Consider the following 72,089-nt stretch of genomic DNA (forward strand, 5'->3'; position numbering starts at 1 on the left):
GCAAGACCGAGGTCAACTGCCGCCTCGACCTTTTGACTTTCGTCTGGTATGGATTCAGTCGGTTTATCCTCAATGATAGATGCTTCAGCCGACCACTTGATCTGGCCAGCTGGATTCTCAACTAACGAAGGACTTGGTAAGAGTCTTTGATATCCAGGAGGAAGTCGTAACGGTGAAACCGGACGATCTTCCAAGACTCTTTTGGCCTCGTCTAAGAATGGACAACGGTGGAGGGCATGATCGCCTTCGCACAGTCTACAGGGAGGTCTAGCCTTCCCTTTTTTTCCTGGAACTTCACTTTCGCTAGTTGACGGTGTACTTTCAACATGGCTATCAGAGGTTGACGACACCGGATTATGCAAACGGGGAGACCAGTCCCTTAGTATCCGAGGGATGCAGGGACAATCTCGGTGAAAGTGGTCTCCCTTGCAGATGACACATGGCAATCTAGGCCTGGTCAGTGCTGTGTGTGGGTTTTCATCAGACGACACTTGTTTTCCCTTATTTGCCTTTGGCTCCTTCTTCTTTTTCTCTTTCTTCTTCTTTTCCTTCTTCTCCTTAGGAACTTGGTTTTTAGTCTTACCAGTTTCGTTACGTGAAGAGGAAAGAAAAGAGGAAGAATTATAAGAAGTAGAAGGTTGGTGTAATTGTTGATTCGACTGTTCAGGAATAGTGGTGTTCTGAATGACATTGGTTGAGAAGAGCCAGACCGACAGGCCAATTGTCAGTCCTGGAAGTGACAATGTGGCCATATGGGGCGCACCAACATCTCCCCAAGAGGAGAAGGGACTAGGATTTCCACCAAGGGGAATTCCTTGGTTGGTGGGCTCCATTTTCTCAACATAAAGATCAACGCAGGAATAGAGGGTGATTGTTCCGTTTAAAATAAATTTTTAACGACGCTTAGACACAACTTGCTTTTTCACTTTTAAAGAGTCGAGAAAAAGCTAAAGATGACTCTAGTCTCCTTCGATGTTTTAACGAGCCCGAAGTGACAAATGCTCGGATGGACTTTTTCTGTTATAGAGTCTGAAAAAGGCCAAAAGGAACTGCTCTGGAGTTCTAGGCAGAGGGTGTGCCAAACTTTTTGCAAAACCGCAGAATACTTTTTAGGGTACGGGCGGTCGATCTTCCTGAATGCTGTGTTCAGTGCATTGCGATCAGTAGGGCGGCCGACACGGCTTCCTATGGATAAAGGTTATATTCCTATAGGGGTCTCCCAATATATACACGACGGTACGTGGGAGCACAATCCGTACTGGTACTAATCGTCCCTCAGGAGGAATCACCCAACCATCAGTGAGGCGACCAGTGACCAGGTTTTACGACGCCGGAACACGTCTCTAGCCTAGACCTCTATGTTGTGCGTTATGTTGCAAAGCGTTGTTAAGTTCATTCAATTTATTTTAGGTTGATCTTTTTAGAAGTTTGCCTTTCTGTATCACCACGAGATGTATGATACAATTCCTAAATGCAGTCTAAAGATGATAAGCAAGCTTTATATCTTTTCAACAATGAAAATCCTAGCTACAAAGGGAAAAGAAAGACATCATCTTTTCTCAAAGAGCATAGAGCACACAGTAATGCACTTTTTCCTAAATCAACATACAAAATGTCAAATGCAAATGCACATATGCATGTATTTGTTTTCGCTTTCTTAATATTGATGCCTAAAAAGAAAGCTGTTATATAAATTTGAATTTGATTTCAAGTGAAAACACAAACAAGTTCCTTTTTCAAAATCAAAAAGACGATTACGACACTTTATGATTTACTTGTTTCGACACTTTGAAATGCATAAATTCAAACCAAAAGACAAAAGTAAATGCTAATTCAACTGTGAACAACAAACAAACTCACTCCTAAGATCAAAACGACACTTACGACAGGTCTAGATCTAGGGGCGACAATATGACTAGTTTACTCTTGTAATGGGAAACCGCAAATGATGTAACAAATAAACAAAGAACAAATACAGTTTCTTTATATAACTGAGGTGGAATTGAGGCAAAGAAAAGGGGTTTTAGATAGGTACACTGACTGATAACAGGCTGCAAAAACAGAGATGAAAACTGAGCAAAAGGAAGCAGGGAACCACAACTGCACAAGGCAAAGACTGATCAGCGCACCCTCAACACAGAGGTTTTGACATTCAGCGCAGGTAGCCTTCACGGGACCTGTGTTGAAATGCAGAACGCCTTCACAGGGTCTGTGCTGAAGCAGAAACGAGAGTTGTTTCTGGGTTCTGGGTTACAGTTTGCAAGTTTTTCTACAATTTTTGGCCGGATAAAAGCTATCAATTAGGTACAATTAGGAGGATGATTTATAGGAGGACTAAGATCTATCACAAAGGGCTATTAGAGCACTTGTGAATCAGCTTCTCAGATCATAAACAGGCCCAGTGAGAGGGCTGGAGTAGCTGATCTCTACTTTGCATTTGCAAGCAAATGCAGTTCGATTCAGCACTCTTGAGTTTATGAAATGAATAGCAATAGAAACACAAGTAAACCAACAAGATACTCTCCCCAGCGGAGTCGCCAATTTGTTGTTGGGAAAAGTATCCAATACGGAATGCCCCTATCCCACTCTAAGAGGTGATAGTGCCTTAGCAACAAACAAGGAAAGCTATCTGATTATTCTTCTTTATGAGATGCAAATAGAGAAAGAAGGATCTAACTAACCGATGTCTTCCGCTAGTTGGTTGATCCAATCAATCTCCCTCTTTCGTTTGCTTCCCACTGCCTGCTCTTTCACTGGTCCAGCTTCACACGGTTCCTGCAAGATCACAAGAGCAGAAGACTACATGAAAGATATAGATTCACATTCATAACTAGTTTAGGATCATATATAAACTAAATATGCAAATACAACAAAACATCATTGAAATACAAGCATATAGGAGAAACTCAAGCAGCTTTATTGATATGATAAACAAGGTTCAAGAGGAGATACAACCAAGTGAGTCCCGATCCAGCATCTACCTCCCAGCAAAAGAATCCCTTCCTCTCCTCCAACAAAGCATAAATCACCCAATGTAATATTTTCAATCTCAAACCAACAACAATTCTCTGCAAATACAAAATTCCAGCCTCCTGAACCTCTGGGTGAGAGATCCATATATAGATGTGAGCAGAGAGGATGAGTCAGCTCATGTTTTGACTTGTGGCTTCTCTCTGTCAGTTCTTGTTTCCACTTGGAGGTTGAGAACCTCTTACTCATCACTAGTCGAATTCATTGAGGCAAGTGTCATTGAGGAAGATTCTGGAAGCTTCCAGGGTCTTGACACCTCGTTGAATGAACTTGCCATTTGTCAATTCCCGCTCAGCGCACCCTGGTAGTGCTTCTACCTGCGTTGCAGTGCAGGTAGCCAGTGCAGACTTTGCATTTCAGTGTAGACAACTAGTGGAGCCACTGAATTGATCCTGATTTGACCATTTCTGAGTGGTTTTTGGTGGAGAACTTCTGGGAGAAGCTGTCATTGGTTGATCTTGTTCCTCTAGGGGTAGGAACAAATCATTTAGGGACTTTGGATCCCTTGAATTATTGACATTTCATGCTCAATGCTGTAAGGCACAAAAATGTCTATAGCAAGTTTGAGGGGTGGACTGTCCAAACTGTTGTGATTGTAAGTTACCTTGAAAAGGATGGGTATACATGGCTTGAGATGTGCTAGATACTGGTGGAATTGGTTGAGTTAGAGGTACATCATGTAAAGGTTGGATCACATTCACTTGAGCTTGAATAGGTTGAGATATAGGTTGTTGAATAGGAATTTGAGATGTAGGTGGAACAAGTTGAGAAACTAAAGATGAAGCCACAACCGAACCAAGTTGTATAGGTGTGGTAGGTTTCCAAACATTAGCAACCATTCTTGAATGTGGAGGACTCATATGAGGCTGAGCACTAACTTGAGGAGATGGAAATTTCCCTACAATAGGTTGCCCCCTTACCGAAAGAGGAGGATAATACGGAGGCAATTTTCCCCCAAGAGGAGGGTTCCCAATAGGAGGTGAATTGGGATGTTGTAGGTGTCCATACCCACTAACATAAGGACCAATTTGTTGTTGAATTGTAGGTGTAGATGGAGGAAGAGGAGCAGACTGTGTAGCACTCATTAAAGAAGTTCTAGACATAATTCCAAATGTGGATGACATGGGAGAAGTCTATGGACTGGATTTTGCACCAGAGAAGGTACTAGACAAAGATTGGAACCAGGCGGGACAGATAGACCACCATACAAATGTGTCTCTAGTGACGTTACAAACATGGATGAGTTCGCAACTTGGGTTGTATCAGAAATGGAAGTAGATACAGGCTGAGAAACCATAGCAGATTCAATCATGGTTAATTGTCCCAAAGAATATTGTCAAGGGAAACTCAAAGGTGAGTTGAAAGGAAAAGAACTAGACAAAGGAGGTTGAGATGGAGTATGAGGAGAAGGAAAAGGATGGGACTGATAAAAATGAGCCCCTACTCAAATAAGAGAGGATGGTTGAGGCTATTCCTCTGGAATCTCTTTGATACTCACAAGACCAAGGGGAAGCAGTTCACCGTCAGGTCTAAGATATATGGTTTGGGGTGGAGTCTAAGATAGAGGAAGAGAAGAGGAAGGTCCTGAAATAATAGGAATATATAACGAAAGTACCGAAGGTTTTATTGCCTCTGATTCAGTATAGTCATGTTCAATAAGGTCGAGTAATGATATTTCAGGCACTTTGGTTTTGACTGTTTCAAATTCACCAACCAATGGAGAAGTAATCTCGAGTTTTTTACTTATAAGAAAAGATAATCCTGGTGGATCTATCTCAGATGGAGGACCAAAATTAATAGCTCCCAAAGTACTAGATTCGGTACTCTGTGTCTTCTTATTCTTTTGATGATGGCTAGGAGTTTCCTCTATTGAAAAATGTGCAACAAGAAATGTTAAATTTAGAATATGCTAAAAATAGACCTGCTAAAAATAGCAGTTTGGCTAGTGACGTCATTGGCCACATTGGGTGAGAGGTGAAACTGCTAAAAATAGAATCTTCTAAAAATAGCATTTCTGGGTCCCTTCCTATTTTTAGTAGTCCCTGGTCTAACTATAGGAAGTAAAAACGAATTTGGTCTTAACAACAGTTTAAAATATTAATTAATTAATATCCATGAGTTAATTAGTTAAGGAAAAACAAACTTGAAGTCTATGTGAGGACATGCAACAGTTTATCTATTAATTGATGAATTTATCCATCAGTTAAAGAGATAAGGATGAGTTATAATTATGAGTTGTAATTAGTTGGCTCAGTTAATTGAGTCAAGTCTAGTTATATTAATTTAACAAGTTGTTAAATTAATGAGATTTAGTTTGTTAATGCTTGCATTCATGTAACAACTGATATTTTCAGATAACTGAATATTATAGCCTTAATAACTCATACATGTCAGTTCAGATAGAGACCCAGTTGAGATCAGAGAAGGGACAATGTACTATCAATTGGATGAATATTTTTCCTATAAAGGAAGCTCATCCATGATGAGGATTTATCTCCTTCAGGTTTGTGCAGTTAGATCAGAGGTTAGTGAGTGTGTGAAGAGGCCAATTCACACAGGTGGCAACACTGGACCTCAAGGAAATTGCACAAGAAAATATGAGTCTTGGAGGGCAGAGGAGAAGGTTTGTGAGAAGCCTTAGACTTTCCATGCATAGCAGAGGGATTGTAGTGAGAGCTGGATAGCTTCCGAGCTAAGGCTTTGTGTAATCCAGACTAGATTTCCACTTGTATGATAATACAAAGATGGGGTTTTAGGTAGCTGCTTTCCCCGGGTAAATTGTTTTGTGTTATGTGTGATTGATTCCTTCTTATCAATTATACATGTTCTTATTGATATTGCTCATGGTTGATTAAGCCTCCGCTAAATTGTTTGTAGAAGTAGATAAAGTGTTTTGCTTTAGTACACTGCATTACTAGGTGATCTACAGGTGGGAAATTTCTACATGGTATCGAAGCTAACTGATCTATAGAAAAAGATCTACATGGTATCAGAGCTAGCTGATTTGTAGAAAACTTCTACATGGTATCAGAGCATAGGTGATCAAGGAAGAACAATATACTAGAGAAGATTTCAAAGTTTTGAGTTTTGGGCTGAGAGTTTGCAGAGAAGATCTGAAACTTCCTGTACAAAATTTTCAGAAACAAATAGTAGATTTGGATTCCTTGTGGAAAAATACCCAAAAAAAAATTAAAATCAGCTGAATTGAAGTTCGGATGAGGGAGATATCGCTGATTTAAAATCAACTCTTTTTCTAGAAAATTACGTGATGGCGGGAAAGTGGAAATAGATTGGTGTGCTAGCCAAGAACCTGTATGCACTTGAGGTACAAGATGCATGCAAAGGCTTGAGGAGTAAGGCAAAGGTTAGATACTTAGTGGTTGAGAGGGAGAGTAAATTACCTCTCAACATGCAGAGCCAAAAGAAGTCTCAGACAATTGTGGAGGAGCCACGATTGGTGCAGCAACTTCAGGAGGTTGTGGAGCAGCTACAACAGGGGAATCTGAGAGGAGATTGAGTAGAGACATTTACTCATGTAGAGACCTCTAGTAGGGTGAAACTTCGATCCAGGTGGGCTAAGAGATCACAAGCAGCCATACCTCCAGGTAGGAGGTGGGGCGATGTGGAGTGATTGTCCCAAGGAGGAGGGGCGGGATCCTTGAGGTACCCAACCTCTTTGATTCGACTTTGCTACAAGAGCCCCGATATGGAGTAGCAGGAACTGACTGATTGGGTAGAGACAGATGCGGATGGAGCGGCAGAGAAAGCGACAGTGTAGGGAATCTCAGGACAATGCATAGCTAGCAGGCTACAACAATGCAAGAGGCACAAGTGTTTTGCACAGTGCTAGGTGGCACAAAGAGGTGTGCAATGATGCAAGATGCATGGAGATGTTGTAGTAGCGCAAATGTCAGAGAGGGAGCACTTGTCAGCAGCAGGTAGAGCTTCAGCATTAGATTATGTTCCTAGCCCAACAAAGTGGTCAGTTGGGAGTGTTTTTGTTCCAAGTGTTGTTGGAGCAAGTGGACTGGGTAGATGTGTTGCATGCAAAACATTCCAGAGTTATAGGGTCAGGTTTGAGAGAAAGCCTTTCTTGTTGAGAGGGATTGTTGAAAAATGTGCAACAATAAATGTTAAATTTAGAATGTGCTAAAAATAGACCTGCTAAAAATAGCAAGTCTAAAAATAGCATGTCTAAAAATAGTAGTTTGGCCAGTGAGGTCATTGGCCACATTGGGTGAGAGGTGAAACTACTTAAAATAGAATCTTCTAAAAATAGCATTTTTGGGTCCCTTCCTATTTTTAGCAGTCCCTGGTCTAAGTATAGGAAGTAAAAACGAATTTGGTCTTAACAACAGTTTAAAATATTAATTAATTAATATCCATGAGTTAATTAGTTAAGGAAAAAAAAACTTGAAGTCTATGTGAGGACATGCAACAGTTTATTTATTAATTGATGAATTTATCCATAAGTTAAAGAGATAAGGATGAGTTGTAATTAGTTGACTCAGTTAACTGAGTCAAGTCCAGTTATATTAATTTAACAAGTTGTTAAATTAATGAGATTCAGTTTGTTAATGCTTGCATGCATGTGACAACTAATATTTTCAGATAACTGAATATTATAGCTTAAATAACTCATGCATTTCAGTTCAGACAAAGACCCAGTTGAGATCAGAGAAGGGACAATGTACTATCAGTTGGATGGATATTTTTCCTATAAAGGAACCTCATCCATGATGAGGATTTATCTCCTTCAGGTTTGTGCAGTTAGATCAGAGGTCAGTGAGTGTGTGAAGAGGCCAATTCACACAGGTGGTAGCACTGGACCTCAAGGAAACTGCACAAGGAAATAGGAGGCTTAAAGGGTAGAGGATAAGGTTTATGAGAAGCCTTTGATTGTCTATGAGCAGCAGAGGGATTGTAATGAGAGCTGGATAGCTTCCGAGCTAAGGCTTTGTGTAATTCGGACTATATTTCCACTTGTATGATAATACAGACATGGGGTTTTAGGCAGGTGCTTTCTCCGGGTAAATTCTTCTATGTTATATGTGATTGATTCCTTCTCATTAGTTATATGTGTTCTTATTGATATTGCTCATGGTTGATTAATCTTCCGCTAAATCATTTGTAGAAGTAGATCAAGTGTTTTGCTTTAGTACATTGCATTACTAGGTGATCTACAGGTGGGAAATTTCTACATGGTATCAAAGCTAACTGATCTGTAGAAAAATTTCTACATGGTATCAGAGCTAGTTGATTCGTAGAAAAATTCTACAAAATTCTACATCCTCTAGTGGAAGAGGAGGCTTATTTTTCATTCTACATGAATGATGGGGAATAGGGTGTTGTTCTTCCACGTTGGATTAATAAATTTAAACAATTAACAAAAAAAATCAAAGAGGGTAAACTAGGCATAAGAGTTTACCAAGCAACTGTGAATTGAGATATACAACCTTGGAGAACCAAGGATTTACATATGGGCAAAAAATCTCCTTGAATGTTGTGTTCGGTGTATCACAATATACAAGGTGGCCAACTCAGTTAGGTATGGTGAGGATTGAAACCTATGGTGGACTTCCAAAATATACTCAACTGTACATGGAAGTGCAGTCTGTGTTAGTGTTGTCTAATGTGTAACCATATGATGGGACTGTTCCCATATATTTTTCATGCGTGGATCTCCATCCAATATACCTGGAGGTACGTGGAGAATAGTCTGATACACTTACATACGTAGAATGACATATCACCCCAGAATGAAACACTGAAAACAGATGACAACTCCTATGTTTATAGGCACTAAAACATGTCTCTAGCCTAGACCTCTAAGTGTTTGCATTAATGTTACAAATGCTCCTTAAGATCGATTCAGTAAATTTTAAATTTTATCTTGAGCTAAGTTTTAGTTTTCAAGGCTCACCACAAATTTCACTTGAATATCCTAAAATGAAAACTACCATGGTAAAATGAAACTTTTCTTTTCGAAGAAAATTTTTATATGGGATGGAAGAGAACAAAGAATATGAAGCATACAAGATGCAACAAACAAGGTTGTTAAGAAATTACCCTAATGCAATTGTTCCTAATTACAATTTAATGCACAAAACCCTAGATGTAATGCATGATGCATAAGATTTTTATTTTCAATTACACTTAATTTTCAGATGAAAACTAATATATCTACCTAATGACTAATAAAAAAACTATTTTGAATGATGAATGAAACACCAATTACTTCAAGCAACCCAATGATCAAGCAATCTATTTTCTAATGACCTAATGACAAGAACAAAGAAAAATCTAAACAAATTCTTATCAAAGGCACTCAAAACCAAAAGAAAACAAGATGAAGGCTTATGAGAGACCAAAACAAACTCAAGGACATAAGGAGGACCAATTGGAACTAAGTTAATCAGAGAGAAAAGCATAAAAGGATTTTTTTTGCATGAAACAAGGATCAACGTAGGTGTAGATAGGCTACCAGTGCTCTGCAACGTAGGTGAAAAGAAGTCTAGGGTGCATTGCAATGCTCTGTCAGTAGACCAGGGGGAGTGATGATAAAGTAAAAGCCAATTTTTGACACAAAAAATCAAATGCAACTCAATGAAAGGTCTTCCTAGGGTCAATTCAGACTAAGTGAGGCACTAGAGGTCTATTCAAGAGGTGTAACAAGGGATAAGGTCAAGGAAAACACTAAGGGAATGAATCAGTCCCCAACAAAGTTGACATTTTGTTATTCAGAATTTACGACTACAAACAAAAGTATCTTCCCTATACCTAGTTGCCTCATCTAGAACAACAAAAAGAAAAATATAAAGTTCCCCTTAGAGAAAATGGAGAGTTGAAATATTCTTGCTTGTGATCCATCGCAAGCTCTTCTTTCCTCTCCGCTTGTAAGCTCCAATCATATCTTTGATTCCTATAATTAGAACTTCCACATATAATCAACACAAGCCAAATATGTACGACATCTATGTAGCATTATCCAATTAATCTATTCAATGGATCAACATAGCATTGAAATATATGAATGTAAATATAACATAACACATAGGAAAACAATTTACTCTTTGTATTAATATGAAAAGGAGACAGTTTACAACCAAAAATGGAAGATGATCTTCTAGAGATCTCCCCAAGTTGACTTGTCCTTCCTTGTTATAAATCACACCTCAATTTCACCCTAATGCATGAAGATGATAACTCTCCAAGGTTAAAAGTAACAACATGAGGGTGTGATTAGTCTCCAAAATCCAACCCTGATGTTGTAGATGATTGCAGATTTATAGGAGAGTGTAGTAGTTTAGGAATTCTTATCCATTTACCAATCTAGGCTTGAGATCCAATCTTGAAGGGAGGATGATCTCAAGGGATAAGAGGTGAAATATCCAAGGTAGGATCATATAAGATTCAAAGTTCTTATCCAAGGTAAATGGTTGTAACAACTCTTGGAAGCTTCTGGAAGAGGAAGCTTTAGGATTATTTTTATTTTTCCTGAATTTCTAGAATTAGCACACCCCCAACAAGGGATAACTTGTTGTTGATAAACACTAGTACAAAACTGGACAACCTGTTGCTAAACACAAATCCCTAAAGAGACAGGGTGCATTGGGCCTTAAAAGCACTGAGATGAAGCAGCCAGACCCAAAAACTGAGGGATTTGGAAGAGTCATGCTTAGGGATTTGTACAAGGTGTTCATGGATGTTGATTGATACAGTTTATAAGCCTATTGACGAGATGTGACAAAATGGCTTATAACAACCAGCCTTATGATTTTTTTCTTAGAATGTATATTAAATCAATTAACAAAGGAAAACATGATATGGAATTATAATTTTTTATGTCCACACTTAGTATGGATTATGATAGTGCACTTTATGTCATGGAAAGTGAATTTAAGTGGTTCATCTGTGATTATGAGGAGAGAATGATGTGAGGAGATAATGGTGATCATTGATGAAATATGTGTGGACTCTCACATTGGATTATATGATTTACATGACACGTGGTGGTGCCTTGGGTGTCTTATGTGGGGAAAACATCACATTCGATGTAAAGCCCATTTGTATTGGTTTTTTATACACATTGAAAAACATCCTTATTGGGCATTTAGTTTATAATGATAGTGTGTTTTGTATGAAACTTATCTACATCAATTTTATAAATCAACATAGATCTATTTTAAGCTCAATATATTAAGTATTGAGTGAAAAATAATAATAAATAAATAAATAAAAAATAGGATGGAGACTCCTCAATAATTTAAATATATACTAGTTAAGATGAATTTATGATGGTTTATTTAACTATTTTATTTTACTTGGAATGAAAGCACAGGATACCCAAGAGTACTTCCCTACATTTTGTGGATGGTAAACTAGGTAAACTGTCGACTCTGATTATGGGGCCTCACCCCGAGGGAATCGAAAAGAGTCAAACTTGTGGTTAGCAACAATATCAAAGAACTTCATGTTTGGCTCTAAACCACTTGAGCTAACACTTAGGGTTATGGTTTCTTTAACTATTATATTAGTTATTATTATAATTATAATTGCTTTTATTTCATTTTATGTTATTAATTTTATTTTATTTTTATTTTAGTTTAGTGTATTAGCATTACATTAAGTTCATACAACCCTTATTTTTTTCTCGAAGCAATTATATATATATATATATATATATATATATATATATATATATATATATATATATATATATATATATATATATATATATATATATATCTATATATATATATATATATATATATATATATATATATATATATATATATATATATATATATATATCGAGAAATGCATAGGAATTAATTCAATGAAGTCTTTCTAAATTTGAGTCAAGAAGCTTAGCCAAACTAAATCCAGTTTTTTTGTTTGTTAATAATATAGGTATTTATCTATATGAAATGTAGATAAAAAACAAAGCACATCATGGATGCATAATCTACCAAAACAATGAACAAAAATATCCCACATTAAGCATGGAAAAGGACAAAAAAGGTTATACTTGAAAACCTTCATGTGGGGAAGGGAGGAGACCTTGTCTTTTGAGATTTCATTATCCTATTAATAATATTATCAACTTTAGTGTTGTTTTTTCTATAGATATGTGTGAAGAATTTGTTGGTGAAGAAAGTCATGAATTTATTTACCATATTTACTACATCTTGGAGCCTACAAATTTTGTCGGTTGTAATTTCCATTAATCCATTCTATAACCAATTTTGAGATCCCAAATATATGTATTTCCTTCACATTCCTTTCCTTTGGTATTTGTAAGAAGACGCAAACCACCCTAAGCTTTGATTAATTGTTTGGGCACTTTTCAGGACCACAAAGTAAGGATATCTTATTGTTCTTTGAAAGGCAGATATATCCCATTGCTCCATATGGCCCTTACCTCCCCTTGTAGGCTCTATTAGAATAACCCCATGGCTATATAGTGTCCATCTTAGCCTCACCCACCTTCTCTTGTTCTTTCTTGACTGTTGTCTTAGGGAACCTATCATAAGTGTATCTAATCCTATAAAGCACTTGTAATGGGATTGGTTATTCTATCCATCCAAATAGGTCACATGATCATAGTTAAGAGATTAATGTTCAACCACTTCCTTATCATCACTCCTTTCCCAAGGTTTCTCCATAGAAAATAAATATCAACTTGTTTTTCCATCTGTTATAGTTTTCACAAAGCCCCAAACTATCTTAGACTAAGTAAGGAAAGGTGGTATGTGTTTTTCCCATTTTCCTTGCACAAAAAAGAGATTTTTGGATGTTTCCATGATCTTCCTTCAATATTATTGCATGAACTAACCAATGAAAAATCTTGGTTTTTACATTGGATTTTAATTTCTAGACAATTGTCTATCACCATCTCTCTTCCTCTCTAGTATTTGAGACAAAATTCATGGAATAACCCATTATAGCAATATAGAGACCCCAAGAGGGAGTAACTATCCACACTAGCTCATTAACTTTGAAGAAGCATTGACAAAGGCATATACAAAATTGTTCCATTCTTCCTTCCAACTCTAGTACCTATGCTTTCTTCTAGCCTAAGGACTAAAGGTTCACTTCTCCTTAATAAAAACATTTGCAAGAAAAAGATAACATTTTTTAGTGAGGAATATTCTCATGTATTTAATAGTTTAAACGCTTCCCTCCTATCCGCAAATCCAAACCCATCTCACCTTATAACCATTACCTATTTTTAGTTAATGAAAACCTCTTATTAAAGGATATGCCATTATGAAGTTCTTCCAAAAAATAGAACCACTTTCAACCTTTTGGATGAGGTTACTAAGGTAGGTGTTAGGATTCCATGTATGTACAGATGATGTAATTGTACTTCATTTATTTTTTTTATTCCCTCTTATATTCGATAACAGTCTCTATAGGATTTTTGTTGCTAGATATTTTCCAAAAAATAATGGGGGTTTTAGTCCCCATGCCATAAATTATTTGACCTTATCAACATCTTCCATTTAATTAGTGGAATAACTTTCTCTTTCTCCCTTTCCCAAAATAGAAAAATGTCTTTCTCATCTTGTTCATGACAGTGTTTAGGATGAAAGATATTGAAATCCAATACACTAGGATGGCCTCTTCTTGTTTTATGATAGATCCACGTCTAGTATTGGTTCCTATAAGCGTTAGGATTCAACCCAAAACCTATGGATTTCATCCCTAAATCTAGATACAAGACTTGTATGGAATCATTATTCGAATATCATGTTAATCTTGGTGAGCCGCCTCCAATTTTACTTCCTACTCAAGAAAGGATTCCTTAAGTCCCTTGAATTTGGATTTTACCCAATCCTTGGTCATCGTTTTGGTAATAACTAAATTTCCCTTAAATTTTTGCATTGCAACGCCTTCCTCCACTTCATTATACATTTTCCTTTCCTTGACTACCAAATTTCTATAGTCATCATGTAGAAGCCATGAATTATTGAATTGAATGGGGTTGGTGGATTCCTATCTCCTCTATCGATATGGAATAAAATGGGACTATGATTGAAAAAATTTACCTCACCACTATCCAAGATCTAGAACTATTTTCTTCATCTAGTAATTCCTTAAGGCCAAAAACCTATCTAACCTTTTAGCTAATTCTCCATCTCCTCTTATATTGTTGTTTCAAGTGGGCACTATCTCAATGGGCTCCTGATCCAAGTGGATATTGGTGGCCACCCACCTAATCCACTTGGATCCCCACCATGTTTCTTTTATTTTCCTTAATTATGGCACAATTTACTATTTTTTGTAGTTTTTTGAGTCCTCAACTTCCAAAGCCATTTTGAGGCCCTCAAAAAAGTTTTTTTCGAAAACGAGAAAAATTGTAGTTGATAATAGGGGTTTACAATTGAAATTTGTAGTCCTAGGATAAATATTTATAACAAGGTATTGTATGCATCAAACATAGATTGTATGCCAAAGTTACGACCCCGAGAGGTTAATGTACCAATTTACACCAATGAGACCCATATACTTTTGGCGCTTCATCTTCTACGGTTTTTCTTTGAATGTTTAAGGTTTTCCATTATTTCTCAATAATCTATAGGCCTTTGAGCCTCATTGTAACATAGTTTGGAAGGAATCTATCCACCACATCTCTTCTCAGAGATAAGCTACCATTGCTTGAGATATTTTATTTCCATTCTACATGTAGAAAAATTTCAGTACTTTTTTATTAATGAATTGAAGTTTTGTTTTCACTATATATTTGTGTTTATATATATATATATATATATATAGATATATATAGATATATTATTTCATTCCTTCATAATCTAGATCAGTGGTATTAGATTGTTCTTCTCTTTCTTTGTTTTTCTGTGCATGTCCCCAACTTAATTGGGGTATAAGGAGTTGAGACTTGAATTGGTTGAGCCTTTGCAATATCATCTCGACCGACATTGATGACCTCCCATGGAAGAAGAAAAGAAAGACAAGGGAGCAAGAGATTCTATCAAATTTTTTCTCGTAGAAGCTCTGAAGCGGAAAAGGAATGAGATGATGGAAAAGTTTGCCCAGATCCTTTGGCGGATGCCCACCGACGATACATCTTCATCCAAAAATCACTTCAAAGGCACTACCCCCATCAAGGTACAAGTGAAATTTTATATCCCTATATTCAATGGTCAAATAGATGCAAATGTTGTAGATAAATGGTTGAATCTATTGGAAGGTTATTTTTCAGTCCATAGTTTCTTCAATAGGGAGAATATTACCTTTGCATTGCTTAAGAATACCCCCCATGTCAAGGAATGGTGGGGAAATTAATATGAGGAAAGGGTCAAGGAACCATCTCTATTTATAGTTTCCCCCTCTTGGAACACTGTCCAAGACACTATCAAGGAATAATATTACATTGTGGGGAGATATGAGGACAAGTACATACAGTGGATCACACTATGACAACAAAGGGACCAAGATGTGCATGAGATCACAAATATTTTTCATACTCTATGCACAAAGTTGGGTATCAAAGACTTTGAGCGACATGTGGTGCTCAAGTATTGTGGTTTTCTAAACAAATACATTCAAGAAGAAATGGAGTTCCTGGACATCTCCTGGTTTGGTGTGACATACTGATATGCTTGTTATAAATTAATTAATAGAGCAATGAAATGCACAAAACATTGTGAAAACACAAACACATAAATGCATAAAAAAAGAGAGACACAAATATACATGGTTCACCCAATTTGGGCTATGTCCATGGATAAACTACCAATCCTTACTTTTATATTATCTAAAAAAATGAAGATATACAACCTATATCAAATCTATTGTAATTTCCTCTTCGCTCTCACACAGCCTCCTCTCTTATTCTCACTCAGAATAATAATAATACAGAGCCACAATACAATTCCCTCATATAAACTGAGGGTTTCCTTCGAGGGAAAACAACCCTAAATTAAACATAACTTCTACAACCAGATCATCATCCTAATGAAAGGCCCAGTTTGAATACAAAATTACAATATTTTACAAGGAAAATTTTCATCTATTTTTAGCTTCGCGGGCATTGCCCCTAAACCCCCACCAGGGGGACTCCAAACATGCATCCACACCCCCCATGGATCCCTTATGCAACAATAGTGGGGGGGGGGGGGGGAATCCCCCCACATTGCCTTGTCAAGGATTGGGATCGAAATGCAGCTGAAACAAGACCTCTGAATCAGGAAGATAATTAGGCTCCACATCCAACAATTCTACCAAGATTGAACAAAAACTTAAACAAAAGAAGCACAAATTTGAATCTGTGAATCAGAAGTAGGGCAAGAGCATCCCCAAACCACATAATAAAGGATAGAGCCAAGGTGGAGTGACACAGGATAACTCATTGAAGGCACAAGCAAAGAATAGCACCAAAAAGACGAAGAAGGACACAGGAAAGTGGTGTGAGTTCCACAAGAGCCTCGCTCACAAAAAAAATGAGTTTCACGCCAAGCAGTAATTGGTGGTCAAGTTGAAATATTTAGAGTTTGATGCAACTTCTGATTCTAAGCTAGAACTTGATAAGGGGAATGACAAGAGGAAGCAGATTATTGAGGTAGAACCTAGTGCCACCATTACCACCACCAAGGTCCAAAAGGTTGAGACCGAAGATCTAGAGGAGGGGGAGCATCTTTTCCACTCACAAATGTAAGTGAAGGGTTCTACACTATAGTTCATTGTCGACAACAAGAGCCAAAAGAACCTCATTTCAATAGATGTTTTGAAGCCGTTGGGCCTACTGACCACACCACACTCACAGTCGTATAACATTGTGTGGCTTGACCAAGGACAAGATCTCCACGTCAACCAATAGTGTCGCCTTCCCTACAACATCATACTTGTGGAAGCATGATGTTGTGTATGAGTTTAGGCTCACAATGTTATTATTAATTTGGGCAATAAGTTATACAGGATACCGAAGGTAGAACCACCTACTTCTATCTCTTTGATCTCTGCTAAGAAATGTAGTAAGATCATCTCCCAGATCAGGAAATTTGTTTTATTTTTTATTTTCTCTCAAAGCAAGGGGATGATAATGGCCACATCTGTGGCCCCCAAGAAGGGTTCCACCACGTAATAAAAGTAGGCAGATAAGATCATGCAAGAACACAAGGACATATTCTACTCACCCACAGGGGTACCTTTGCACTGTTAGGTCAAGCATTCGATCGATATGACTCCCGAAGCACATCTACCCGATGAGCCGATATATTGCATCTCCATTCTAGAAAATGAAGAAATCAAGAGACAGATCCAAGAGTTGCTGCAAAAAGGGCACATCTGACCAAGTTCCTCACCTTGTGGGAGCCCAATTATGATTGTATAGAAGAAATATGGAACTTGGAGACTTTGCATTGGTTATAAGGAACTGAACAAAATCATTCTCAAGAACGTGTATCCAATCCCATAGATTGATGAACTTCTTGACTAGCTCAATGGGGCCAAGTATTTTAGCAAGATTGATTTGAATTTCTACTATCACCAGGCACCAATATAACCCATAGACGTATGGAAGACTTCATTTAAATCCAATGAGGGCCTTTTCGAGTGGTTGGTCATGCCTTTTGTGTTGACAAATTCCCCTACAACTTTTATGAGTTTGATGGATGACATCTTACCACCCTTCGCCAACTCATTCATGTCTGTAAATCTGGACAACATCCTCATCTTCAACAAGACTTGGGAAGAGCACCTACAACACATTTGACAAGTCCTTCAAACCCTGCAATAGCATAAAATATGTGCCAAATTGGAGAAATGCACATTTGGCATGAACCAGGTCCAATATTTGGGCTACATCATTGATGAGCAAGGCATGCATGTGGATCATACTAAGATCCAAGTCATTCAGAATTGACCAGCCTTGACCACTCTAACAGAGCTTCACAATTTTTTTGGCCTAGCCAATTTTTATCAGAGGTTCATGTTGGGATGCACTTTGTAACACCCCCCTCCCACATTTACCCAATTCTAATGACATTCCAGGGTAAACATCAGACAAAGAGTTACTATGACATGAACTAATCTCCTAGATCCAATTAAGGAAGTGGGGCCAACCAACTGACCACATACTGATATCCTACAAGGGATATAGGTCACTTAGGGGTTGAACAACCACCCCAGGTGGCCAAACCTTTTGTTGGACCCCTCTTTTGTTAGAAATTAATTAACGGAGCAATGAAACACATATATTATGGAAACAAAAATACAGAAACACATAAGATAAGAGAGACATAGATATACGTGGTTCACCCAATTTGGGCTAGGCCTATGGAAAAAAAACTAGTTCTTCCTTTTAAATTATCCCGCAAAATGAAGAGATACAACCTACAATCAGCCCTTTGTAATTTCCTCCTCGGTCTGACACAACCTCCTCTCTCTCTCTCACTCAAAATAATAATACATAGTTGCAATAGAATTCCTTCATATAAACCAAGAGTTTCCTTGTAGGGCAAAAAACCCTAAATTAACATAAATTCTACATTCAGATCATTTGCCTAATGAACGACCCAAATTTACTCCAAAATGCAATATTTTACAAGGAAAATTTTCATCTATTTTTAGCTTCTGGGGCACTGCCCTCGAACCCCCACCAAAGGGGGGCTCATAAAAGTCACCGCCACCCCCCTAGACCCCCCTGATGGAAATTAAACATGTGGAATTTATACACTGTTAGGAGATCCAACGTGACTGAAACAAAAACCTCTGAACAATCATGAAGATAATCAGGTTCCACACCCAACAATCTCCCACTTGGACTAATTATAGGACCTTCACCACTGCTTCACTTATTGGATAACGCTTCCACTTTGGACCTGGTTGTTTATCATCTTCATCATCATGCTTGAAGATCAATTGAAATTGACTAGAATCTTCATTTCTCCTTGGTTACAACTTTTGTTAACATATTTGCAGGATTCTGGTTAGTGTGTATCTTTCTAGCTTCAACTGTCCATCTTCTAACACTGACTGTATGAAATGGTACTTGAGTTGTATATTTTTAGTCTTGGAATGAAATGTTGAGTTATTTACAAGATGAATGACACTTTGGTTGTCACTGTAAAACATTCCCATCTCTTGTTTCTTGCCTAACTCATCCATAAACCTTTGTAACTAAATCATTTCTTTACTAGCCTCTGTAGCAACAACATACTCTACTTTCGTTGTTGAAAGTGCAATAATATTTTGCAACTTTAAAACCCAAATAACAGTTGTTCCACCTACATTAAACACATACCCTATGGTTATCTTCTTGTTATCTCTATCACATGTCATATCTGCACCAACATATCCCTATAGAGCAATGTTTGAACCACCAAAACATAATTCTTGATTTTTGGTACCTCTCAAATACCTGAGAATCCACTTCACTGTCATCCAATTCTCTTTTCTTGGATTTTTCATATACCTGCTTACAACTCTCACTGCTTGTGCAATATCAAGCCTCGTGTAGAACATTGCATACATTAAGCTTCCAACTGCTTATGCATATGGAAATGTACACATATAATCCATCCCTTCCTGGGTCTTGGGACACATCTCCTTACATATTTTGAAATGGAAAGCCAAAGGTGCACTAACTAGTTTTTCATTTTTCATATTAAATCTTTCCAACACCTATTCTATGTAATCACTTTGGAACGATGTTAATTTGTGATTTTTCCTATCTCTAGTTATTCTCATACCAAGGATTTGTTTTGCAACACCCAAATCCTTCATTGCAAATGTATTTGCTAATTTTATTTTGAGAGAATTTATTTCCTACATATTAGACCTTGCAAAAATCATTTCATCTACATACAATAAAATTATAATATAGCTGTCATCATTTTTCTTTTAAGATAAACACAATGGTTGGAGTGACATCTAGTATAACCTTGTTTAGACACAAACCTGTCAAATTTTAGATACCACTGCCTTGGAGCTTGTTTTAATCCATACAAGATCTTCCTCAATTTTCACACTAATTTATCCTTTCCTTTGACCTCATACCCTTGTGGCTACTACATATATATTTCTTCCTCCAAATCCCCATGGGGAAAGGTTGTCTTTACATCTAATTGCTTAAGATGCAAATCTTCTGTTGCCACTAGATTTAAGATAGTTCTGATTGAAGTAATTTTAACAAAAAGAGAAAAAATTTCATCAAAGTATGTACCTTTCTTTTGTGCAAACCCTTCACCACAGATCTAGCCTTATAGCTCTATTTTCCTCCATCTTCTTTCTTCAACCTATAAACCTATTTATTATGTAATGTTGTTTTACCTGCATACAACTTGACTAAGTCCTAAGTCTGGTTATGCATAAAGGAGTCCATCTCTTCTTCCATCACTTGCTCCCACTTCTTCATGGTTTCTATCTGCATTTCTTCTTCATATCTTCCTAGTTCACGAGAATCAATTAACAATACATAACATAATGCATGAGAGTATCTTTCAAGGGGTCTACTTATCCTGGTAGATCTTCTAACTCCACTTTTAGGGGTTTAAGGTGCATGTTGTTGTTGTGGTTTTTGATCATTATGCTTTTTAGACACCTTTACTTTTTCTGTGATCTTATTAAGCACTGCATATTCTTTGTTTTCCTTTTCTTGTTTCTTTTCCTGCATGTGATCCTTATACAAGACCTTTTCATTGAATATGAGATCTCTACTTCTAATTATTTTGTGATTTTCATAATCATATAAGAGATAAATTAAATCATTAACACCATATCCAATAAAGGTACATTTATTTGATTTTGTCTCAAGCTTTGTTCTATTTGGTTTATTAATGTGGACAAAGGCTTCATAACCAAAACTCTTTAAAAATTGGTATTTTTACCTTTTCACCTGTCCATGCCTCCTCTAGATTATCACCATCCAAGGAACTTGAAGGCCCTCTGTTTATTAGATAAACAAAAATATCTACAACATCTGCCCAAAATTATAAGGGAAATCTTTCATGCAACCTCATGCACCTTGCACGCTCCATGATTGTCTTGTTCATCCTTTCCAACACACCATTTTCCTATGGCGTTCATGGAACTGTCTTCTCTCTATGAATTCCATGTTTTAAACAGGAGTCATCAAAATCTTTACTGCAGTATTCACCTCCATTGTCTGATCTGAGACACTTCAACTTCTACCCTGTCTCTTTCTCAACCAAAGCTTTCCATTTCTTGAAAGTATCAAATACATCAGATTTATTTTGAATACAATAAATCTAGGTTTTTCTAGTTGCATCATCAATAAAAGTAACATAATAGTGAGAGCCACCAAGAGATGATTCTTGAGCTGGTCCCCATACATATGTATGCACAGGCTCTACTTTTTTTCTCTTCATTTCCTTCTCAACACTAATAAATATGACTCTTATGTTTTCTATAAACATGATTCTCACATAAATCCAAATCAACATGATCCAAACCTGGCAACAAATTTCTCAAGTGAAGAATCTTCATACCTTTCTCACTCACATGCCTGATCATATGATGCCACAATGTTGTATATGCCCCTGTGGATTTTAAAGCTTTAACCACATTATAAATACCATCACATAAATAAAACGTACCAACCTTTTCTCCATTTTCTATTACCATGGCTCCTTTAGTGACCTTCCAGGTTTTGTCTGTGAATGTAGTTACATAACGTTCACCACCTAACTGCCTTGTTGAAATTAGATTTTTCTTAAGATCCAGAACATGCCTTACTTCCTTCAATAGCCATTTGTTTACATTCTATTGTTTTCTAAAAACCTTACCCATTCCAATGATTTTATAGGGTTTATCATCACCCAATTGTATGTGTCCAAAATATCCTTGAATGTAGTCATGAAAATGTTTGCTATCCGGTGTGGCATGGAATGAGGCCCCTGAATCTATCACCCATGTATCAATAGTATTAGCTAATGAAATAATTAAAACATTTTTCAACACATCACCTATCACATTCGCTTCAGGATTGTTCTCTTGATGTCCACCTCCTTCTTTTCTTTTATGAGATTTGCAGGCTTTCTTCAAATTTCCTTTCTTCCCACATTTCTAGCACACTATCTTTGATCTAGATTTGGGTCTACATTTTATTGACTTACTGCGATTTATTGAACTCCTTCCTTTTTCCATTTTTCTTTCGCTAGTCAATGTAGTCAAAGCATTACCTGATGTCTCACCTGAGATTTTCCGTCGCATTTCCTCACTAAGGATAGCACCAACAACATCATCAAACTTTAAAGTACTAGATCTAGATATACAATTACTAATAGCCATAACTAAGCCATTCCAAATTTCTAGAAATGAGCTTAGAAACAACAAAGCCCTAAATTCATCATCAAAATTTACCCCTACAAAACTTAACTAGCTGGTAACCATTTTAAATTCATTTAAATGATCAACAATAGATCCACCTTTTGACTTCTTCATATTAAATAAATGCTTCATAAGAAATAGCTTATTTGAGGCTAAGGGATTTTCACATAGTTTTTCTAATGCCATCATTAAACCTTTTTGTTTTCATTTCCTTTGAAATGTTGAATGCCACCGATGCTGATAGACATAGTCGTATTGTTCCTAGTGCCTTTCTGTCAATAATCTCCCATTTTGTGTCTGTCATATTCATCAACTTCTTTGTTTTTCCGCTCAATGGTAGGTACAACTCTTTCTGATCTAGATAATATTCCATTTTCATCTTCCATGACTATTAGTTTTGGCCATTAAATTTATCAACCCTAAACCTACCTTCTTCCGTCATTACTACCACTTGAACCGGGAACGCTTCTCTCCTACAAATTTATCAGCCAAATGGACCTTTGGCTCTAATACTAGTTATTGGAAATTAACTAACGGAGCAATGGAACACATACTTGTGGAAACACATAATATAAGAGAGACATAGATATATGTGGTTCACCCAATTTGGGCTACGTGCATGGAGAAACAACTAGTCCTTCCTTTTATATCCAAAAAAATGAAGAGATACAACCCACAACAGATCCGCTGTAATTCCCTCTTCGCTCTCACACAACCTCCTCTCTCTATCTATTATGCAACCAACTCACAAAAGAGAAGAAAGAGATAGATCAACGACTTCAAAAGTAGCCTCTTTGAGGGGGAAACCTCCTTTACATTCATAAAATGAACAATTCTTGGATGTTACAAATGACAAACCTCCTTTTTATATATAGGAGTCTAAGGGGTCACAATATAATCAGAGCCGACATAACAATAATAATGTAAGGGAACAATAATAACAATAGCGGGCTTCTATGGGGCACACTAATAACATTATGGGGACAACATGGGCACAACAATAACAATAAGGGGTACACTGATAATAATAAAAAGGGAATACACTAGTATTACAGGGACCTAACATGCCTCTCTCCTTCAAAAAAGTGTTGTCCTCAATGCTTGAGTAGTTTTGGATGCTCCTGTATAAAATTCTCATCCTCCGGTGTGGAATCTTCTGGGGTAAGTTCTTCCACTTGATGAGATACTTTGAAATTGATCGATTTTGTAGCTGTCAAGTTCTTGTTTCTGTGACTAGTTTAGGTTCCAATATGATTTTTCCTTCCTCGTCAAGTTCTGACAATATTGTTTGAATTGGGAGCTTGTCACCTATAACCTTCTTTAAGCATGTAAAGCTAGGTGTACTCGGGAAGATGAAGGAAGTTCCAATTTGTATGCCATAGTACCAATGTTTTGCAACACCTTTTACAGACCATAATACTTTGGTGATAATTTATTATCCTTCTTAGCTTGCTTGATGGACATTTGTTTGTATGGTTGTAGTCATAGAAATACCCAGTCACCTACATCAAAACTTATTTCATTGTGATGTTGACTTGCCTGGTGTTTCATTCTATTCTGCGCCAAAGTGAGGTTATCCTTTAAGAGTTGGAGAACTTTTTTTTATGCTTGATGTGATCTTCCACTGCTTGAACCTTAGACTTTTCTCTTAAATATGATGTGATGGACGGTGGATGATATCCATAAAGTGCCATAAATGGGGTCATTTTTGCTACAGTATGGAAGGAAGTGTTATACCACCATTCAACCAGAGGCAGCCATTTGACCCATTGTGTCTGTTTATCAGATGCAAAGCAACGAAGATATCCTTCCAAATTTTTTTTCATTATCTTAGTTTTCCCATAAAATTGAGGATGATAAGATGAGTTATGAGCTAACTGAGTACCCAAACAAGAAAATAATTTTGTCCAAAAATTTCCAGTGAAAATAGGATCTTTGTCACTAAAAATAATCTTTGGGTTTCCATGTAGCTTTTGAAATGTTTACATAAATGAAGTAGCAACTGTATTGGCTTTAAATGGATGATATAATGCACAAAAGTGTGCATACTTGTTAAGCCTATCAACTACCACCATGATGACACTCTTTCCTCCAGAATTGGGTAAACTTGTGATAAAATCCATTGAAACCTCCTCTGAACGTTGACTTGGAATGGATAAAGGTTGTAATAGACTTAGGGTCTTAATTGTCTCAACTTTATTTTGTTGGCAAACCAAACATTCCACCACAAACTTTTGAATATTAGATTTAAGGTCATCCCAAAAAAAATCCTTCTTAATCCTGTGACAAGTTTTTAAAAAGCCCGAATGCCCTCCTAAGGGAGAGGTGTGCAATTCTAGAAGAATCTATTGTTTGAGTTGGGAATTCTTGTAGAGGTATAAGTGATATTTGTACCATAACGAATCATTTTTCTAGCTAAATGTATCAAATGTATAAGGATCTTGCTGCAACTTTTGAATGAGTGCCCACACTTCTTCATCATTCTTCCATTCATCCCTTGCTTCGTTTATCCAATCTAGTTGGATAATAGGAATGGCACAACGCAGTGCTTCCACATCCTCATCCTTCTTGAGAGTGCATCTGTAATTACATCTTTCTTCCCTTTTTTGTAGATGATTTCAAAGTCATAACCAAACTTTGTGACCCATTTTTGCTGCTCTTCTGAAGATAATATTTTTTCTAAAAATTATTTAAGACTATCATGATCTGTTTTTACCTTAAAGTGTCTTCCCATTAGGTAAGGTCACCATTTCTTAAGTGCAAGTAGTATTGCCAACATTTCCTTCTCATAAATAGATTTGTGTAAACATTTTCCTTTGATTGGACGACTTTTGAAAGAAATGTGTCTTTCTTCTTGCATTAAGACAACACCAATTCCATTTCCTAAGGCATCACATTCCACAATAAAGGTTTTTGTGAATTCTGGCGTAGCTAAGACTAGTGCTTGGTACATTGCCTCTTTAAGATGTTCAAATGCCTTCGTTGCTTTTGGAGTCCAAGAAAATGCATCTTTCTTCAGTAATATTGCCATAGGTGCTTCTGTTCTCCCATAATTCTTAACAAACTTGCGATAATACCCTGTCAACCCGAGAAATCCTCGCTGATGCTTTATGGATGTGGGCATTTTCCATTTCTTAATGGCTTTAATTTTGCTAGGGTCTACCTTAACACCTTCATGAGATACAATATGACCCAAATATTCCACCTCTTGTACTCCAAAGATACATTTGGAGGTTTTTTCATATAATTGTTTCTCCTCCAATAGTTTGAGAACTCTGTCAACATGTTGACATGATCACTCCAAGACTTGTTGTAGATTAGTATATCATCAAAAAATACTAACACAAATTTTCTAAGGAAGGGTTTGAAAATGGAATTCATTAAACCTTGAAATGTAGAAGGTGCATTGGTAAGGAAAAAAGGCATGACAAAAATCATAATGACCCTCATGAGTTCTAAATGTTGTTTTCAAAATGTCTTCAGTATTCATTCTGATTTGATGATATCCTGAACGAAGGTCCAACTTGGTGAAGTAAATTGCTCCATGCAATCAATCCAATAATTAATCAATGATAGGAATGGGAAATTTTTCTTTAATAGTGAGCATTTTGAACTCCCTACAATCGGACACATTCACCATGATCCATCCTTTTTGTGCACCAATACTATTGGAGAAGAGAAAGAACTTTGACTAGGTTGACTTATACTAGTCTCTAGAATTTCTGCAACCATACGTTCAATTTCACTCTTTTGGGCATAGGGATATCTGTAAGGCCTGATGTTTGGAGGAACACTTCCTAAAATCAAATGAATAACATGATCATGATCACGAATAGGTGGGAGGCCTTTGGGAGTCTCAAATACCCTAGAATGATTGTCCAAGGATTTTTGGAGATATGGAGAGATAGATGATTCCAATGTGGGAACCTCCAGCAAACATAATTGTGCAATTACGCCTCATTCTTTATTTAGAAGATTTTTCATGCCGTTAGAGCTGATTATCCTTCCCGGTTTCCTTGTAATATCCGTTAATTCAACTTCCTTTCCTTCGGTAAGAAAATTCATGAAAAGTTCTTGAAAATTAAAAGCTATCATGCCCAAATATTGTAGGAATTTCTACTTCTAGTACAACATCAACACCACCCATTGGAATGGAAAGCATTGGACTATTCAACACATATTCTCCCATGGATAGCTTGATATTATGGAACTTTCTAGAGAAATTTATGGTTCCTCCATTTGCAACCATCACTTGACACTTTGGTGCTGGATATAGGAAGAAATTCAATTCCTTTGCTATCTTACAATGGATAAAATTATGGGTACTTCCTGAATCAATCAACACTATTACCTTTTTCTTCTTGATATGTCCTTCTATCTTGATAGTTTGAGGAGTGGTAATTCTGGCCAATGCATTACAAGATATGTTTGGATTCATTTCTTATTTCTCTAGAGTTTGTTCCTAGTGTGTATCCTCTTCTTTTGACATTTCATGTTACTTTTCTTCCTCCTTTTCACAATCTATGTAAAATAATTTTTTCTCAGTACACTTATGACCTTTAGTGTATTTACTATCACAAATGTAACAAAGCCCTTTTGATATTTTTTCCTTCCTATTGTTGTGGTGTCAAACTTGTAGGTTGTGGAAGGCTAGAGGAAACAATACTTCCATCTTTATAGTTTTGAGTGGTAGGCTTCCTTGTTCCCATAATTTTGATTTCAATTTTTCTTGCCAACCTGAATGCCTTCTCCAATGAACCAGGTTCCCAAAGGTGAACTTCATATTGGATGTTATCCTTTAAATTCCCTATGGACACATCAATCCTATGCTCCTCTGGAATATCTTTTACCCTTATATTCAATTTTTGTAAGTCCTCAATGTGCTCCACCATTGAACCCTTTTGTTTGAGATTTATCAATTGGCCAAAAAAAATGTTGCTTTTTGTATCCTCATAATGTGTTATCATTTCTTCTGTAAAAATCGCCCAAGTGAAATTGTTTTTACAAGAGCAAAGTCATCGATACCATACAAACTGATTGGGTTCCAAATATAAAGTTGCAATGCGTACCTTTTGTTTGTTTTGCACATTATGGAGATCTAAATATTGCTCCATCTATAGTATCCATGTTACAGGATCCTTGCTATCAAACTTTCTCATATCGATCTTTGGAACATGGTGGGTCTTCAGTCCAATGTTAGAGTCTATGAAATCATGCCTAACATTTATTTTGTTCTCATCATGAGTTTCCTTTACTACCCTTTCGTAATTAGTAAGCATTTCTTGTAGAAAAATTGTCAAATCTATCTTCAAATCTTCCATGTTGCCTTTAAGTTTTACTTCTATACCATCCATTTTAGCTTCCATGCCATCCATTTTAGCTTCCATTCCATCTATCTTAGCTTCCATTCCATTCTTTAAATCATCAATCTTAGCTTCGATTAATTTTTGTGAGAGCGAAATTTGTTGCACTCGGTCTCATAATTTTGAGATATCATGTTGCGTTTCTTCCTCTTCTTCATGTGTCATAGCAGAGACTTCAGGTTTCTTACTAGGTCTTTTCATTTTCTTTCTTTGGATCATAAATGAATGATAATTATGCTTCACAATTCCCTTTGGATAAATTCAAACTACTTTCTCAAACAAAACTTATGCAAATTAAATAAAAAACTACACGTCTTTTTTTTTGCTTTGTATGAGTTCGATCTTGAAATGAATGTAACTCTGTAATTTCAGATCTTCAAGTTATAAAATTTTGGCCTGTGATAGCCCTTTGAGTCCTATTTCTACCCCCACAAGTCTAATTGTGATTTGATTCTCGAAGAAAGAGTTATACCTAATATCCTGTGGTGACCTAATTATAAACTGGTTTAGTAGAGCGAACTTGTACAACGTGCCACGTGTCCCTGTTTCGATGTTCGGCTCTGAAAATGATACCCAAAAAACTAAAATATGTCCTATTTCTATCACATTTTCATAAATTTTAATTCGATTGTCTAAGAGAGATTTATGATGATTTTCCCAAGGTGACCTGTTTGAGATCAAATTCGGGAGCATGGACAAACCCTAACTTCCTCAGTTCATATCTCTCCAAATTAGCGAGACAAGATCTGAAATTAGGTCACACGGTTCATCACGATTTCATTTCAAATGGGTTTTAATTTCAGCTTCAAAAGCTTCATATAAAAATAATTATAGCAAAATTCGGAGTGACCTATTTGGAGCAGCAAAACTCTAGAATCCAAAGCTCTGATACCAATTGTGATGCAACCAACTCACATAATAGAAGAAAGATATAGATCAGTGACTTCAAAAGTAGCCTATTGATGGAGAAACCTCATTTACATTCATAAAATTAACAATTTTGGATGATACAAATGACAAGACCTCTTTTCTATATATAGGATTCTAAAGGGTCACAATATAATCAGAGCCGACATAATAATAATAATAATGTAAGGAAACAATAATAACAATAATGGGCTTCTATGGGGCACAATAATAACATTACGGGGACAATATGGGCACAACAATAACAATAAGGGGTACAATGAAAATAATAATAAGGGAATACACTCGTGTTAAAGGGACCTAAGACTCTCTCTCTCTCTCAGAATAATCATACATAGCCGCAATACAATTCCCTCATATAAACTGAGGGTTTCCTTCTAGGGAAAAAACCCTAAATTAAGATAACTTCTACTATCAGATCTTTTATCGTTCTATGATTTTGAATATTGGTAAGACAAAGTCACAAAAGGTACATCAAACTGCTTAGGAGTCTAGGATCTAGCCCTCCTAGACTCAAAGAGGGCTCTCTCTATATATTTAGGATTTAGCTTTATTTCCAATGCTTTAATGTGTTAGGATAGATAAAATAATGAAAGAAATTTATCACTTGATTGCTTGGTTGTTTGTTTGTTTGGCTGGGGTAGGTCATATTTGGATCCTTTCCATTGGGCTATGGAGTCAAAGGCTGGTTGGTAACATCAATTTTCCAGAGAGTCTGCAAGGAAAGCTAATTATATTTAATGGATATAAAAGCAGAATGAAAAATGAGATGACATAATAATGATATCAATAATGATTAAAAAGAAATTAAGTATTTCTTAATCATACATCAGAGGAAAACATTTAGATTGTAAACACAGATAGAAATAAGGTGCTCCAACAACATATCTTAATCTATAATTTCTGCTTTACAATAAGACTTAATGATGCATAATGAATAAACAACAATACATTCAATCACAGAAAGGAAGACATCACTAGGTTAACACAGTTCAAGTATCTTGCAAACGGTCCTTTTTATTGATGCTCCAACTCGAAATTACAATGCTCCAAACATAAAAGATAGTTTCAAATGACTTGGGTCCAACCCCTAATACTTCCAATGCATGAAGTATTTAACAAAAACCTACAACGATTGCCTTATACACTTGGCAATTTGTTATTAATTACATTGAAAGAAAATTGACTAGTGTAACCACGAAGTGGCCATGATGATAAAACTGGGACATCTGGTCCTCTTTTTTAGGGATGTTGTTGCTTAGAAATTAATTTTGTTGTAGTGGCTCTGCTGACATGGCTGGTGCTGACTCAAATCTACGTTGTCACTTCAATCATCCTTGTCTTTCTCCTCTTGATAATCACACAGGTCACTCCATGCTTCTTCATCTGGAATCTTGATCTTAATTAACCTCCTGTATATTTCATCAGCTTCAGTGTATTTTGCAAAAGTGGTTTTGACCAGAAAAACATGTTCTAGCTCATGCTCGATGTAAATCGGATTGCTGATAGCTTCTAGTAATGTTTTTCCTGTTATGCTACCTTTAATGTTGGAGAGATTCACAACATCTAGGGCTATGCCTTGGAGCCTCTTGACATAATATTCTCTGGCCATGAGTTTGTCATTGATAACAAATAGAGAAGGGAGACCTTTCTGAGTTAAGGGCTCAATTCTATTAAAAAACCTGTTCACTGTTAGCTCTAAACTTTGACATTTTTCTTCTAGTTGTACATTCAAGTTCTTCTTAGTTAATACCTTTTTTCACCTGAAGAATAGTTTATGTTTTGTCTGCTACTCCTAGCTCTTCTAGCTCATACTTGTTCCTTGAATTGAGAAATTTGATTATCCTATTGGTTGTTGTTGGCATGTCTCCCAGTTCTAGATTAGTAGCTGAAATAACTTCTTTAGCTTTTTCAACTAACTCCTTTTGTTCAAAGATAATTTGTATGTTGGGCCAAATTTCATTCATTCCATTGATGATGTTGTGCCAAATGATCTCCTTCACTCTTCCTAGAGTGTTACCAATGGATGATTCCTTTTCAGATTTTTGCAATCTTTCAATTAAGGTCTGTGCCCTCTACATCTCTACTGAATGGTCACTTTTAGCTCTTTTGATTTGGTCCTGCAGAACACTGACTTGGGTTTCTAATCTCTTGATTTCTTCACTCTCGATATTCACGCCTTCCATGGATGTAGCTAGTTGTTCTGTACTGCTTACTGTCCTTGAAGCAACATTTGCTAGAGTGGCTGTAGGAATTGCTATAAGAGGAAGAGCCTCCATAGTGGTGGTTTCCGCCTATGCTGTTTTTTCCTTTTCTTGTATCATTTTCTCCATCTCTGCTTCCATTTGTTTAATTTGGAGATATTTCTCTATTATTTACTTCATCATTTTGGCCTTCTGACTCTTTGTTTCCTCTATATCTTTGTTCAATGGATCATGTGTAGCGGGCATTTTGAGCTACTTCTTCAAAGCTGCTATATCCATCTCCTTTTTCTTAATTATCTCTTTTGCTACTTTTACATATGAGGGATCATACCCAATTCTCACTACCAAGTCTTCCAAAGACTTAATTCTGTGGCCCTTGATTGAGATGAAATCTTTTCCATCTTTAGCTGAGATTGACAAGGCCACCTGCATTTTGAACAAACTCATGGAAGTACTAGTTAAAGTAGAGGAATCATTTCACCTATTTGCTTGTGAATTTCCAATTGATCAATAGGATGAATGTCCTTGACATCAAACTCAAAAGAGGATTGTTTGTAATCGGCTGGAGTTTTAGGTTCTGCTATATCTACTTCCAAGAATGCCATATGCATTTTTCCTCTTTCTAAATCAAAGGCTGAGAGAAGTCTGCCTTGATAAGTTGCACTCTGTTTCCAAAATTCAGCATAAATGCTCTCTTTCAATATCTCATTCCTAATTTTAATCTCCCTAAAAGTGTCAAAGACAGTATCCTCCTTTTCTCTAGTTACATTTGTAGATGTGGAAACTTGAAGAGACGATTGTCTTTATGAAATTGGAGTGGCAGGAAGAGATTGACCTCCTGTTGGAGATGAATCGAGAATATCACTGAGATTGATTATTGTTGGCTGTGGTGATTCTTTGCCTATGTCCATGTGTATTCTGGCCCTTTTCCTAAATTTCAATTTGAATTATTTCATAGAAGTATTAGTCCCTGGTGACTGATCTTCTCTTGGCCTTTTCCCAGTTGCTCCCTCTTCTTGTTCCTTGCCTATGTCTGATATTTCTTTTTTTCTTTGCCTTTCCTGATGTCTTGGGGTTTGTGCACTTGAAGAAGAAATTACTTGTTCCTAAACCTCTTGTAATGTATCAAACATCCACTCCATTTGGTTCATAAATTTCTCTATCTCAAGCCTTTGAGTGTGAATATAGGGTGTTGACTTATTCTCTACCCTTTTCTTGGAGATGATGCCCCATGGGTCATAGGACCAAGTAAAATTGTGAGTGAATTTCATTTCCTTCAATCTCTTGTTTGCTTCCTCACCTACTGCCCTGTTGTTGCAAATGAAAGGACCAATCTGAGATTTGATCCTAAACTGTGACTTCTTCTTTGCTGCTACAAAATGTATTTCATCTGCATTGATCATTTGTCTGATATATTCAAGTGCAAATATCCTCATGGCGAGGAACTTTGGAAGCTTGTAAGGGGCCAACTCATATCCATATACTCTTAATTCAGTATAATTTGGGTACAAGTACCAATATCATGTTCTTTCTTAGTTTGTCAACTACATGATCCTTTTAATTTCTTCATTGATTCTGGGTTTTTCAGTCCCAATGAGGAGGCTCATAGCTAGATGGACAAACATTTCCACAAATGTCTTGTAGGTGAAGTTCTTTTGATCCTTCATCATTAAGGTGGTCCAGAAAATGACAAATTGGGTTTCACCTTCTTCATGCAACTTGGTCATTGTAAAATGAAGCCTGTCTGCCTGAAAGTAAACAAACATATATACCAGAACCAAGGAGTATTGAAACACTTCCTCTGTAATGAAATTTACAAAGTGTTCATGAATTGCATCTGCTAGAAATTGACTAGAATTGAATAGGACAAAGGGATTTGAATCTGCTGATAAAATGGATAGGAAGCCTATAATAGCTTCATCAAACCACTGATCTGAATAGTAGCCTAATAAATAAGAAAGAGAAGTGACTATGTGTCTAGTTCGATAAGGAAAAACATAGGAGGAATAAGGAGGATTCTTGTTTGACAAAGGTGTTTTCTCAGTCATGAAGAGTTCTAAGGTTTTAGCTCTCTTAGAAAAATCTATTTTCTGATACATTTCAATGAGAATCTCATGGGAAAAGGGAGTATTTCCTTCAATAATAGGAGCCTGAATCATTTGCATAATAGACTTGGCATCAATGGTAAACAATATATGTCCTATTGGGGCCATCACTACCCTTTTTTTGGGGTTATAGCATAAGTGGCATTTCTTGAGCAATTCTGGGCAACTATGGGTTTTAGGAAAGATATAGAAGGGTAAATTAGTGTCCTAGAGTTCTATGTCATCCACTCCATATACGAATTTATCCTCCCACCAACAGTATATGTCAAGTAAATCAAAATTTGAGAGTGTCTCATGTACCTTGAAGTCCATATCTGCAAGTGGTATGTGATCCAAATCCAATGGTGGGTGCACCATTGGATTAAATACCTCCTGTTCTTTCTTCTTAGGTGCCATGACTCTCTTCTATAAAAACCTTTGAAAACTGAACTGTGTTGGATTCGTGGCCTGCACCAGAAAGGGATGAGAAGAAATGGGAATTCCAGAGAGGGAGAAAGAAAAGGGATGAACTGGAAGCGAGATTCGAGAAGGGGAATGCTTAATAACTGCAGAAAAAGGACTTTTATGTGACTTTGATGTTGTTTCTGTATGCTCATTGCACTTTCTATGTATGACTGAATGAAACTTTGAATTGCTTTTGTAAGTGAAGAGAGCATGTTAAAATTTGTAAATGGCATGAAATGGTGCATTTGTAGTTTTTGGGTGTTGCTGTTGGATTGGCCTAGAGTGGCATGGGTCCGTTGGCTAACGGTCTAGCCAATTGATTATGCAATGGCGGGAAAGGAGGTGATAGGCGGATGGGACGGAATGGCATCATGAGGTGGCGAGAGTGATAAGCGGTAACAATGGGGGCAGTGGTTTAGAGAAAGCGGAAACCACTTTTCGGAGGGCCTTGGGAGTAGTAAGCGGAATGAGAGGGGGGGGGGAAATCCTAAGAGCGTGATGAGCCCCAATTTTTGGTACAATTTGGGCTCATTTGGCCTACTTACCTTGCTCAACCATTCATCTTTTATCACTTATTCATTCATTTCTTGGTATATTCGTGTTATTTGTAGGAAGAAGGGTAGACATTATATCTATGTGGCTAATACATGATGATTTCAGGTTTTTGGCATTAAAGAGAGAAAAAGACCACGCAGAAGGAGACAAGGAGACAACAAAGGTGGCATTGCAGGTTTATAGGGAGGTTGTCTACAGCCTTAAATGACTACCCTCGTGATTTTCACCTTAACTCCGAGCTCCAACAGCTCTCCCCACTGAGCTTAAAGGCAGCCAACAGATTCTACAGGATCAACAGTTTAACTTTCAGTTGGACAGACAAGCTCCACGAATGGAGGAAGCCAACTTAATTTTCATTGTGTATAAATATGAAGGCCATAGCCTTTGATAGGAGCTTTTTGAACTTTTGAATTACTATTGTAATTTCTGAGCACGAGTTACAGCTCGGTGTTTGTTTTTGTAAGCCAGTTTTGGGATGACATTAGACTCTTGATTATGAATAAAGGCAAGCAGATTTGGATCTAATTTTGAGTTTTTAAGGGAGCTATAGCTCTCAGGTTAGGGCCCAACCTGAGAGCAATAGACCTCCTCTTCTTTGTAGTGTTATTTGCCTTTCTTTGCAGCACTTTATTTCCTCTGTTTTGACATGCATTTAGAATTTACAGTCTGCTGATTTGATTTCTTTAATGAGATTGAGTAGGATTAGCTTATGGTTAAATCGCTTTCAGTTGCTTAGGTTAGAATAGGAGGATTTTAATCGATTGGAGCTCCAAGAAAAGGTTGATAGTGCCTTCACTGCCATCTCTGTTTAGAGATTGGGGTGCAGTCTGTACCAACCACCAAAAAAACACAGTCTTTTTACTTTCATGCAAGCTACAACACAGTCATTTTAATTGTAGATCCATCCATGCACTTTGATCTTGAACCATACTTCTTCATTCCAACTCCATGCACGACTTCTCTTCACGATTTACATTGCTGTTCATTTGTTTAATAGCACAGGTAGCACAGGTTAATGAATTCTCGTTTTGGTGCAAGACATAAGCAATTTGTTTTATTTACACTGCTCAGCATCATTCCATTTCCTTCTTCTTATTCTTAACCATGCCTAAAGCCACCTACTAGACCTCTGTTCAACTCGTTTACCTTCCAACTCTTCCATTGTCCACGTAGCTCAATTTTCTTGACCTTTCGTTGCTTCCATCCTTCTATCCACCAACCAACTTCATGCACTCTTTCTCCATCTTATTTCTCTACCCCTGAGCCATCACAAGCTCCATCTCCATCTTACCTATCCACCCATACCGCTCCTTCACTTCACCATCACCCAAAACTCCCACGGTAGAACATCCTGTAGAAGTTAGCAGACTTCCTGTAGAATTCCTGAGTTTCCTGTAGGATCCCCTGCAGACATCCTGTAGAAGCCTGCAAACTCGGTTGCTGAGCTTCTGAACATTGTGGACTTCTGTGGAATGATGTTAGGGATCCCCTGGAACCTCTCCTAGCCCCCCTGACCTTTCCCAAGCTTTCCTTCCCTTTGCACCACCTCTGCACAGCCAAACCCTAATAAGAAACAAAATCATAATCACTCCAACCACTTAATCAAAAATAAAAAAAGAATGTTCTTTTCAATGGAAGTAGTTTAAGTTCATGCATTTCATATCACTAGAGGTAATGGCATCATTCTTAGACATTTGCACTCCCACCATGGCATCATAGAGATTAAGCTAGTCAGATTAGGGTTTACTAGGGTTTCCATGTTTTGGTTGGCTTTCATTTCATTTTTGCAAAATAGTTTAATTTCCTTTGAGATAGCCTTCGTCCATCATTTAGAAAGCTTCTTCTGAGAGCATATAGAAGTTGGCTTGAGCCCTAGCGGACTTGTGCCAGCTGACCAAGTGACAGCTGCGACAAGAGCTAGTACTTGTGCATACAGCATCGTCGCTTCCAAGTTTGTACAAACTACCGGGTTGATAAAATTAGAGATAGGAAGCCCCAGGAGTTGTAGCATTATTGCTACAATACTGGAGCCCACCATCTTTTTGGCGCCGTTGCCGGGGAAGCGTCAGAGTATTAGTAATTGTTGCTTTTCTTCTATTTTCTTACTCTTGCCTTCTGCTCAGTAGTTTATTTCATTTCCATTCTGCAAAAGCAGCATAGACATTTCCTGCTTTCATAGATTAGCATTTCCTGCTTTCATAGATTGGTATTTCCTGCTTTCATAGATTAGCATTTCCTGCTTTCATAGATTAGCATTTCCTGCTTTCATAGATTAGCATTTCCTGCTTTCCTAGAATAGCCTTTCAATTCCGCATTTCAATTCTGCAAGCGTAGACTAGCATTTCCATTCCTGCAATTTCATTTGAGCAAAGTAGACTAGTTCTTTCCTGCTTTCAATTCAATTCTGCATCTTCATTTCAGTAAGATAGTTAGTTGTAAATCAATCTGTTTTAGTTTTGCAGGTACCAAGAAAAAAGCAAAAGCAATAAAAAAGAAGTTTGTTCATTTCATGCCTCGTAGGAACCGAGATAAATCAGGCAAATTCCTACCCAACACCCCCACCACATCATTGAGTCACCCTTCTCTCTTCTTTGGTGACAATGACCCAGAAAGACCTATAGGTGAACATCCTGAGATATACAAAGATCCTAAAGAAGAAGAAGAGTTAGAGACCACTCCATCTGAAGCTATGGCTGACAATAGAGGAGAAGATGAGAGAATAGAAGGTGCCTTACCCATCCGAGAGACCAATGGAGAGATGAAAATGAAGAACATTAGCCCCTCTGCTTTACCTCACTTCCATGGACTGACCACTGAAGATCCTGATACCTTCCTGTTTGAGTTTGCTGTCCTTTGTAGAACCTATGACTATACTGAAGATGAGCAAAAGCTGAAACTCTTCCCTTCAACTCTTAAGGATGCAACATTACGCTGGTTCATGGGCTTACCTGGGAATAGTATCACTACTTGGGCTCAGATGCAGCAAGCTTTCAATACCAAATACCGGGATTACTGTAGGTCCAAGGAAACCAAGGGAGAAATCTTTCGGATGACCATGGGAAATGATGAGTCCTTAGAGGATTATGAGGAGAGGTTCCAACTTAGCTATAAGCGGGCCAGGTGCACACTTGACCCTAAATCCCTCAAGTTGGTTCTGCTCCGAGGAGTCCCTAAAGACCTCTTAGATACCCTTCACATGTTAGCTGGGGGGGACATTTACCAACTGCCTTATGAGGACATCAAGACTGTGTTTAGAAACCACTCCAGGGCAGCACGGAAACGAGGTAGAGGAAACCTCCTCTCAACTAGTGTCCATTTCTCCAAACATGAGCTTGCAAATCAATTAGAAGATCTTAAGAGTGAGGTGAGACAAACCATTGCCATGCAGCTGGACACATTCAGGATCCAGCAGAAGAAAGAAGAAGCTGAGAGAGCTTTGGTTGTCTTCTGCCCTAGGTGCACAAGGAGACTCCCTAAGAATGAATGCCCATTGCATTCGGTTGAAGTGTGTTTCGTTTGTGAGGAGGACCATCCCACAAATCAGTGTCCAACCTTACCTGGGTTTAAAGCCATGTACCAAGGGACAGAAGCCCCCACTGAACCTCTCTATTTCATCAACCAAAGGAGGCCACAAGGATCTAGACCTTATCAGCAGGGAATGCAAGGGGCACCTCAAGCTTATTATAGCCCCAACCAATCGACTCCTATGCCTTCCTGGGGTCCCCCTGCTCATCCTTCCTGGTCCATGCCTCCTCCATGGTCTTATCCACCTCAGTACCCTACTCAACCTACTTCTCATTCATATCATTCACATGCCCAGCCACTGCCTCAGTGGAATGCACCTCAGTCGGGGTGGAGGCCCCAGTACAACACTCCTCCTGCCATTTTTCCTCCACCACCAGTTCAACCTCAGCCATTACCTCCTGCTCCTCCAAGGCAACCTCAAATGCCTGCTCAACCGAACGCAAACCCCAACAATAGACAGGTCCAGCAGGTATACACTGGGGAAACCTCATGCCCTACCTATGCTGTAGAGATCCAGGAGATCAATCTTCGATCTGGAAAGACTCTTCCAGATCGCCAACCTCCTCCCCCAGAGGATGAGGAAGATAAATAGGAAAGTGAACCTAAGGCTATTCCACCCTTTCCTGAGAGACTAACAGCCACCACACAACCCAACCTAGAGGAGGATGAGCTTCTGGGTGAGCTCAAGCAGTTGTGTGTGAAAATACCACTTCTCCAAGCCATCAAGGATGTGCAATTATACAACAAACTGGTTAAGGAAAAGTGTTTCAAACACCCAGGCAGGTGGAAGAAAGATGCTTCAACCATCAATGTCATAGGACAACTGTCTGACCTTATGTTAGGACAAGTCATCTGCCCAAAGTACCTAGATCCTGGAAGTCCTGTAGTAGATGTCCACATCAATGGCACCATCATACCTCACACCTTGATTGATCTGGGGGCTGCCATTAATGTGATGACCAGGGGTACCATGCTCAAACTCAATCTTCAGGGTTCCTTGAGGAAGACCTCGACAGTACTGCAACTAGCAGATCGCTCCACCGTGACTCCCGAAGGGATTGTGGAGGATGTCTTGGTCTCTATTGACTCTTGGGAATACCCTGCAGACTTCCTGGTTCTGCAACCAAAGGCAAAGCTTACTGGATATCCTCTCATTTTGGGAAGGCCTTGGCTAGCCACTGCAGATGCTTACATAAGTTGCCGTGCAGGAAATATGACCATAAAAAATGGTCCTATGTCCAAGCAGCTAGTCCTATACCCTTCTGCCCAACCCTCCTTAGAGCATGACTTACCACTCTGGTTGGAGGAAGGAGAGGAAGACGAGGTGTACTCAGCACCTCTGTGCACCCTAGATACCACTAGAAGAGACCCCCCGACCGAGGATGACTTGATCGAGACCTTGATCCAGAATCCACCTTCCAGTGCACTATCCTTAGAGAAATTGGTGGAGGATGCCCAAGCTAGCACCTTAGTGGATCTTTGTACAACCAACCCTGTCACTCCCAGAGTCAAGAATGTGGAGTTCGGCCCTGAGAGAACATTAAAGATCAGCTCCTCCCTATCTCCTTCCCAGGAAAAGGAGCTGTGTAGCCTGTTGGCCAGCCACCTAGATGCTTTTTCTTGGAGTTATAAGGAGATGAAAGGAGTCCATCCTTCGGTCTGTACCCATCATATATACATCAAAGAGGATTGTAAACCGGTTAGGCAACCTCAGAGGAGAATGAATCCAGCCCTTAAGGACATTGTCAAGGAAGAATTGCAAAAACTGTTGGATGCCGGATTCATTTACCCCATCTCAGATAGTGAGTGGGTGTCCCCTCTGGTCTTGGTTCCCAAGAAAAATGGGAAATGGAGAATCTGTGTGGACTATCAAGAACTGAACAAAGCTACCAAGAAAGACCATTTCCCTCTACCTTTCATAGATCAAGTGTTGGATGGACTGGCAGGAAAGAAGTTCTTCTCTTTCCTGGATGGGTTTAGTGGGTACAACCAGATCCAAATCAGCCCGTAAGACCAAGATAAGACCACCTTCACTTGTCCTTGGGGTACCTTTGCCTATCGAGTTCTTCCCTTTGAGCTATGCAATGCTCCTACTACCTTCCAGAGAGCTGTCTTGAGCATCTTCTCGGAGCTGGTCCATGATGCAGTAGAAATCTATATGGATGACTTTACTCCTTATGGGGCCAACTTCCAGGAAGCATTGTCCAATCTGGGAAAAGTCCTAACCAAATGCATTGAGATGAACTTGTCCCTTAGTCCTGAAAAATGTGAATTCCTAATGACTGAAGGGACCGTGCTAGGCCATACCATTTCTTGCCAAGGGTTACAGGTGGATCCTAACAAAATTGCTCTCATCAAGAAGGTTCCACCTCCTCAAAAGGTAAGGGATGTTCGGAGTTTCTTGGGATTAGCAGGATATTACTGGAGATTCATTAAAGACTTTAGCAAGCTAGCCTCGCCATTGTTTGGCCTGTTGGCAAAAGATGCGGGGTTTAAATGGACTGACGATTGTCAGAAGAGTTTGAATGAATTAAAGGACAAGTTGGTGTCGGCACCAATCTTGAGAGGTCCAAACTGGGCCCTGTTAGTGTCGGTCATGATGCCCTCCATCAGTGATAAAAAAACTCTTTGCATATGCATAAGTAGGTGTCTCATCAATGTCAGTTTTGCATCCCATTAGGCATGCCATAAAACTGATGGAGGAGCTGGTCCTTGTTCCCTTCTTAGCTTTGCTGGATCAGGTCATATCAGTTAATGAGCTTGTGTCACACTTGTTTTGTTTTGTCTTCAAGTCCAAAGTCTTAGGTCTAGGGTTTCAGTCAAATGTCATTGCAAGATCATGAGTCAGAGGTCCATGAGTCCCCAGCAAGCCAGAAGGAGGTATGTAAATATGTTTCATTGATATTTTTCATCATGTACAACTTATTTATACCTTGGATTTAAAAACCCTGTTTTTAAACCCAAGGTCATGTCAATTTTGTAAAACAATAAGGAAATTTCAAAAATTCTTCAAAATGCCGGCAATAACCCTGGTCTCCTCGCCAGAGTCCATCAGATGGTCTACATGCAAAAAGAACGGAGCTAAAGCACTTAAAAAGTCAAATTCAGAACAAAAGAAAACTCAAAACAGTGTTAAAAGAAAGTGTCAAGGCAAAACATTAGAAAGTGGGTTTGGTAAGTAAATTTTTTTTTTTAAATTGAGCTTATAAAGAGTCAAATTCCCTCTCAATACCCTCATTGTGCATCCAAAGAGATTGCAAGAAGAAGTGATAGGGCGAAGAGGCGAAAGGAGGCAAAGTGCAGAGAAATTGAACCAGTTTCAGGTGCGCGACCTGTTGGGCGGTGCGCGACCCGTCAGGCGCCTCCCAACAGTGTTAATTTGTAACGGGCGTGACCAGTCAGGCTGTATGCGACCCGTCGGGCTTTGCGCGACCCGTTGGGTGCCCTGCGTGACCCGTCAAGATGTTGACACCAAAACCGCCCCAAATTTTGTCCAATCGCCCTCTAAGTTGCAAAATCGACCGAGCATACAACTCAGCATTTTTGCAGGCAAGGGCAGCAGTTTACTTTGTCTATTTTCTCCACTTTGCTCAAAAGCACCATGTCAACAACCGAGACCTATGAGCAAGGTGATGACCAGTCTTCTTCTACAGAGGTTGAGGTACAGCGGAGGCCTCGTAGGGGGGGCAAAGGTGGTCATCATAAGAGAGAGGAGCCCACCTCATTGGCAGAATTGCAGGCCCATCCTTTGGCAGTGAATTGCTTTCGGTATATGTCATGTTTTCAGTTTTGCGAGAGGCTTGCTCAGATCCAGCACCACAGGGAGTTGGCCCGCTTATTTGTTTTTCACCTTCATGATGGGCAGGTCACTCTGGTAGGAGTGAACTTTGTGTTGTCTCCGGAAGTGATTTCAGAGGCTACCGGGATACCAAATGTGGGTGAGGTGTGGCCCAAGCGAAAAGTGTTGGATTTTGTTCATTTTGAGCCATATGTCATGCCAGCCTTCATGAGACACTTGTCGGGGGTCTTTCCTTTCAGATTTCTCCGGAGGGAGTATGCTCCGATCTTGAAACTCATCATGCATTACTTTACATGTGAGGGCAGGTTTTCACAGGTGTACTCTTATCACATCCGCCTATTGATGCACTTTACCCGAGTGAGGATGATGAACATCCCAGTTTTCTTCTTCCAGAATATTCAGAGGATGGTGCCTATGTTACAGAGGAAGACCCCAACCCAGCAGTTTAGGAGTTTATGTCACTATGGTCTCATCCAGCTCATTGTTTCCCATTAGTTGAGTCAGCAGGGCATTCCATGGGAAGAGTTCATCTCCCATGAGTTCTTCACAGCGCCACCACAGCCACAGCCGGAGCCAGAGGTCATTTATGAGGAGGGAGGTCCATCTCACCAGCCCGAGATCATTGTTCCGAGACATGTTGCTTCCTCACCTCAGGTCACCTACCAGAGAGGCCACAGGGCCTTGTTTGCAGCAGCTCGACGAGTACTTTCTCCACAGCAGGTGGAAGGGGTCTCGTCATCATCTTCAGGGCAGCGAGTGTTATCTCCACACCAGGTGGAAGGGGCCTCGCATTCTTCATCATCATAGGTAGTGCGGGAGGGCAAGCAGCCCATGGTTGAGGATGAGAGAGCCGGTGATACACATGATGATTTCATTGACCTTGATGCCCGCTCTCCTTCTTCAGATTTTTATGAGATTATCAGACAGAGAGAGGAGGAGAACCTCGTGTTGCAGCAAAAGCTCCAAATGGCTCAATGGACCATCACTTATCTGGAGCAGCGCAACAAACAATTAGAAGAGGAAAAAGAACTTGATGAGCTATGGAGGATCCGCAGTGATCGAACTTTGAACCGTAGGAGGCCCGGTGACCCATTGCCTGCTGACCGGGAGTCTTTGCTCATTCAGGAGAATGCTCGCTTGGAGAGGCTGTTGAAGAAGGCCAACCAAGACAAGAGGCTGCTAAGGAACATGAAGAATCATTATTGGGCGAGGATGCATGTTTGCAAGGCGAAGATGAAAATGTTCCAAAGAAGGTTGTCTGAGGCCCGCAAGAGGAAGAAGAAGACCAACCCACTTCGTATCTTGGACGAGGCTTCTCTCACTCACCATGATACTCATTAGCCTCTTCCTAGCAGCTAGCACAATAAATTTTGAAAGTTTTGAGGCATTTTTGGCATTTTTGGGAAATTGACAGGTTTTGGCCTTTTAACGGGTCTCACCCCGCGCGCGACCCTACATGGGGGCAACTCAGAACGGGGAAAACTCAGCATTTTTGGAATTTTCATACAAAGTTACACCTACCTGTGGATGGACTTCAGTTTTTATGGAGATTTGGGCCTCCAAAAGGTCAAAACACATGCAAATTGTGACTTTCTGCCCCTATTTTGAGTTGCAGAAAGCTGTCTTGGGAGAATTGAGTTTTGAGGGGTTAAATCAACTCCAAATTCAGAAATTCCGGTGGGGTTGGAAAGTAAACTCGCAGATATTTCCAATGAGCTATCTTGCACCTGATTTGGACACCGGGAAGGCCCCCAAACAGGCCTCGCAATGTGCGCGACCCGTCAGGGAATTTTTCCTGTTTTGACCAGTTCGGCCAGAAAAACACTGTTTTCACTTGGTTTAATGTTTTGGGCATGTAAATGATGGATTTTTGTGTAATTTTCATGGCTCTATTATGATTTTACTCTCCTTGATCACTTCTATAAGATTCTTGAATGTAAATGGTAAAAATTTAATGCATGGATAGGTTTCCTAAGTTTTAGAGGCAAGTTGTTTTGACTGCCTATTATCTAGTGCTCAGTTTAGAATTAGTTGAAACAGCTCCTAGGAAGCTGAGCTCGACCCCTAGAAGTGGGGAAAGGAGTTAGATCATCTATATTATGCCTTCTCTTGCTCATTTTCATGGTTGGACTCTTGAGGGAGAAGCTCCTATTGTATATTTTACTTGTATCTCTGCAATTTGAGGAAAAGGAAGACCAGGGTTTTGCAGACATCATTGGGATTCTTGTGGACTCTTGTGTTGATGGTGTGTTCTCTTATTGTAATTGTAAGTGTGTTTATGTGTTCCATCTCTTTCTTTACTGCAGCTTATTAAACAAATGAAGTGATAAAGTTTGAATTCATGCTTGCCATGCTCTACTTTCAAATTTGTTTAATGTTTATGTTTTCCACTGTCTAGAGAGGATTCAAAGTCATTGTTTGCCCTCTTTAGCTTCTCTTTTTTCTTCCTTGATCATCCATCTCAGCTAAAGGCATCAGCACAAACTCCTACCTTGCCCCAAATACCCACCTGCAAAACCTGAGCTCAATCCCCGCACCCTGAATTGCACTCCCTCCAATTGCCACCAAAAACCCCAAAAACTTTAAATCAAACCTCCTTATCAGTTTACTAGCCTAATATCAGTGTTTCTAATTAGTCAGCTCATCCTATTGAAAAATCCACCGAGTTTGACCGGAGAGAACCTTCTCCTGCCTCGTAGGGCTAGCTACGAGGCTGAATGGTTTGATGTAGCCTTGAGATTTGTCTATCTCAGCCTAGGTGAAATTTCAAGTGCTAACATACTGGCGACCATACTGGGGAGAACAAATTTGTAATTTGCTCATTGTGGTGTGATTTCTTAAGTATTAGACGGAGTCTGAAGATACGCCAGGTAGCCTTCGAACACGCTCTTGTTTTACATCAGCGTTAGTAGATAAATGCTGCTTCAGTCGATCTCCGTGAGCTTTTGAAACCCTCACTTCATTGACATTTTTATCCCAGTATCATTATGGACTCTAAGCTTTGGATGATAGGCTAAGATTTTTCATACGGCTGAGCGGTTTTTCCTTTCCTAGTCCATTCGCGAAAACAAGCTGGCTACTAATCCAAGACCAATTTTTAGATCTAATTCATCGCCTGTTGTTATTAAATATTTTGAAGATCTTGATTTTGACGAAGGTTTTGAATTGTCTTTGTTTAAAACTAAGTCTGACAGTGCACTCGACTCTTTAGTCCTTGATCCTAATTTTGCAGCTTCCATTGATTACGAGAGACACAACAAGGTGATTGAAAATTTCATATTGAGACATCTCCAGACAGACATTCAAACCACTACCCTTGTTGATTTTCTTGAGAATATCTCTGATAATATTGGATCTGCTCTTAATCTCTCTGATAATATTGAATCTTCTCTTACGGCTCACCAGGAATCCTTCCCTCCTTTTATTTCCATTTCACCTATAGTAACTCATCCCGAAACCCCTGCTGGTTCCCCTTCATCCCATACACCTCACACTCCTCCCACCCCTTCAACTCCACAAACTTCTCTCCCCATTGTTACAGCCCCTGTTATCATACTCCCACCTCCCCTCCTCAAACACATCCTACACCCCGCCTCCTCCTCCTAGAGCAATGGCTGCCCGGTTTGCTCCCCTTGTTCTTCCCCAAAATCTTCATGACATGCCAGCTGACTATCAAAGCAAAATACCCATGTTTGATGGCACTCCTCAAAGTGTTTCAGCGCAGCAGCATATAGACCGGATGACTACCTTTTTTGATCTATATGAGCTAGACGAGGAAGATGTTACAATGAGGTTATTCGTTCAGACATTTGGAGGAGAAGTTCGGAAATGGTTCAGAGGGCTGGCAACTGGTAGTATCGTCTCCTTGGAAGCACTTGAAAGGCAATTCTTGGACCGATGGGAAATAAGAAAAGACCCGCTACAAATCAATGTCGAATACAACAACCTCAAGCGAAATCTGGGTGAGTCGGTTCAGGACTATATAATCAGATTTAATTCAGTTTATAATGCTATCCCCGATGATTTGAAGCCATCAAGAAAGTCCGCATTGCTTAAGTTCCCGGATGGTTTTGATCCGGAGATGGCCTACTCACTGTGGGACCGAGATCCTCCTACATTGGAGGAAATGCAGAAAATTGCAGTCAGTGTGGAGGCTAATTTGAATGACAAAAGGGCAAGAATGAAGGCGGAGAAGAAGGTCACAATTAAAGAAGAGGCAGCATCCACTTCTCAGGTTCTTCGTACAGTTGAGAACGTGAAAAGGACACTCCAAAATCTTAGTCTTGGCAAACCGGAACCTCAAGTTCGAAACCCAAATTTTAGAGGTCAACAACAGCAGCCCCAATATAGAATCAAACAGCGGGAAACACGAGCACAAGAGGCGGCCGTGCAACAGCCAATCCAACCTCCACTTCAGAAAAATTATGTCACTCAAGAATCAGAGGATGAAGGTGAAGGTGTTGGTGAAGAAAATCACTTCTTCACTCCCGATGATTTGCCCACATACATCACGGAGGAAGAAGAGCTGATCGGTAATGCATATACACCTCAAGATGAGCATTACATTTTATCTAATGATGTTGTACTTCAAGATGAGTCTGAAGAGTATCAAAGAGGTTACTTACACGCTTTATCAGCTCAGCAAGGCCAGCAAAGGCAATTGAGAAACTGGACAATTCCCATAAATCCGATTCAAAAGAGAGCAGAAAACTTGGCAAAGAATGGTGCTGCTGTTCCACAGAGAAAAGGTAAAGAAATCATGGATCCTTCATCAACTCAATCAGTTCCAGCACACAAGATGGATCAGCCATCAAATGTACCCAAAGATAGAGCAGAAAAAAGAGACAATCCGGCAAAGGAAGGTGAAAAGAGTCAAGCATTCAGCCTTGAGAATGAAGTCACGAAATTGAAATTGTCCATTCCGTTGACAGAGGTCATGAAGAACAATACATATCGAGCACAAATTTCCAAGATGTTCAACATTGATCCAATGTTAGATGCGGTGAACGTAGAAGACGATCAGCCGGAATTGATCTTTGGGCCAGCTCTAAATGGTGAGTCTCCCGAGAGTGATGTTCCTCCATTCTATATCAGCTTGAGAATACATGATTATGTGCTTCATAATGCCATGTTTGATTCGGGAGCGTCACATAATTTAATGCCCAAGGAAATTATGGAGAAGTTGGGGCTTGATATTACTCGAAAGTACCATGATTTATATTCATTTGATTCCAGCCGGGTTAGATGCATTGGCTTGATTAAAGATTTGGTTGTTAGTCTGGATCAAATTCCAGCAAAGAACCTATTGATAGACGTGGTAGTGGCGGACATTCCTCCACGATTTGGCATGCTGCTTTCAAGGTCATGGGGATCCAAGCTCAAAGGTACTCTTCAGCTGGATTTTTCATATGCTACTATTCCGGTGTTTGGATAGATGAGGAAAGTGTATCGAGAGCAAAAGATGAAGTATATGATTACTAGCAAGGAAAAGCCAGTAAATCATCCTGTAAATTATGTACAAACAGATTTAGAATCTTATGTTTTATTTGCTGATAATTTTAATGAGGTAGACAGTCAGTTAGTTCAGGTAGAAGATATCCCAGGCATTGCAGAAAATTTCAGAGAAGTATTGAGAACGAAAAGTGAAGAAAGGACTGCTGTCATAAGGTCAATCGCTGAAACAAATGGGCAGCAAATCATGACTGCAACAACATCACAAGTGCAGCCCTTGGAAGATGATGAGGATGGTCTTTGGACCATGGATTTTGATGGTGCAGTGGGCAGCGATGGAGCTGGTATAGGTGTGTGGATTCGTAGTCCATTTTCAGTCCCTAACCAAGTTCCAAGCAAGATACGGGTGTGTTCTTACAAATTGGCTTTTGATTGTTCGAATAATGAAGCGGAATATGAGGCCCTTATTGCTGGTTTGAAAATCCTTCGAAAGTTGAAAGCAAAGAAGATAGCGGTTTATGGCGACTTCGAATTAGTTATCAAAGAAGTGAAGGGGGAATTTCAAGCCAAACACCCACGTATGCGGGCTTATCGCAATGCTGTTCTAGACATTTTGAAGCGGTTTTCAGAACATACCTTGACATGTGTGCCCCGGATTCAAAATGGTGTTGCGGATGCATTGGCAAAGGCAGCAAGTAATTTGAAAATACCAATGAATTCAAGAAACAAGTTCGAAATCTATGTGAAGCATCATCCTACAATCCCGGATAATCAAAGGTGTTGGCAAGTCTTCCAAGATGACGAAGAGATCAAAGACTTCTTGCATGGAGAAGGTAAATTTGAAGAAATCTCAATAGATCTGGAGCCTGAAGGAGTGAATCAAATGGATGTTTTGTAGCTGAAAGACAATTATATTCCTAAAGGGCTGATTCCTTTAGAAGAACTTTTTGATCAAGATGATGTGGCCCGCAAGCCAACTTTGATGCCAACAGACGAAGGTGTGGAAGATGTGAACCTTGGGACAGCCGAGAATCCAAAGATGGTGAAGTTATCAAAAGCATTTCCGCCCAAGGTAAAGAATCAATACATTAGATTATTGTCATCGTTTTCTAATGTGTTTGCTTGGGATTATTCAGATTTAAGGACCTATGATACAAGCATTATTCAACACACTATTCCCATAAAGCCAAATCAAAAGCCTTTTCGGCAAAAGTTGCGGAGGATCAATCCCAAGTTGTTGCCTTTGATCGAGAAGGAAGTCAATAGGCTCTACAAGTCTGGAATTATAGTCCTTATTCGCTTTTATGATTGGATCTCCAATCTAGTGCCTGTGAGAAAGAAGACCAGTGAAATACGCTTGTGCATAGACTTCAGAAATTTGAACAAAGTATCTCTCAAGGACAACTATCCGCTGCCCAAAATGGACCACATATTGCAGCGGGTAGTGGGCGCTTCAAGGATGTCATTGCTAGATGGGTACTCCGGCTACAATCAGATTTTAGTGCACGAAGATGATCGTGATAAGATAGCCTTCACTACACCTTGGGGAACATTTCGCTATGCCAAAATTCCATTTGGGTTGAAGAACGCGGGTGCCACATTTCAGCGAGCTATGGATATGGCCTTTTCCAATGAAAAGGATATATTCTTAGTTGTTTATCTTGATGATCTAATCGTGTTTTCCAAATCAGATGAAGAGCATTTGTTTCATTTGACTAAAGTGTTCCAAAAATGCAGAAAATATGGCATTTCCTTGAATCCGAAAAAGAGTCTTTTTGCCATGAGTGAAGGCAAGTTGCTGGGACATATCATTTCCAAAGATGGTATTCGAATTGATCCTGCACGGGTGGAGGCAATTCAGCAACTAGAGCAGCCCCGAAACAAGAAGGAAATACAATCTTTTAATGGCAAATTAAATTTTCTGCGCCGCTTCATTCCTAACCTTGCAGAGCACCTTAGAGAGATAACCAATATGCTACGGAAGGACAGCGAGATCAAATGGACCGAGGAGGCGGTCAAATCTTTCAATTTAATCAAGGTAATCTTGTCTTCAGCCCCAACCTTGATCAGCCCTGATTATACTCAGGATTTCATTTTGTTTTCTTTCGCTTCTGAGCATACATTGGTAGCCGTATTGATGCAAAAGAGAGAAGGAGTTGAGAGGCCAATTGCATTTTTCAGCCGAATCATAAGAGACAGGGCGCTGAATTATAATATCATTGAGAAGCAAGCGTTGGCACTGATTAAGGCTTTGAAAGATTTCCGGGTATACATACTCAACTCTCATGTATTGGCATATGTTCCTAGTGCGGCCGTAAAAGATGTCTTGGTACAAACGGAGCCGGAAGGTAGGAGGGGTAAGTGGATTGCTGCTCTTTTGGAATATGATGTTGAAATCAAGCCTACCAAGCTGATTAAAGGCCAAGGTCTCGCAAAGTTGATGGCTGAAACAAACCTTCATGCCCTTGACATCAACTTGATTGCTGCCTTATCCGATGGTGATGAAGAAAATTCAGCGGTTCAGATATCAGATATTTTTATTACTTCTTCTTGGTATGCTGATATAGTTTATGTGCTTCAAAATGTATCCGCACCTCCTGGAATGTCAAGAAACAAAGAAAGAACACTGAAGCTAAAGGCTGCTAAGTTTTGCATTATGAAATCTGCACTTTATTGGAAAGATCCCGGTGGCATCTTGCTGAATTGTTTGGTTGAAGAGGAAGCAAAGGCAACAGTAGAGGATTTCCATAAAGGCGACTGTGGAGGTCATTTGTTTTGGAAAACTACAGCCAATAAGATCTTGCGGGCTGGTTTCTATTGGCCTTCTCTATTTTCTGATGTGTACAAAGCAGTGAAAAGCTGCCATGAATGCCAAATATTCCAAGGGAAGCAAAGGTTGCAGCCATTGCCTCTCAAACCGGTGGAAATCAGCGCACCATTTCAGCAGTGGGGCTTAGAATGTATTGGCGAAATCCACCCAGCATCATCCGGGCAGCATCGATGGATCTTAACTGCCACCGATTACTTCACAAAGTGGATAGAGGCAATTCCCACTCGGCAGGCCACGGATTCGGTAATCATTTCTTTTCTTGAGAATAATATCTTGTCACGTTTTGGCTGTCCATTCAAATTGATCACAGATAATGCAGCGGCATTTAAGTCCAAGAAGATGGTTGATTTTTGCTATAAGTATAACATCAGCTTGGGGCACTCCACAACTTATCATCCGCAAGGTAATGGGCTGGCCGAATCGTCAAATAAGTCACTAGTGAACATTATCAAGAAGATGCTGGAAATTAACAAGAAAAGTTGGCACAAGAAGTTGGTAAATGCATTGTGGGCTGATCGGGTAAGTCAAAAGAAGTCAATTGGCATGTCGCCATTTGAAATCGTTTATGGAATTGATGCAGTTTTTCCAACATCACTTAGTGTACCGGTCGCGAGATTGCTTCAAGAGGCGGGTGAAGATCCGGATCCAATGCAAAGGCGAATCAATCAAATGATTCACTTGCAGCAAACAAGGGAAGAGGTTCTCCAAAATTCTTTGAGGTTGCAAGAGCGCATCAAGAAAATCTATGACAAGAAGGCAAAGTCGGAAAACTTTCAGTTGGAAGATGTCGTTTTTAGATGGGATGCCCGAAATGAGGACAAAGGTAAGCACGGTAAATTCGATAATTTGTGGAAAGGTCCTTATAAGATTGCTACATATCGTGGTCCCAATGCTTTCCTTCTCAAAGAGATGAATGGTGATGAATGTCCCGGTGGGTCGGTGAATGGCCGGCTTCTGAAAAGCTATCATGCTTGAGCAATTTCTGCTCCAATCATCCTCATTGTAATTACCGGTTTCCTTTCATATTACAACAAGTGTGAACTGATCTCTCATCCTTAGTTTGGGGCCCGCGGTGAAGGCTATAATTCTAAGGATGGTGATTAGTTGGTGTGAAGTTTTCAGATTGTTTATTTTCTGCAAAAGTTAGTTTGTTTGTGTCGAAGTCCTTTGAAAATTTCAGTTCATAATCAAGTCCAATATAGTCATTTCAAGTTTGGTCACGTGTGTACAAGTTGACTCCATTGCCCAATAAATAAGGCACTGGTCTGCTCTCCCAGAGGTCTAAGGTTCTTGGCACCTCCAAGGAGCTACCATCCCCATTGGAGCCAATGTTAGTGTCGGTCATGAAGCCCTCCATCAGTGATCAAAAAACTCTTTGCATATGCATAAGTAGGTGTCTCATCAATGTCAGTTTTGCATCCCATTAGGCATGCCATAAAATTGATGGAGGAGCTGGTCCTTGTTCCCTTCTTGGCTTTGCTGGATCAGGTCATATCAGTTAATGAGCTTGTGTCACACTTGTTTTGTTTTGTCTTGAAGTCCAAAGTCTTAGGTCTAGGGTTTCAGTCAAATGTCATTGCAAGATCATGAGTCAGAGGTCCATGAGTCCCCAGCAAGCCAGAAGGAGGTTCATTGATATTTTTCATCATGTACAACTTATTTATACCTTGGATTTAAAAACCCTGTTTTTAAACCCAAGGTCATGTCAATTTTGTAAAACAATAAGGAAATTTCAAAAATTCTTCAAAATGACGACAATAACCCTGGTCTCCTCGCCAGAGTCCATCAGATGGTCTACCTGCAAAAAGAATGGAGCTAAAGCACCCAAAAAGTCAAATTCAGAACAAAAGAAAACTCAAAACAGTGTTAAAAGAAAGTGTCAAGGCAAAACATTAGAAAGTGGGTTTGGTAAGTAATTTTTTTTTTTTAAATTGAGCTTATAAAGAGTCAAATTCCCTCTCAATACCCTCATTGTGCATCCAAAGAGCTTGCAAGAAGAAGTGATAGGGCGAAGAGGCGAAAGGAGGCAAAGTGCAGAGAAATTGAACCAGTTTCAGGTGCGCGACCCGTCAGGCGCCTCCCAGCAGTGTTAATTTGTAACGAGCGCGACCCGTCGGGCTGTGCGCGACCCGTTGGGTGCCCTGCGCGACCCGTCAAGCTGTTGACACCAAAACCGCCCCAAATTTTGTCCAATCGCCCTCTAAGTTGCAAAATCGACCGAGCATACAACTCAGCATTTTTGCAGGCAAGGGCAGCAGTTTACTTTGTCTATTTTCTCCACTTTGCTCAAAAGCACCATGTCAACCACCGAGACCTATGAGCAAGGTGATGACCAGTCTTCTTCTACAGAGGTTGAGGTACAGTGGAGGCCTCGTAGGGGGGGCAAAGGTGGTCATCATAAGAGAGAGGAGCCCACCTCATTGGCAGAATTGCAGGCCCGTCCTTTGGCAGTGAATTGCTTTCGGTATATGTCATGTTTTCAGTTTTGCGAGAGGCTTGCTCAAATCCAGCACCACAGGGAGTTGGCCCGCTTATTTGTTTTGCACCTTCATGATGGGCAGGTCACTCTGGCAGGAGTGAACTTTGTGTTGTCTCCGGAAGTGATTTCAGAGGCTATTGGGATACCAAATGTGGGTGAGGTGTGGCCCAAGCGCAAAGTGTTGGATTTTGTTCATTTTGAGCCATATGTCATGCCAGCCTTCATGAGACACTTGTCGGGGGTCTTTCCTTTCAGATTTCTCCGGAGGGAGTATGCTCCGATCTTGAAACTCATCATGCATTACTTTACATGTGAGGGCAGGTTTTCACAGGTGTACTCTTATCACATCCGCCTGTTGATGCACTTTACCCGAGTGAGGATGATGAACATCCCGGTTTTCTTCTTCCAGAATATTCAGAGGATGGTGCCTATGTTACAGAGGAAGACCCCAGCCCAGCAGTTTAGGAGTTTATGTCACTATGGTCTCATCCGGCTCATTGTTTCCCATCAGTTGAGTCAGCAGGGCATTCCATGGGAAGAGTTCATCTCCCATGAGTTCTTCACAGCGCCACCACAGCCACAGCCGGAGCCAGAGGTCATTTATGAGGAGGGAGGTCCATCTCACCAGCCCGAGATCATTGTTCCGAGACATGTTGCTTCCTCACCTCAGGTCACATACCAGAGAGGCCACAGGGCCTTGTTTGCAGCAGCTCGACGAGTACTTTCTCCACAGCAGGTGGAAGGGGTCTCGTCATCATCTTCAGGGCAGCAAGTGTTATCTCCACACCAGGTGGAAGGGGCCTCGCATTCTTCATCAGCAGAGGCAGTGCGGGAGGGCAAGCAGCCCATGGTTGAGGATGAGAGAGCCGGTGATACACATGATGATTTCATTGACCTTGATGCCCACTCTCCTTCTTCAGATTTTTATGAGATTATCAGACAGAGAGAGGAGGAGAACCTCGTGTTGCAGCAAAAGCTCCAAATGGCTCAATGGACCATCACTTATCTGGAGCAGCGCAACAAACAATTAGAAGAGGAAAAAGAACTTGATGAGCTATGGAGGATCCGCAGTGATCGAACTTTGAACCGTAGGAGGCCCGGTGACCCATTGCCTGCTGACCAGGAGTCTTTTCTCATTCAGGAGAATGCTCGCTTGGAGAGGCTGTTGGAGAAGGCCAACCAGGACAAGAATCTACTAAGGAACATGAAGAATCATTATTGGGCGAGGATGCATGTTTGCAAGGCGAAGATGAAAATGTTCCAAAGAAGGTTGTCCGAGGCCCGCAAGAGGAAGAAGAAGACCAACCCACTCCGTATCTTGGACGAGGCTTCTCTCACTCACCATGATACTCATTAGCCTCTTCCTAGCAGCTAGCACAAGAAATTTTGAAAGTTTTGAGGCATTTTTGGCATTTTTGGGAAATTGACAGGTTTTGGCCTTTTAACGGGTCTCACCCCGCGTGCGACCCTACATGGGGGCAACTCAGAACAGGGAAAACTCAACATTTTTGGAATTTTCATGCAAAGTTACACCTACCTGTGGATGGACTTCAGTTTTTATGGAGATTTGGGCCTCCAAAAGGTCAAAACACATGCAAATTTTGACTTTCTGCCCCTATTTTGAGTTGCAGAAAGCTGTCTTGGGAGAATTGAGTTTTTAGGGGTCACATGAACTCCAAATTCAAAAGTTCTAGTGGGGTTGGAAAGTCGACTCACAGATCTTTCCAATGAGCTATCTTGCACCTGATTTGGACACCGGGAAGGCCCCCAAACAGGCCTCTCAATGTGCACAACCCGTCAGGGAATTTTGCCTGTTTTGACCAGTTCGGCCAGAAAAACACTGTTTTCACTTGGTTTAATGTTTTGGGCATGTAAATGATGGATTTTTGTGTAATTTTCATGGCTCTATTATGCTTATACTTTCCTTGATCACTTCTAGAAGATTCTTGAATGTAAATGGTAAAAATTTAATGCATGGATAGGTTTCCTAAGTTTTAGAGGCAAGTTGTTTTGACTGCCTATTATCTAGTGCTCAGTTTAGAATTAGTTGAAACAGCTCGTAGGAAGCTGAGATCGACCCCTAGAAGTGGGGAAAGGAGTTAGATCATCTATATTATGCCTTCTCTTGCTCATTTTCATGGTTGGACTCTTGAGGGAGAAGCTCCTATTGTATATTTTACTTGTATCTCTGCAATTTGAGGAAAAGGAAGACCAGGGTTTTGCAGACATCATTGGGATTCTTGTGGACTCTTGTGTTGATGTTGTGTTCTCTTATTGTAATTGTAAGTGTGTTTATGTGTTCCATCTCTTGCTTTACTGAAGCTTATTAAACAAATGAAGTGATAAAGTTTGAATTCATGCTTTCCATGCTCTACTTTCAAATTTGTTTAATGCTTATGTTTTCCACTGTCTAGAGAGGATTCAAAGTCATTGTTTGCCCTCTTTAGCTTCTCTTTTTTCTTCCTTGATCATCCATCTCAGCTAAAGGCATTAGCACAAACTCCTACCTTGCCCCAAAGACCCACCTGCAAAACCTGAGCTCAATCCCCGCACCCTGAATTGCAGTCCCTCCAATTGCCACCAAAAACCCCAAAAACTTTAAATCAACCTTCCTTATCAATTTACTAGCCTAATATCAGTGTTTCTAATTAGTCAGCTCATCCTATTGAAAAATCCACCGAGTTTGACCGGAGAGAGCCTTCTCCTGCCTCGTAGGGCTAGCTACGAGGCTGAATGGTTTGATGTAGCCTTGAGATTTGTCTATCTCAGCCTAGGTGAAATTTCAAGTGCTAACAGGCCCTACCTTTCCACATCTACACTGATGCCTCGAACAAAGCCATAGGTTCAGCTTTAGGACAAGTTGAGAAAAAACTTCCATATGCCATTTACTTTGTTAGCAAAAACTTGTCCAAAGCTGAACTGAATTACACTGTAACCGAGAAAGAATTCTTGGCTGTGGTCCATGCACTGAACAAGTTCCAACATTATATCACTGGCTATCAAACATTTGTACATACTGACCATGCTGCAATTAGATATTTAATGAATAAACCAGATGTGAATGCTCGTATTATTAGATGGTTACTTTTATTGCAGCAGTTTGATTTGACCATTGTTGACAAACCAGGTAGAGAAAATGTTGTTGCTGACTTTTTATCTAGATTGGATTTGTCTGCAGATGAGAATGGAACAGTGGATGACCAGATGCCCGATGAACATCTGTTTGCTATTTCAGTACTCTCTCCATGGTTTGTTGATATAGCAAACTACCTTGTTTCAGCACAGTTCCCTCCGCACCTATCTTCAAGAGAGAAGAGCAGAATCATCAGAAAAAGTGCCTCATTTACTTGGATCGGGGGCAATCTGTTCAAGCTTGGCCCCGATCAGATCTTAAGGCATTGTGTAAGGGAGGAGGAAGTCTTTGATATCCTCCTCACCTGTCATGATGGGCCTTGTGGAGGACATTTTGCAGCAAAGAGAACTGCCTTCAAAATCCTGCAGGCAGGCTACTATTGGCCCACACTTCATCAAGATGTTAGAAGATATGTCAGCCAGTGTGACCAATGCCAAAGAATGGTGAAACTGACCCAAAGGGATGAGATGCCTCTCCAACCTCAGGTGACTCTTGAGCCATTTGAGAAGTGGGGTATGGACTTTGTGGGCCCAATCAACCCTCCTTCGAGGCAAAGGTCTTACATCATTGTGTGTACTGACTACTTGAAAAAGTGCGCAGAGACTAAAGCAATCAAAGCAGCAACAGAAGAAAAGGTGGCCGAGTTCCTAAGAGAAAACATCTTCTATAAGTTTGGCTATCCAAGAGAGCTGGTCATCGATCAAGGGAGTCAGTTCACATCCAACCTGGTTGAAGATCTACTAGCTCATCACAAGATCAAGCATAGGACTTCCACCCCCTATCACCCTCAAGAAAATGGGCAGGTGGAAGTCACCAATCGAGCATTAGAAGGGATCTTGACTAAGGTGGTGAGCAGCAGCAGAAAAGACTGGGCAGATCACCTGTTTAAAGTCACATGGGCTTACAACACCACTTGGAAGACCACAACCGGCTTCACACCTTATGAGCTGGTCTATGGGAAGAAAGCTTTGCTGTCCATTGAATTTGAATACAACACTTTGAGGATGGCAGCTCAGCTGGACCTAGATCTCAGCCATGCACAACAAGAAAGGTTATTGCAGCTGAATGGACTGGATGAGCACCGAATGTAGGCCCTCATTCACTCAGAAGTGGTTCAACTTCAGAGAAAGGTGTGGCATGACCAACATCTCCATGACAAGCAATTCCAGCCAGGAGATTGGGCCTTGTTGTATGACTCCAGATATAAAGATTTCAAAGGGAAGCTGAGAACCAGATGGCTAGGGCCATATGCAGTGGAAAAATTTCATGACAATGGATCTGTTCTTATTCGGACCATTGATGAGGAAGCCACCCCCATGCTTGTCAATGGGCATCGATTGAAGATCTACAGGAAGCCTCTCTCAAGACAAGAGTTCATCAAAACTATGGAGAAGGTAGTGTTGGTCATAGAGAAGGGTTCTGCCTCTATTTTGGGCATACCCTGAAGAATCTAAAAAAAATAATAATAAAGATCCTTGGGTGAAAACCTTTCTGAGGCGCCCAAGGCAGGTGGTAGGGGTGAAAACCTCATTGAGGCGCCCCTATTGTCTTTCAAAAAAAAAAAAAAGGTTTGAAAAGATCCTTGACTGAAACCTCTCTGGTGCGCTTAGGGCAGATGGAAAGGGTGAAAACCTCTTTGAGGCGCCCCTGTTATCTTTCAAAAAGAAAAAGAAAAAAAACAATAAGCAAGAAAGACAAGGACAGCAAGTTCATATTGTAAAATTGCATGCAGGTTGCAGGTGTCTATGGAGGAGAGGAAGCCTCTCAACTCAAAGCCAAGGGTCCTCATCATGCTGTCAAGACACCTCACCAACACCTCCTACAGGAATACTCATTTTCTCCAAGGTATGTGCAATTTTATTACAGCTTGAGTCTTCTACAGGAAGACGCAGATTTTCTACAGGAAGATGCAGATTTTCTGTAGGAAGGTGCAGACTCTCTACAGGAAACACAACCTTTCTACAGGAAGCTCTATATTTCTACAGGAAACTTCCTGTAGAAGCTCAGAACGGCCCAAAATCCATCTTATGAGGAGATCTAACGACTAAGGATCGGTTTGGACGCATGCAAGCTATTGTTATCTCCCTTGCACATTGTTGTCACCTCCTCCTGCCATCCTTTTCGACATGCAACGAAGTTACCTGCACCAGCAAAGCGGATCGATGAGTTCTCAAGAAAAAGCAAGTTTTAAATGAAAAACGCTGGAGATCTCATACCATATCCATCTCAGTCATCCAGAAGCCCTGGGAGCGTGATCGGGAGGCCAGATCCTTCGTCGTGCAGCATGCACCCAAGGAGGAAGAACTGTTACAAGACATCCCGCGGGAGTCCTGTAACAGTTGAGCCCGCTAGAGTGTATACTCTTCACAGCGCTGGCCATATGCAGTGAACGCGGACGTATGCAGCCAAGCATCAAATCCATCGTCGGCAGCCTGTAACCGTGAACCTCTGGGCCTGTGCAAATTCACCAGCAGCAGATAGATCCATTCATCATCGTCCAAAACCCGAGAAATCATGTTGCAGCTGCGCAGGTAAGTGTCTCGACCCTTTCTTCCATCAGATCGCATGAATTTTACTTCAAATTGTTTGCAAAGTGTAAAATGAATGGGTTGAGCGACTGTATGGCCAATTGACTGGCCACGTTGACCGGTTAATGGTCCAGTCAGATGTTTGGGTGGCGGCCATGACAAAAGGCATGATCAGCACACACGTGAGAACAATCCCCGTCGGAAAAAACGGATTTAGCAAAAGAAACGGCGACGGATTTGCTGAAGGGATGATGCGGTAGTAAGTGAACTCGCAGACAAATGATGGGACGACGTCATCCAACGGTCCGGTGGGGACAGCTCACCTCCGCGCCACGGATTCTGCCGATTCAAATCTAATCGGCTAGATTGGCCGCATGCATTTATCATTCGTCGTTTGAACCTCAAGTGAACATTCAGATCCCTCTGCAGTTCGAAACTCCGAGCCTTTGGCTATCAGAACGGCTGAGAAGCACCACCGAGAGCGCAGACAAACTGCAGTCTTTCCCGAAAATCACGCGCTGCTCCTACAGGAACGCTGTTTCTACAGGAACGCAGTTTCTACAGGAAGGCGGGTGCCTCACGTAAAAAGGTGGCAGATTAAAAGGTAACCCTGAACTCTTCATGCAATTGGTTTTTAAAAGGTGGCAGAATCGTCGTCCACAGTCTGGTCATAGAAAATTGGTGAAATTGTTGTCTGTTGTGCCTATACTGTCATTCTACAGGATGTCAGGGTAATTAAACTGTGTTAAGTTCCTCAGGGATAAGTTTTGTGGATTATGTGCATGACAGAAGCGTAATTCTACGCTCTGCCTCAGTAGACCAAATTTCTTCCACAATCACCACCTCTGGTTAAGGAAACTGTTTTATCATGCCGGGTGGGTTTATTAGACGAGAACCCACTGATTCAACCAAGTTAAGGGAAAATCAGGAGGTGGTGGAGCTCTTCACACGGGTTCAATGGATATCTTTTTGTGACAAATTGCAGGGTTACGACGATGAAGTGGCAGAAGAATTCTTGCAGGCTCTGAGGCCGAAATCCTAGACACTAGCCACAGTGAACTTCAGGGGCCTAAGCCTCAAGCTCACCCCGCAATATATCAGTCGAATTACTGAACTTCCAATGGGTCTGCCGTGGGATAAGGAAGAAAGGAAGTTGAGCCAGCAGGCCAAGAAAGAATTCTTTCCACCTGAGGAGGAATTCTCGGAGGACAAAAATGGGGTGCGTAGAACAAGTTTGTTGCTGCCATGGAACAAATTTAGCCTGCAAATCATGAAGTATATAACCTGTGAAGGCCGTTATAGCATCGTGTACGAGTATCACTTTCGGTTGCTCACTGAATTGAGGCACCGGATTGATCTTCCTGTAGAAAAGAAACTGAGCATTCCTTATTTCCTGCTACAGTCTCTAATTGAGTGTGCCACAAAGCTAAAAGAAGGCATACCAGATCAGGTAGCACACCATGGGTTGATCAAAATTCTTGTGGAGGATGCACTTCATTCATATAAGGTTCCCCTCTCATGGGAATCATTCAGGAATTTAACAAGAGACGGAGACATAAGGATGCTGACTGAAGAAAGTGGTTCCTCCAGCAGTGAGGAAAAAGAATCAGTGGCCGAGGGAAAGAAGGAAACAGGCCAGAAGACCCCGACCACAGTGCAGAAGAAAGAACAAAAGAAGAAGCATGAGAAAAAGGATGACCAAGAAAAAGGTGACACACCCATCTTGTCAGCAAGAGAGAAGAGGCTGCAGAGCAGAACGGACAAAGCTGAGATGGTCCACGTCAGCCCAAGTACCTCATCAGCACCCACAACCAAACCAAAAAGCAAAACCCATGCAGCAAAGCAAGTCAAGGTGGCGACACCTGTGTCTACAGGAAAGCAGAAACAGGCTTCTACAGGAAGCCCGAAAACAGAGAAAGGGTCTCCTATAGGAAGCCCGAAATTGGTCAAAACAGGGTCTTCTACAGGAAGCCCAAAATTGGTAAAGAAAGGGTCTTCTACAGGAAGCCCGAAAATTATTGGGAAAGGGTCTTCTACAGGAAGCCCGAAAGCTGTTGAAAAAGGGTCTTCTACAGGAAGCCCGAAAATTTCTAAAACAGGGTCTTCTACAGGAAGCCCTGACAAAGTGAAACCCAAGGAGAAGAAGGCTGATATTCGTGAGAGGGAGGTAGCAGCTGTGCTGGCCGCCCTCAGCACACCACCTAAGCCCAAAGAGAGAAGAAAGAGGGAGACCCCTCTATACTTCAAAGCTCGAAGAAGTGTCCGAATAAAGACAGGCAAACCACAGCCTCCGTCCAGCAGCCCGATTGTTATTGAAGATACCCCTACTTCACCCAAGGAAAAGTCCCCCTCAAGGATCACAGTCACCTATGAGAAGGGGAGCCCAAAGAAGACTAAGTGGCAAGAAAGGTTAGACCTGTTGACCGAAAAATCTCGGCTACAGGAAGCTGAAAATGTTCTACAGGAAACTCTGACCCGGCTACAGGAAACAGAAAGGAGGGAAGAAGAAGGACCCTCATCACCACCAAGGGAGGGTGAGGTAGAGCCACTTGAAGAGGTAGAAAAAGAACATATACCAGAACCTAGCCCTTCGCATAGTCTGAGTTCATACTACACCTTTTTAGAGGCGGGCAAAATCATACCGCAGAAATTTACTGTGCCTCTATTTTTTGCATTAGAGGAAGAAAGAGTCCATACCCACACATGGATGCAGATCGCCAAGTCAAAGGGTGTGGCAGACATAGGTCCCTTACAAGAGAAACTCAAGGAGGTCAGGAGTGAATTTGCCATGGCTAAACATGTGGCTAATTGCCAACGTGTGCTTCTACAGGAAGAAAACCAGAAGCTGAGATTGCAGCTACAGGAGCTAAGGGCAGGGGCGGGTACATCCTCCAAAGACACCACAGAAGAAAAAAAAGGCAAAAAGGAGCTAACCACCAGTCTTGAGGAGCCAATGACACTTCTACAGGAAGCAGAACAGTAAGCACAAATTGAAGTGCAAGCTCTAAAAGAACAGCTGCAGCAAAAGGAAGCACAATTGGCCTGCATGGCCAGTTGGGCCATGGAGGCAATAAGGTGGAGACAACCTGCAAAATCCTATGGTTTGTACTTGAAAGATCAATGGCTGCAGTTCCAAATAAATACCTTGGCCCAAAGAGGTATTTCTCAGATCCAAGACCCACAACAATTTTCTGAATTGTGCAGTACTAGTTCGTCAGAGGATAAGGCTAAATTAACAGAGTTCTACCTCCACAATTTGGCCTTGCCTAATGTAGTTTCCTGGGATCCCAATCTTGCCTTGGGAAATATGCAATTGATGGCATTCGCTTCATGGTTGAACCACGAGGATCAAAGAGCAGCAAAAGAAAAATCGGTCATGAACCGAGAAGTAAACGAGCCATTGCTCATTCGAGCAGAACCCGAGGATCCAGTGGCACTCATCTCAGCACACCAACACTTGTCTACTGATCCCACAGCTTCCTTGAGATTTATGGACCAACAGGCCCAAGCCATAGCTCATTTTGAAGACATGGAAAGACTGTTAGGAGAAACTGCTGCCCAAGCATGTGCATGCAGATGGAATACCTTGGCACACAGTTTGAAGATCCGAGAGTACCATACCCCAACTCGGATGAGGGAAGCTTTGGTAAGGGTAGACCTTTACAAGAAATCCATGCAAAGCCTCCAGGCCAGCTGGATTGGCCTTAAACTCAGCCCACCACTGCTGCTAGGATTGGCTGAAGGTAGCACAGAGAAGGATGACAGTGAACAATGGGAAGAGGTGAACAGGAAAGCTGGGTTTCATATCAGCAAGGAGGACACTACCACAGAGGCTTGGGATGTAAGGGTAGCAGTCAAAGCAATGAAGGATGAAGAGTTGGACTAGTTTCTCAAGGATGAGCAAATGTTTTAGCTGGGGGGTGATGATGAGCCCCAATTTTTGGTACAATTTGGGCTCATTTGGCCTACTTACCTTGCTCAACCATTCATCTTTTATCACTTATGCATTCATTTCTTGGTATATTCGTGTTATTTGTAGGAAGAAGGGAAGACATTATATCTATGTGGCTAATACATGATGATTTCAGGTTTTTGGCATTAAAGAGAGCAAAAGACCACACAGAAGGAGACAAGGAGACAACAAAGGTGGCATTGCAGGTTTATAGGGAGGTTGTCTACAGCCTTAAATGACTACCCTCGTGATTTTCACCTTAACTCCGAGCTCCAACATCTCTCCCCACCGAGCTTAAAGGCAGCCAACAGATTCTACAGGATCAACAGTTTAACTTTCAGTTGGACAGCCAAGCTCCACGAATGGAGGAAGCCAACTTAATTTTCATTGTGTATAAATATGAAGGCCGTAGCCTTTGATAGGAGCTTTTTGAACTTTTGAATTACTATTGTAATTTCTGAGCACGAGTTACAGCTCGGTGTTTGTTTTTGCAAGCCAATTTTGGCATGACATTAGACTCTTGATTATGAATAAAGGCAAGCAGATTTGGATCTAATTCTGAGTTTTTAAGGGAGCTATAGCTCTCAGGTTAGGGCCCAACCTGAGATCAATAGACCTCCCCTTCTTTGTAGTTTTATTTGCCTTTCTTTGCAGCACTTTATTTCCTCTGTTTTGACATGCATTTAGAATTTACAGTCTGCTGATTTGATTTATTTAATGAGATTGAGTAGGATTAGCTTATGGTTAAATCGCCTTCAGTTGCTTAGGTTAGAATAGGAGGATTGTAATCCATTGGAGCTCCAAGAAAAGGTTGATAGTGCCTTCACTGCCATCTCTGTTTAGAGATTGGGGTGCAGTCTGTACCAACCACCAAAAAAACGAAGTCTTTTTACTTTCATGCAAGCTGCAACATAGTCATTTTAATTGTAGATCCATCCATGCACTTTGATCTTGAACCATACTTCTTCATTCCAACTCCATGCACAACTTCTCTTCACGATTTACATTGCTGTTCATTTGTTTAATAGAACAGGTAGCACAGGTTAATGAATTCTCGTTTTTGTGCAAGACATAAGCAATTTGTTTTATTTACACTACTCAGCATCATTCCATTTCCTTCTTCTTCTTCTTAACCACGCCTAAAGCCACCTACTCGACCTCTGTTCAGCTCGTTTACCTTCCAACTCTTCCATTGTCCACGTAGCTCCATTTTCTTGACCTTTCGTTGCTTCCATCCTTCTATCCACCAACCAACTTCATGCACTCTTTCTCCATCTTATTTCTCTGCCCCTCAGCCATCACAAGCTCCATCTCCATCTTACCTATCCACCCATACCGCTCCTTCACTTCACCATCACCCAAAACTCCCACGGTAGAACATCCTGTAGAAGTTAGCAGACTTCCTGTAGAATTCCTGAGTTTCCTGTAGGATCCCCTGCAAACATCCTGTAGAAGCCTGCAAACTCGGTTGCCGAGCTTCTGAACGTTGTGGACTTCTGTGGAATGATGTTAGGGATCCCTTGGAACCTCTCCTAGCCCCCCTGACCTTTCCCAAGCTTTCCTTCCCTTTGCACCACCTCTGCACAGCCAAACCCTAATAAGAAACAAAATCATAATCACTCCAACCACTTAATCAAAAATAAAAAAACAATGTTCTTTTCAATGGAAGTAGTTTAAGTTCATGCATTTCATATCACTAGAGTTAATGGCATCATTATTAGACATTTGCACTCCCACCATGGCATCATAGAGATTAAGCTAGTCAGATTAGGGTTTACTAGGGTTTCCATGTTTTGGTTGGCTTTCAGTTCAATTTTGCAAAATAGATTAATTTCCTTTGAGATAGCCTTCGTCCATCATTTAGAAAGCTTCTTCTGAGAGCATATAGAAGTTGGTTTGAGCCCTAGCGGACTTGTGCCAGCTGACCAAGTGACAGCTGCGACAAGATCTAGTACTTGTGCATACAGCACCGTCGCTTCCAAGTTTGTACGAACTACCGGGTTGATAAAATTAGAGATAGGAAGCCCCAAGAGTTGTAGCATTATTGCTACAATACTGGAGCCCACCAGAGCGTGACACACTAGTGGCTTGAAAGCACTGATTTTAGACCCCCACCCAGGATTAACTTTTGGATGGTGGGGGGGGGAAGCATATGTGTCGTTAGATCGTATGGAGTGAGCAGAGATTAAGTGAGAGATGGGGAATGGGTAATATGGGATGTGACAGGTAAGTGAGTGGTGGGGTAGGGAAATAAATAGGGGGCTGACTATAGGGATATAGGGGTATAGAATAAGGTCAGGGAAAATAATGTAAGACCGCTTCCTTTTCGATTTCTTTTCCCAATATTAGGAAAAAGATTTAGATATGTCATCACACTTTAATAGAACTTTTTTATGTCTTTTCACCTTTGCAATTTTTCTCAACCTTCCTACCCCTTATTCTTCTAATCTAACATTTTCTCTTTTTGAATTTGCAGGGTGCATTTGGACTTGCGGACCCTTTCTCCTTTTTTTCTTTGATTATAACCTACTCTATCACTTATTTCTCCCCTTGGTCCAGATTAAATAGTTGAACCAATTTTATTTCTACCTAGCTACTTATTTGCCAAGATTAAACTGTTTGGTAGATCTTCATTGATCCGAATTGGATCCTTAAACATTTTTTCATGACTATTTCAATTATGTCAGATGAATAACGAGGTTATCAAAGATGAACTCTGGAGAATGGAAATTTGTGGAGACTACGCATGGACGCAAGTTGGCGATCAGAAGCCTAGATCCAAAAACAGAGGCAGTTTCTAATACGTTGGACAAAATCCTAAGATAAGGAAAGCCCCGAGCACTTAGTCACGAGGAAAACAGGAAAACCATGCGGAAACTGTCAGAGGCGGGTCTCGTGCCCAAAACCGGCAGGATAACGCGTGCCCTTCGAGCGGTAAGCCAGTTTGGTCGAGTTCAGCGCAATGCGTGTCCAGTCGATGAGAGAGAAAATCGTTTACATCGCATGAGTAACAGTCGAGAAACTTATCCGCGTGACATAAACGAAGACCGTAGGATTTGGAGGCTCCAGATCAATGACAAAGAATAAACCCGATGGATGATCAGATTTTACAGGGAAGTAGAATGAGGTGCATAAATATTTGAGGTCTGGCATGACCGATGGGCTGGCAGAAGAATCAGTTTCATAGGAAAATCCTGGAGTAACGGAAATAACAACCATTCAAAGAAAACTGACACTCAGTCCATAAGGCGACAAGTGGCCACATCTCTGTGCAACATTACACAACGATGATGACATCGAGTAGGGGAATTCCAGCGGACAGAGGCATGCGACCCAGGGAGCCAGGAAGAGGAAATGAACAGTCAAAGAGCAGACTGGCTTTAAGCCACGAACAAACAAAGAGCAGGGGGGGAATAGAAGTAGAGAAAGAAGTGAATCGCAGAGAACAAAGAAGTTGAGCTGACCTGCAGTGCAAAGGCAGCATCAAGCAGACAGAGGAAGAGAGAGTTCGAGAGTCTGTGAACTCTAAAGAAGGCTTGAGAGGTTCAAGAAACTCCTCTGTATATACTTGTCTGGTATTGAGTACCAAATTGGGCTCATACCATCGAGACTAGTTGAGGTTGGGATTCAGTAAGGGGGAGTCTGTGTACTCTAGAGGCTTGGGGAATCCAAGTACCACCCTACTGATCATCATTTGTTAAAGTGAGACTCAAATTGAGCTCCTTATTGTAAAAAATCTGCTTTAAGACACAATAGAAAAGGCCACCACTGAAGGCTGGACTAGGATAAGTAGCCCAGGAAGATTGGGTGAACTCCTTATTAAATTTGTTGTGTTTGTATTTGCTTACTGTGTTTCTCTTATTGTTTCAAGTGTCTGTGTATTTCTCAATCTTATCGATCCGTTTCTTAAAATAACATAGACACACCCCAGCACATGAGTCTGTAATACCTTCATTAATTTCCTGAGGTCATCTAAGGGTGATTTCAGATCAAGTGGTATCAGAGCTTCTAGGTTGTTTAAGGTTAGACAAGCTTGTGCTGGATTTTGTTGTTGAATGCTAACTAGATCAAAGCTTAAATTAGGAGAAGGAGAGTTGGTCAAAACTAACCCGAAAATTGGAAGAGTCTATCCTCAGAAGAAAATGTCAGAGGAAAGTCCCTTGGGGCCAGACCCTCAATTTATGGATAGTTTCCTGGCCATGAGGTCCATGGTAGAGGAAATGTATAGGGACTTCAGGAAACATAAAGATGAAGATTCATCAAGTTCCAAACAAGATAAAGGAGAAGAAGAGTCTCCCCTCCATGACCACTCAAAAGGTAGAGGGAAAGAAGAAAACTTTCTCACACCTCCTAATAGCCCTGAACATAAGAAGAAGACATCTTTAATCAAATTAGACGTTAAATTTGATTTACCAATATATGATGGAGAGTTGAATGCAGAGAAGCTAGATAATTGGATCAAACAAATTGATGTTTATTGCAGACTGCAGAGTATCGACTCAGACAAGAGTAAGATTCAGCTGGCGAGCCTACGCCTCAGAGGCATTGCCTTGGTATGGCGGGAAGGCAGGACACAAGATGACATGAAGAAACATGGTAAGATTCTTTCTATCTAGAGTGAATTTTTTTTTGCAATTAAAAAGCAGTTCTATCCACTAGCCTACATGCAGCAAGCCATGATGAGCTAGCAAACTCTTCCCCAATTGAAAGGTAAAAGTGTACAAGGTTACACCCAAGGATAATTTTAGGGGCGAATGTTCGCCCTTTGGCGAAATTAAGGGGTTTTAAATTTTTAGTGGGCTAATATTTTGTATCATAGTACATTTTTACAAATCACCTCAAATAGCCCACCTTATTTTAAGGGAGAGGGTAAAAAAGGTAAATTTAGCCCTTGAAATTAGGACTTACAACCTTCCATTCGCCCATTTTCAAGAATAGGTTTTATTTAAGTGAATCCATTCGCCCATTTTCAAGAATAGGTTTTATTTAAGTGAATCCTATGGGCCAAATACCATATTTATAAAAGAGGTATAGTAAATTAATAAAAATATAAATAAATGAGAGGTATGGTAAATAAATAAAACATTTTTTATATTTACTCCATAAGTCACGCTATATACATGTAAGGGTGTAAAAAAATAAAAATATAAGTAAATTGGAGGTATGTAAATAAATAAAACGTCTTTTTATACTTACTCAAAATGTATGGTAAATAAATAAAAATATAAATAAACTAGACGCATCGTAAATAAATAAAACCTCTTTTTATATTTAGTCCATAACCCTCATTCTATTTATGAAGGCTCAAGAAAGAGGTTTTATTTAAGTGAATCCTATGGGCCAAATACCATATTTGTAAAAGACGTATGGTAAATTAATAAAAATATAAATAAACGAGAGGTATGGTAAAAAAAAATGGGTTATATTTAGGTGAAACCTATGGCCAAAATAATATCATGCAAAAAACCATTATTAACCCTAATATTAGAATTAATAAAAATAAAAATGGCACATCGTATTGACCCATGGTATTCACCTGGAATGTAGCCTATTTAAATGGGGGAATTAAACTAGCATGTAGCCTATGCTAAGATTCACTAGGACTTTACAAAGTTTTATTATTTAGTGAAAGACTCGCCAAGATCTTACAAGATTTTATAATTGAGTAAAATATTCTAATAAAAATAAAAATGACACATGGTATTGACCCATGGTATTCACCAAAATGGCACATGGTATTGACCCATGGTATTCGCCTGGAATGTAGCCTATTTAAATGGGGGAATTAAACCAGCATGTAGCCTATGCTAAGATTCACTAGGACTTTACAAAGTTTTATTATTTAGTGAAAGACTCGCCAACATCTTACAAGATTTTATAATTGAGTAAAATATTCGCCATGCCTGGTGAGAGATTCGACAAAAAATTATATATACATATTATATTATTGATACAATCGCCTTCCATTTTTCCTATATACCATGGAGATTCGCCCATTTATTATATTTATAAATTTAGGGGGGGTTCTTAAAATTTTCCCTGGTTACACCCAAGAATTTAGGAAGAGAGCTTTGATTCTAGGAATTTCATTAGACTCACCTGAGACTCTGTTGAAGTAAATAGGTGGTCTACATATCTACATGAGGCACACTATCCTCATGTTTAATCCCACTAGTATAGATGAGGTATCTGTTCAAGCTACACATCTAGAAGCTAGAGAAAAGAATGGGAACCTATAAGTTGGGGGATCATCCAAACCCATTGCAAGCAAGAACAAGGAGAAAAGAAAATAGAAATGGAAAGAGAGGAAGGCCAACTCTGCACAGAAAAGCAAGTCTTCATGCACTCATTGTAAGAAGGATGGGCATGATGATGAACACTGTTGGATTCTGCATCTGGAGCTAAGACCTAAGAAGTTTGAGGGAAAGAAGAAGAAGATTGCTGAAGCTATTCAGAAAGATTTGGTGTCAGACTCAGGAGATGAAACAACCATTGCAACCATAGGTATAAAAGGTAAAAATTCTGAAGCATCTACTAGTAATTCTACACAATCTGTTAATGATGAAGAAAATGAGAGAAAAAGACATGACCTTTTCCATATTCGAGTTATTTCCAAGCATCAAAAGATTTATACTTTGTTTGATAGTGGCTCACAAATAAATTTAATTTTTGAAGCAATTGTAAAGAAGTTGGGATTACTTACTGTACCTCACAAGAAACCATACCCATTAGGTTGGTTAAGTGATAAAGCACAACTACAAGTGACTTGGCAATGTAAACTTAAGTTTTCTTTTGGGTCAGCATTTGTAGATGAGGTTGAGTGAGATATAGTTCCTCTGGATATATGTGAAATTGTTTTAGGAAGTCCTTACTTGTATGATAGAAAAGTTATTTTCTACAGAGCTAAAAACAAGTATCTACTCGTTAAATATGGAATCAAATACTTTGTAAGGGATCATAAGCTCAAGAATAATTATACTCTCATAAACTCAGGGCAGATGAAACGAATTGTAAATTCACGCAAACAATTTTTACTGATGGTTGTAAAGGAAAAGAAACTTGATAAAACCAATGTATTTGAGGGCTGTGATGCTAAATAGCAAGCTGATTTAGAAAAAGTTGTTTCAGAGTATGATATCTTGTTTCAAGAACCTAAAGGTCTGCCACCCAAAAAGGAAATAGTGCATGATATTAATCCACAGCAAGATGCTCCATTGCCTAACATCGAAATGTATAGGTTGTCCGCTTTAGAGAATGCATAAATCAAGAAGCAGGTGCAGGAGTTGCTCGAGAAGGGGTTCATCAGGTCTAGCACATCACCATGTGGGTCACCAATCGTTTTGGTGAGAAAGAAAGATGGCTCGTGGAGAATGTGCATTGATTACCGAACACTGAATAAGATAACGATCAAAAATCAGTATCCCCTCCCTCGTATAGATGATCTATTAGATCAATTGAAAGAAGCTGTTTATTTTTCCAAGTTAAACTTGCATAGTGGATACCATCAGGTCAGAGTTTCAAAACAAGATGCATGGAAGACTGCTTTCAAAACAAAGCAGGGATTGTATGAGTGGCTGGTTATGCCTTTTGGCTTAACTAATGCTCCTGCTACTTTCATGAGAATAATGAATGATGTACTCAGACCTTTTCTTGATGAATTTGTTATTGTATATCTGGATGACATTCTTATATTTAGCAAAACGTGGGAAGAACATTTAAACCATGTTAAGCAGACACTAGATGTTTTGAAAAGAGAAAAAATTCATGTTGAACTCTCAAAATGTGAATTTGGCAAAACATCTTTGAATTATTTGGGTCATATAGTAGGGGGTGGTGAATTGAAGATAGATCCCTCTAAGGTGGTAGTCATTGTAAACTAGCCTAAACCCAAATCTACTATAGAAGTTAGAAGCTTCTTAGGAGCAACACAATATTGGAGAAAGTTCATTTCTAACTTTTCCTTAATTGCAGCTCCCTTACATGCTTTGACAGGATTGAATAAGGTGTTTTAGTGGGGAGGCAAACAACAGAAAGCCTTCGATACCTAGAAAGAAAAGATTAGTACAACACCAGTACTAGCACTGGCAGATCTTCAAAGACCATTTGAGATCCAAACGGATGCCAGTGACTATGCCATGGGAGCAGTGTTGATACATCACGGTAAACCCATATGTTATCATTCTGAGACATTTAATTCTGCAGTATTTAGCTATCCCACATATGATAAAGAATTGTATGCATTAGTATAGAGTGTGAAAAAGTGGAAACATTACTTAATGGGCAAAGAGATAGTTATACATACTGATCATCAACCACCTCAATATCTACACTCCCAAACAAAGTTGCAGCAATCAAGACACTATAGATGGATGGGTTTTCTACAACAGTTTCATTTAGTCATCAAATATAAAAAGGGCATACACAATAAAGTTGCAGATATGTTATCTAGACCAATTATAAATGCATCTACTATACTTAAGAATAACTCAATATTGCATGAGAGCTACATTGAACAATATGCTCAAGATATGGATTTTAAAGGTGTATATGCAACTTTAAGTCAAGGCAAGTGAATAGAAGAATTGGATTATCATGTTAAGGAACGACTCTTGTATCATTGTGGGAAGCTATGTATTCCACAAACTGAAAAAGTAAAGATAATTCGAGAAGCACACACTTCTCTAATATCAGGTCACTTTGGGGTAAGTAAAACAGTTGCATAGCTGCAAATATTTTGTTATTGGCCAAAAATGAATGAGACAATTTCTAGATATGTAAGAGGGTGTACCACGTGTGCTAAAAGCAAGCCCATCAATAGAAAACTAGGCTTGTACACTCCACTACTAGTTCCTTCTCATCCTTGGGAAAGTGTTTCCATGGACTTTGTTGGAGGACTGCATAAATCTAGGAAAGGTGATGACTATTTATATGTTGTCGTGGATAGGTTCAGCAAAATGTGTATTTTGATACCTTGTAATAAACAGATTACAGCTAAACAAACTGCAAAATTGTTCTTCCAACATGTATGGTTTCATTTTGGATTACCCACTTCCACTGTATCTAATTGACACACCCGATTTGTTGGGAAGTTTTGGTCGAGCTTGTGGGAATTGATGGACACCAAACTGAAGAAAAGCACAACCTTTCATCCACAAACAGATGGCCAGACAAAAGTAGTCAACAGGATAGTGATCCAGTTGCTCAGAGGCTATTGTAGCAAGCATCCCAAACTTTGGGATGAACATTTGTGTTATGTGCAGCATGCTTACAACCGAGAAAAACATTCTTCTACATAGAGATCTCCTTTTGAGACTTGTTTTGGTTTCACACCAAGGTCTCCCTTGGATTTTGTCTTTGGTAAAGACATAGTAGTTGATGGACATAGTGATGTGGACAAGGCAACCAAGTTCATTGAAAAAATCCAAGAGATTCACCAAGGAGTACAGGAACAATTGGAAAAGAGCCAAGCCAAATACAAGGCAAGGCATGGCAAGCATCAGATGGAGCATAGTTTCCAAGTTGGTGATTAAGTCTGGTTGTATATTAGAGAGGACAGAATGCAAGGTGAAGGTAAAAAGCTAAAGCCAATAAGGTATGGACCTTTCAAGATGCTTGAGAAAATTGGTGAGAATGCTTTTCGCCTTGAGTTACCAACTTACATGCACATCTACTTAGTCGTTAATGCAGACAGCTTGAGGCTATTTGAACCTTAATTAATTGAAGATCCCAAAGAGCAAAGTCAATTACCTTCTATTGATGATCTGTTACTTGAATATATCAATGAATTCCAGGGATACACAGTTCTTGACAGGAAGGTGAGGACGATGCACAGGGGAGATGTTGAGTATCTCAGGATTGGACTCAAGGGTTCAAAGCCAAGCAGTGCAAAATGGATAGAGATGGGACAAGTGAGACAACTATACCCTCACTTAGTCGATGCTTGAAAACCAACTTTTTGGTGGTCCAAAATATTTTTCAGTGGGAAGGCCATGATCCGAATTGGATCCTTAAACATTTTTTCATGATTGTTTCAATCATGTCACATAAATAACGAGCTTATCATAGATGACCTCTGGGTAATGGAAATTTGTGGTTAGCACAGAACAACGAGGACCCTCGGTCAAAGCGCGCTGACCGTTGGCCCATGGAGACTGCGCATGGATGCAAGTTGGCAATTGGAAGCCCAGATCTAGAAACAGAGGCAATTTATGATATGTAGGACAAAACCCTCAGAGAAGGAAAGCCCCGAGCACTCAGTCACAAGGAAAACAAGAAAACCGTGCGGAAACTGTCAGAGGCGGGTCCCACACCAAAAACCGTCAGGATATCGCATGCCCTTTGAGTGGTAAGCGAGTTTGGCCGAGTTCACCGTGATGCCATACACTAGGTGATGCGTGTCCAGTGGATGAGAGAGAAAATCACTTACATCGTGTGACAAATGGTCGAGCAA

Source organism: Pinus tabuliformis, chromosome 9 (genome assembly GCF_031772625.1).
Source record: "Pinus tabuliformis cultivar Carrire ecotype Pingquan chromosome 9, CPIR1, whole genome shotgun sequence".
NCBI lineage: Eukaryota > Viridiplantae > Streptophyta > Pinopsida > Pinales > Pinaceae > Pinus > Pinus tabuliformis.